This window comes from Rhopalosiphum padi, chromosome 1 (genome assembly GCF_020882245.1).
Source record: "Rhopalosiphum padi isolate XX-2018 chromosome 1, ASM2088224v1, whole genome shotgun sequence".
Taxonomy (NCBI): Eukaryota; Metazoa; Arthropoda; class Insecta; order Hemiptera; family Aphididae; genus Rhopalosiphum; species Rhopalosiphum padi.
In genome coordinates, this window is record NC_083597.1 from 47,356,813 (window position 1) to 47,421,723 (window position 64,911).

The 64,911-nt window shown below is 27.4% G+C and overlaps 3 protein-coding genes and 1 long non-coding RNA gene across 6 annotated transcripts; 2 read left to right on the forward strand and 2 right to left on the reverse strand.

The window, feature by feature from the left end:
* The first annotated feature begins 1,212 nt into the window (after window positions 1–1,212).
* LOC132921177 (uncharacterized) lies at window positions 1,213–39,655 on the forward strand. 2 transcript variants are annotated; one of them, XM_060984055.1, is made up of 24 exons: window positions 1,213–1,339; window positions 19,324–19,575; window positions 25,681–25,811; window positions 25,891–25,946; window positions 26,044–26,108; window positions 26,181–26,573; window positions 28,533–28,632; window positions 29,046–29,116; window positions 29,186–29,239; window positions 29,909–30,242; window positions 30,305–30,458; window positions 30,521–30,727; window positions 30,788–30,961; window positions 31,808–31,984; window positions 32,048–32,208; window positions 35,084–35,142; window positions 35,206–35,316; window positions 35,386–35,598; window positions 35,674–35,771; window positions 35,976–36,073; window positions 36,193–36,275; window positions 36,332–36,554; window positions 36,612–37,195; window positions 38,411–39,655. In XM_060984055.1, exons 2-24 carry the CDS (start codon window positions 19,367–19,369, stop codon window positions 38,703–38,705), a joined length of 4,050 nt encoding a protein of 1,349 aa, XP_060840038.1. In that variant the 5' UTR covers window positions 1,213–1,339; window positions 19,324–19,366; the 3' UTR covers window positions 38,706–39,655. The 2 variants fall into 2 exon arrangements, with proteins under 2 accessions (XP_060840038.1, XP_060840031.1); XM_060984048.1 differs by lacking the exon at window positions 1,213–1,339 and adding an exon at window positions 18,742–19,204.
* On the reverse strand, window positions 3,931–8,368 carry LOC132932359 (uncharacterized). 2 transcript variants are annotated; one of them, XR_009662860.1, is made up of 3 exons: window positions 8,081–8,368; window positions 4,856–4,952; window positions 3,931–4,653 (listed from the first exon to the last, which is right to left on the reverse strand). It is a non-coding gene; the product is annotated as an uncharacterized LOC132932359 (long non-coding RNA). The 2 variants fall into 2 exon arrangements; XR_009662861.1 differs by having other exon boundaries at window positions 3,931–4,779.
* A 3,054-nt stretch (window positions 39,656–42,709) lies between the features above and the next one.
* Window positions 42,710–46,216, reverse strand: LOC132926002 (ATP-dependent RNA helicase bel-like). The gene is made up of 5 exons (XM_060990357.1): window positions 46,126–46,216; window positions 45,641–45,966; window positions 44,937–45,080; window positions 44,593–44,772; window positions 42,710–42,862 (listed from the first exon to the last, which is right to left on the reverse strand). Exons 1-5 carry the CDS (start codon window positions 46,214–46,216, stop codon window positions 42,710–42,712), a joined length of 894 nt encoding a protein of 297 aa, XP_060846340.1.
* Window positions 46,217–54,614: 8,398 nt separating this feature from the next.
* On the forward strand, window positions 54,615–56,149 carry LOC132931674 (uncharacterized). Its single transcript, XM_060997587.1, has 3 exons — window positions 54,615–54,753; window positions 54,956–55,134; window positions 55,952–56,149. Exons 1-3 carry the CDS (start codon window positions 54,615–54,617, stop codon window positions 56,147–56,149), a joined length of 516 nt encoding a protein of 171 aa, XP_060853570.1.
* The last annotated feature ends 8,762 nt before the right edge of the window (window positions 56,150–64,911 follow it).

A 64,911-nucleotide genomic window follows, 5' to 3' on the forward strand; every position in this document is an offset into this window, starting at 1 on the left:
GTTTGGAACCGCTGGTATAATATATTTAATTTAAAAACGATTTTTTGGGTCCGTCCCACCAGGAGCTAGCAGGTAGATATTATGCGCCGCCGCAGCACCGGGTCAGTCATCTTATGTTAGGTCGGCACAACTGCGTTGCGGTAGAATTATTCAATAATTTATAAACGTATAATATAGACATATATTATAAGGCTAATATATAGTTTGATATTATTATATTTTTAGATAATTTACAGTAAATTAAAATAAATATATACCTATTCGAGACTAGGACGAAATCAATGGTTCTAGACGTGAACGTATCGGCTATACGTTTTTTTTGATACCGGCCCAGTGTGCAGACTGTAACCTTCCTCAACACCTATGTCAGCTACGTAAACTCACAGCGCGTGTGCGTGTTTGTGCGTTCGTCCGTGCGCGTCTCTACGGTGGTCGGTTCGTCCTATCGACGAATCTGTATCGTACAAACCGTCGTCCTGGTCAGCCGTCTTCTGTTTTGTCTGCAACAGTTCTCTCACCTGTTACTTGTTGACATAACATTTAACCATCTTCGCCGCGTTTTTACATCAGTTAAATATCATAAACATAAGTTTTAATTTTTCGGTTCCGATAAAGCTAGTGACTTACAAGTTACAATCACCGCGATAACAAGACCGTTTCTCGTGTCAGTGTGTGTGTGTGTGTGTGTGTGTGTGTGTGTGCTGAAGTTCACGCGCTTGCGCCCTTCCGATTACTAACATTTGTTTAGGTCAAGTGTCCACTACTATGCTATTACACAATAAAACAAACTTCCACTGAACCGTTTTGTGTTATTTAAATTTTTGTCTATAGTGTGTCGTGTGTGTATCTGTTTCCTCCGTTATCATTTTTTTCAGTTGTCGCATTGAATGAATTCAACAGGTATAGTTTTCGCCTGATTATTGGCGTAGAGACGCTTGTCGATCGTTATTGATCTTCGTGGTGTCAGCAACTTCTGTCAAACATCATTCATCTGCGATCATCAGCTGTCTAATTTATCTCAATCTATATTAATTGTTCTCGTGCCTGTCGCTTCTGATTTTTATTTGTTAATTCTACTTCTTTCCGTTTTCGTTCATCTACCTACATTTTCTTCTTTCTGATTTAATTTTTGTTTTACCGCACGTTTTAAAATTTAGATTTTTGTGACAATATTTTCTACGTTTTACTGCTGAAATCGCTGAACTCTGCTACAGCAACACGTGTCCAATTGGACAATCCATTGGATACCCAACCGCGGAAGAGCTATAGTATGTAAAATCCAAGGTATAAACGCATGCTGTAAGCCTATACTGCCGCTATTTATTCACATTCTTTATTGGTAACTATTATATTTTAATATTACTTTTTTTTTTATTAGTTTTGATTTTCGATGCCTCTAAAGGCTTTTATGTTTTGATTAACATAATGGATTTCAGATAAAAACAATAACAGCAACAAAAAGTTTTATTTTCCGTATATTTTTTTATCATGTTAAAAATGATTATCGTCTTATCAGTATTACTACCGTATATCCGTATTACGAGTAATACGAACTAATATATTATTATATTATAAAACCTGCCACTATAAAATATTATTATTATTTATAATTATATATATACATATATACTTCAGAGAACTGTATAGATTTATTCCTACCGAATCAGGTTTTCGCATTGGTAGTTAGCGCTAGACGCCGCGCGCCGTATCAAGATGCTGCAAAGAAAACTTAAATAATAAATATTATGAATTTACGACGTATTAGCTACATTGAGGAACAATGACGAAATTGTTACCTGTTGAATTTACATGATATCAAACGAGGTAAAAGAAGCCGAATATATAGTACAGGTACATAGGACTAATGATAATATCCTCAGAAATTAAGTTCTGACAACTATTGTTCATTATTTTAGATTATTTAGAATTAGGATAGGTACTACATTAGTCCTTTTTCTAAACTAAAAATTGAAATGAAAGAATACAATTTTGAAAAAGGAAAAATAATTCTAACACGTGACAACATCACTTACATATAAATAATTAAAGTGAAGACTAAATCTGTTTAAAAAATTGAAGATGATTGTTTTGTTATGTAAGATCTATAACTATCTCAAGTATTAAAGATCAAATTGTTATGAATTCATAAAATTTGAATAATGGATATACTATAGTGTATTATAAACTATAGTTATCAATTCATCAACTAATGATTGATGGAATAATACTATAAGACTAATAACATATACCTAAGAGGAATAAGTTTTACGATTAAAAGTTTATAAATATGTTGACAAAATGTCATTAATATGTGTTAACTGACAGTAGACATTAAAAATACACATTATTATTGAGCATTAAAATATGAACTAATTTATAGATATATCATCAAGGCATCCTATAAAGACTATATGTTGAGTGCTATTATAGCTAAATTGATCTTTGTACTTATAATATTGAATATTTTATTATTATAAATCTGAGAATAAATCAAAACATAAAAAAAAAATGAGTGATGTATGGTTTATTATTATAAAAAAATATAAATAAAATAGGAATCTTTACACAACAGACTTCTTTTTTCATTGATTACTTCTGTCTTCTATACTTTTAATTAACTTCCAATTACACACAATTAGAAATTAAACTACTAATCTATAAGCTTTTCAACAAGCCAATGTTTTATGTAATATAGTAAGACGATTGGTATTCAATTATGGGGCTCTGCAAAAATTACAAACATCATTTATATTAATATTTTTTTTTTTTATAAAACATTTGTTGAGATATAACCAAAGCACCTTTTTATACATTGAATCTTCCCATACACAATGATCTTGTCATTTCTAACCAAGTTCATGTGCAAAACATTCAAAAGCATATTATTACAAACGGTTCAAATTAAATACAAAAAAATCACATAAATACTCTGAATAAAAGACTTCTTGTATCAAAAAATATCCTTGGTAATTCTAAAATAAAGGTTAACAAGGTGATGGTATTGTGACTAGCTTACTAAATAGTCCCAATATATATATATATATATATATATATATATATATATTAAATATTAGTATAATCAAGTATAAAATAGTTACCTAAATAATTTATCAATTTTATCATATATTACTAATTTTTAATTAATACAATTGTTACACTGATTACTGTTGAAATTCCTTCAATGGGCGGATTTTTCGTTCAATAAACCATTTTTTTTTACATTATTTTTTAAATTGTTGGCAAGGCATCATCAATGTATTGATACATATATTTTAATTTTTATTACTTAAATAATAATATTCAGTGAATCAATTTATAATTTATTAATAAATTATTATTATTATATCTTTAATATAAGTATAATATTATGTACAAAAATAGTGTATGTAACAAAGCTTAAACCATGTTAATAGGTTGGTAACTACTATGAACGTACAATATTAGTTAGTTCATGGTAACAACATAATGAAGAAAAAATGAAATCAATTTTATTTTGTTTTTTAGTGTATATTTTATTTGTCCGTGTTTGTTATTTATACTGTGATGTGTAAGAATTAAGGATATTAAAGTATTTAAATAAATAATATATGACATAATTTATGTTATGCAACAATACAACATAAAATTGATAAAATTATAATAATTAATGTAACAATTGTTAGTGTTGATATACATAACTTTATGATAGTTAAATTTTGTATTACAAAAATAGTTGGAAATAAATAAACAATGAACCCTTAAATTTGTAATACAAAATTTTAATTACTGTTATTAAATGTATTTTAGTATATATATCTAGTTAACTACTATATTCAACATTGATTTAAAATAAATTTAACTTAAAAATGTATCTTATTATTTAAAACTTAAACAAATTAAATGTGTTTCCCTATAAGAGTATTATAGTTAAACTAATTTATAATATGTGTTAGCAGCAAGTAGTACTATATCTAAACTACTACTTAACTATAATAAATATAAAGTGTAACTAAAAGAACCAACATATGTAAATAATCAATTGTTTAATAACAATTTTTAAATTTTTTTTCTTAACTTAAATACTTGGTATATGATAATTATTAATTATATATTTAAAAAAAATGTAAATCAATAAGAAGATAAGTAATACAATAGTTAATTATCTTCTTCACTGAATGGTAAATAACCACCATACAAGTTATCTCAGTGAGGTTGAGGTTCAGTAATCTGCTCTGGATATTAATTATAAATAATAATAATGAAAAAAAAATAAGCTTGAATACTTTCTTATAATGTTTTTAATTCACAGAAGTACATAATAATATACCAATACCATTATTCTGATGTATTGGTTTACAATATCAATATTTTAGAGATGTTAGTAAATTCTCTATAAGACGTAAAGTTGTAACGGAAGATTTCCAAAAATAAAAGTAGGTAACAATATTTGTAGTAATTTTTAATAAAACTAATCTTGGTTATTTTATTGTTATTTGGAAAAATAATATTACCAGAAATTTAAAAATATTAATAAATAAGTAAACTCTATTTTTCTGTTGTATCATCGATATCTGAATATTCAGACTCATCTGTTGGTTGTTTTCTAATTTTTGTTTCTTTTTTTGATTTTTTTTTCATAGCGTGCAATCTTCATCTGATGTATCTCTTTCTAGTCTTAAAATGTACAATAAAACTTTTAATATTGGTTTGTTGCTATGTTAATTATTTGACGAAAATATGTTTTGTACATTTTTTTGTACAATAGTAAGATTATATATAATTTATCATCTGCTTGTAATTCTAAGTAAAAATATTACTTTAAATATTTCATCGGCATAAATATTGTAGGAAAGAATTTTGAATGAACCATTCTTACCTCAGAAATATAAGGTCCTATGTCCAATTTTCAAACTTTTCGTAAAATCCAAAAATCTAAAACCTGTAAAGAATTTTTTGTTTGTGATTTTTTCTACCTAAAATTTTAAAAATTAAGTACATAAACATTTTTAATAATTTAAATTGTCATTGTCACTTTTATGTATATACATAACATAATAAATAACAAAAAATATAATATTTTTTTAAGTATTTGTGAAAACGAAATTTCTTGGGCAATACCAGTTTTTGACAAAACTGATTTTGTTTTTTGTTTAAACTTAATAAAAATATAAAAATGAATACCTATAAAGACTTAAAATATTAACCAATCATAAAATAATTTTCAAAATATTTTGGCTCTGTGATATTATTTTTAGATATTTTTAAGTTTTTTCATTCGATTTATATGTGACACAATGTTTGGTAAAAAAAAACTTGAAAATGTGATAGGGTACTTCATATCTTTATCAAAAAATATCAAGAATACAGTCACATTATATTTTACAATCGTTTTAAGTTCAATTTTTATCAAATTCATCAAAATTACAAAAGCTTACAAATTATTTTTTCAGTCAAAATTGAAAATGTATTACATTTTTAATATTTTTTTCAGGCGAAAGCTAATTTGAATTATCATTTTAATATACACTTATAATAAAATACAGTGAAACCTCTAAATACAATATACTATAGATAAATAAATAATTGAAATTTTAATTAAAAAATTGATTTTTTAAAGTTATTTATACATAGGTATATATAGATATATAATAAATTAAATTTATTTTTATTTTAATTATTTTTATATATTTTTAAAAATGCGAAGGTGAAAAGATAAAAAAAAATATAACTTACATAATAAGAATATTAAAAGAATCAGTTACTTTAGTCTTTAGATGATTTCGTATCTTGGTGCGAAGTCATTTCGTGTGTTAATGCATTTTCTAATTCCACAAATTTACGATAGAAATGATTAAAATCAAAAGTTAAAATATCATAAGTTTCTGTTATTTAGAGGTTTTCCTATAGAAAAGTAGCGAAAATGTCCCCGTTCCCCCAAAAATGTCCGTTATTAGAGGTGTCCGTTAAGGGAGGTTTCACTGTAAAGTTAAAGTAATATAAAATTGATACTCCGGTGGATCGCCTCGGCTCAAAATCGATTTTTGTGTGCATTTATATATTATTGAAATCAAATTTAATATGTTCATTCATTATGATAAAACAAATGACTTCTACAAAACGACAAGATACACTTCACAGTTCACACTTACTGTATTTATAGCAGAGCAGTTAGCTACTTCACTTATTTTTTTAAATTTTTACATGAAAACATATTTTATTACATTATTTTGATTTTAGTCCATATTTTTATATTTAATCACTTGGCCAATTCATTATAGTTATAGGTATAATATTAATAAATAACTATTCGATGTTCGTTAAGTCAATTTGGCTCCCTAACTTGTAAGTTGTAATAAACAGTATACACCTATTACGCCATTAAAAATAATGGTTAGTCGATATTATTATAAAACTGTCTTAGTTAATTTAATTTTTATAATTTTAGTTTATATAAATAGTATAAGTAGTATAACTAATATAGATATGATTTATCTTTTCTTTTCATTTTATTTAAAATTTGTTATTACCATAGTCAATACGTTATAAAAATTATTGAGTTGTATAGTCGTTTCAACTTGTATTTTACTGAATGTCATTGAAATATTTTATTATTTCATTTTTTGATAACTAAAAATTTTAGATAAAATTAGGGTAACAAATTCGTATAGAAACTATAACTGATGTTATCAAAATCTATTAACTAATCATATTTGAAAATGACTAATTCACTAAATAATCAATACATCTTATCTGTAAGTTCTAAAATCAATGAAAGGTAACAGACAATAATATTAAACACAAAATATATATTTTTAGGAATCGATGGGTGCAAGGTGCAATTTCATACAACATACGAATATCAACTGGTGCAATTGATGTATACATACACTTTTTTTTGTCCTATAATTTTTGTTTCTTTACCTGTGATTTTCAACGGAATTGATAAATGCCCTAATTATTTACACATTTGCATTATTCCATTACCAATCAACAAAGGTGGGCGAGTTAAGTTAATTCAATTAAATTTCCTTCAGTTAAAGTTAAAAGTTAACATAAATATCTTTTATTTTTGTAAAATTTAGAAATATTTTATACATTTTTAATTAAATAAAATTATTTTATAACGTACATAATAAGTTCCATAAATGCAATTTTAGGTAGAGCCCACATGAGTAACTCCTTAAATCGGTCGTAGCTCTCCAAATATTCAGGAAATTAAATTTAAAAAAAATTAAAGGAATATGTTTATGTATATAATTTGCTAATGAAATAATAACTATTGTAAATATTTTTTTAAACATTTTCGGATGTATATCTATTATTACAGCTATATAGCAGATAGCTTATTCTTTATCACAAATTTTGAATTAGATATACGAATGAATTAAATTTTGAATCTTTTATTTTGCAAATATTGACATTTTTTGGAATTTTTGATTTATTCGGTAATTTTTGTCTGTTTTGACGTTTTATTACTAAAAAAAAAAGAAATTAATAAATCAAAAAAATGTCAATTTATATTGATTTTTAAATAAATAAATAGACCAACCGATACGATTTTAGGATGGGCAAAAAGTACATATTATTAGCGAAATTTTCTCAGGCGCGGTGTTGTTTTTATACGTCAACATTTTTTTTCAAGTTTGGTATACGTAATGAGTCATGATAATTTTCTGCATACACCATCACACATAGTTTCTACATTAAATTTTTTCATATTTTCTATATTAAACTCTTAATAAAGAAATCGAGCTACACCTTTTTTGAATATTTTATTATCTATTGTTCGAAGTAATAATATATTATGTACTTATTACTATTTTTTAATCTTCTCAAATATTAATATTTTCCCCAGGTAACCCTGCTACCTCTCACTCACCTCTAAACTAAGTGTATAGGTAAATAAGAAATTATTAATTGTTTTTATTTAGTAAAAGAAAAATGAATAAATACTATGTCTAAGCCTTACAAATATCTATTTAATTACATAGTAATTCAACGTTATAAAAAATGTAATTATTTGTATTTATAGTAGAACTTAATGCTATAATAAATAAATACATTATAACCAATAACCATGTTATTATTCTGTCTTGCCTACCTTTTTAGTCGTTTGTAATTTGATGCACCTAATCCCACGAGGTATACATTTGATTGTTGAGTTGATGAATGTTGATGTATTCATACAATATAATACCGATGTATTTAATTTAGTTGACTCCCGTTACTGTTAAACGCTCGACAATAAAATAGGATCTTCTGTGATAGGTACGTGATATGTGAAATCCAAAGTATAATTAAACTATGGTAACTAATCTAACCGAACATTGGGCTTATAATATTTTTATAACAAAAACGTAATGGCGAAATGACCTGTCTACGTGTAGTTGACGCAATGTTCGCATCATTGTTGTAGGTTACCATTCGCTAGTTGGCAAAACAACATATTTAATGAGTTGCGATAGTCCTGCATTCTAACGGCCATTCAGTCTAAAGCCAGTGGTTCGCCTTCTATGATGCTCATTGAATTCTACATTTGTAATTAATATATTACAAAAACCAACTATGTAAATATTATGTATATCCATAACGGCCTCAGCTGTATATGTTCCAATTTTCAGAACAAAAATAAAAAAAAAACATTAAAGTACCTATTTAAATTTATCAATATACCTGTGCATATTTTATCCGTAGTCGGGATCCACGGGTAGTAGGACTCTTAGCATGAGCCGCTCTAGTAGACCACAATTGTTTTAACCGCATTCCACTCCGATAATGATGATCGTATATTATACTATTGTGTTTGGGAATCAATTAAATGCGAAAAGCAGGATCACTGCAGTTCGTTTATAAGCTCTTTGTTTTTATATTGAACCTTGAAATTGTCTACAAAGATACATATTTTGCTATTCTAATTCACTATCATTGATATTAGGACAATAAGTCCGAAAACAAATTATTTTAATATACATTAATTATTAAATTAAAATAAAATAAATAAATTATTAAAGAAATATGTTTTATTATTAAATAGTCATTTTATAAAATACTATGTTTTAATCGCTCTTACTATAGAGACAGGTTTATATACAATGATATTTCAATTAGTGGTATTTCCACATAAAACTAACAAATAACATTTAGACTTAGTAACATTAGTACTTGATTAGTAGATGTAGCAGCATACTAATACTGTAGTCAGCCGCGTGTCATAACTCATAAAGTCATAAGCAATGGTAGTGTTAAAAGTAATACTTATATATATAATATATACTTATACATATAGTAGATAGTTTAAATTAATAAAAAAAATGGTAAAATAATATCCTACGATATGGAAGTTAATTGATAAAATGCTACAGGAAATAAGTATCGATATCGCAAAAAATAGAATTAAATGATGTTGGGCTAACAACTAAAATGAAAAAAACTACTTTGGAAGACCGTCTTCGAATACTATATCAAAGATTTGCCGATAACGATTCAGTCAAACTGATATTTCGAAAAGAAGTAGGGAGTAGTATTTGTGTTTTAATGTAATGTATTAATTTTAAAATAATTGTTGATTGACTACTTTGACTTATGCATAATTAATACTTATGTATAGGTAGGTTAGGTATACCTAATAATACCTAATACCTAATAAATGCCTAATAAATAATATTTTTTCGAACTTTTTTACCGTTTACCATTATGATTTCGTGCGGCGTTACATTGGTAGAACCAATCTGGTACCTACAACCTATACTACCTGTACGGGCAGTCTTCATGTCCCACTATTTCACAATTCATTATAATGTATAAACTCAAAATCGTATTCGTTACAACAGGTGTGGCTCCGAGGAGGGGGTAAGTGTCCGTTGTTTTTATCCCCCCCTCCCCGTAAATATATTCTGGATCCACGCCTAGCTGTGTCACAGTTGATGATTAACTTACTGAGAATACTTTGCGAAGCAACCTGTCTGTGGCGAGGCATTAGCTTAATAAGTCTGGGAAAAAAATTTGAAAACATTATAAATCCAAGAACGCCCGCAAAAATATAAACTGAGGGGGAGTAAAGTCAAAAGTATAAATACTTAGGCCATGCAAGTAGGTAATAAAACAATTAATATTTAATAAGAATACTATAAATAGCGCGGGGGGATTGATCTGACACGCGGGGTACTAATAGCTTGTCTATTTGGAGCTTGACCTTTAAAGTTTTAACTATATTCTATTTCTGAAATAAGTTACTAAAAAGTAATTTATATATATTATTACATTCAAATTTGAAGAAAAAATATTTTTTTTTTAATATAATAAAATCAAATTATTTGTCTGTATTTTAAGTGAGTGATTCACTAATAAGTCTTATTGAGGTGTATCTTATTGTCTTCTTTGGCGTTTTATCACTTAGACACTACAACCGCAGGCTGTTGTCGTAAATCATTCAGATTTGATGATAAAAAACCTTGTCGAACAAAAGCGAAAAATACATACTAACCATAATAGAAAATACTATACTACTATATAGATGAGAAAAAGCAAAAAGCCTCGATGTTCCGTAATTAAATAAAATATTTGAGAAAGTTTTGGGATTCTGTAATGTTTTTTGGTCGTTATTATATATATATTTGTGCTCAATGTTTTATTAACATTGTAGGTAATTTAAAAAAAACTATCCATACTAAAAAAGTTAAAAATGACAAATATTTATTATTTATAAATAGCTATGTTTCGTATTTGACATTATTTAAAAACATATTTACTGCAGTACTGCACAATGTTAATATGTTCCATTATTATTTATTACTTAAACTGTCATTTGCTATATACAGACATTTTCAAAATGTTTAGGCTATTTTAAGCTATTTTCTTTAATATTTTTTAATTTAATGAGTTTTTTCTATAAATGTTGATAACAATTTTTATACTTGGACAAAAAAATTTAAAACAAGATTTTTTAATTTCTCATACATGTATTGTTAATATAAATATTAGGCATATATTGTAAAAAATTACAGATTATTGACTCGTTGTTTACGTCGTACTCAATGAATTTGTTTAGGTTCTCGGAACACAGGAACGTTGAGTACGAACATATTTAACGTATATTTGCATAGCCAATACTTGGATTTGGATTTTGAAGTCTATACGTTAACGTCGTTAACAACAGGCAATTAAACATACCATTTTAAACCGATTTTGATACAATATTGAATATATATATGTAGGTATAATGATCTATAAATCGCTATACATTTTTTCCATCATAATATATTAATTATTAATACATTTAATTGTTCAATTCATACTCTGCTACTCTTGATATCTTCAATAGCATACTCAAGAAGTTAGGTAGGTACTCGGTGAATGATTTTCTGTAGGTATTATTTAAATTATTAAATATATTTTATTTCAGTCTTCAAACATTGAATAAATCTATGTATACGTTGTTATATTATATTATATCGTTTTCGTTTAAATTTGAATCACATATGTATATTATTATATATATATATTATATAAACAAGATATTTTTTAAATTCTATAATGAAAATAATATAATAATATATTTTAATTTTAGTTTTTATCACGTCCATAATAGGAGTAACAACGCCTATTTCACGTATAGAGCGCGGTCGTGTATTCATCTGGCATGTGTGTACATCACTTAAACATTCATTTCAATATTTCATCATTTGGTAATATATGCAATACGTTAATCGTTAACTGTCCTTTATGTAATACATATACGTGGCTTAAACGAAAGTCATATGTTTCTAGGATCTGTAAATTTTTAATTTTTAACTTATAAAACTTTATTCAAGTCAATCCAACCGGGCTGGTCCGTGCCGTGAAAATAGTCAACCAACTATTCTTTAATTGGATATGATTTGGTATATACAATCACTTTTTGAAAGAACTACAGAGGCATGTTGCAATTGGCTATATAATATACTATATATCAATATATAATCAAATGTGTTACTTATAGAAATTTAAGAATATTTAAAATATATTAGAACCATTTATTTCATGGCATTTAATGTTAGAATTTCGACAAAATTTGAAAATTATTTTTTATTAATATTTTCAATTTTAATAACTATGGTAGCCGGTAAGCTTGAAAATTTAATAAAATGTTCTTCGTAAAATTATCTTATCGTAATAAAAAGATATTAAAAATATATAACCATAATTTTTTTTGTAGACATTTCAAGTTCAATATTTTACAAAATTGTATGTGTTTAAATTAAAAATTTTCGATACTACAGATATTATTATTATCTACATTACACCATTAAATTAATTTTAAATTATACCATGAACCTATCTACTCTATGTTCTAGTTGTTTTATTGTACACCTACATCGGTGTTATAGAATTATACCTAAGTTAATAATTATAATTCATAATATATATTTTAGTCGTTTATTTTTGGTATAAATTAATTCAACGTACGGCCACGGCGTACCGTTTATTAATAAAAAAATAAATTACTAATTCATTGAATTCAAATTTAACACATCCATAATGAAAATCTACTGGGCAAAGTAGGCATACTCGAAACCTTTTATCTACAGTAATGATTTCCACAGTTTATTTGAGAACCTTTCAATACTTTTCAGTTGAAAATTAAAAATTATAAATAAATAGTTTTTATTTGTATTATTTAGATACACCAAAAAAGAAATAAATTGTTGTATGATATTATGCTAATAGATGTAATAATAGATTGTAGGTGTTTGAAAATTAATCAATTTGTAGTTCATGTTCCTAATTTGTAATTAAAAATTATTATTATTATTATAGGATCGATAATTTATTTTCTAATGTTAAATTATATTATAACATTTTAGTTAAGAAATATAATTAAGAAGAAGTCATACACGCATGTGTTGTCTCCGTCTTACGAACGTAAAACAGCAAATTTGCGTTCAGCAGAATCAATTTTGTGCTGTTAGCATTAATATTGGTCAATTTATCTATTATTGAAAAAATGATATGATTAACTAAAATAGTGTAAACAGCTGCATTGTGTCATCTAATACAATTAACAATTAATAATCAAATATTCAAATAAATCATAATAATTATTTTTTGATAATTTTAAATATTAATCATCTTATAATTTTACTATACTTAATAATTAGTAATTAGTATTATACCTCTTAATAGGACGTTATACCCGCATGTGATGTCTATGTCTTACTAACGTACATCATAGAAAATCTGTATTCAACAGATCATAATATTATATGTTGTTAGCTTTAATATTAGAGTAAATTTACTTATTATCAAACTTAAAGGTAATAATATAATCCAGGGCATTTCATAGGCTTTTATTGATATTTAAATTTTTTATGTGAGTTATAATTATGTAAAATATTAAAACTTACAATGGTCGTAACTCACTTAAAAATTTAATTATCAATTAAAGCCTATGAGATGCCCTAGATAATCTTATTAACTTTAAGTTTAAATAATTTAATAATAGGTAAATTGACTCTAATATTAAAGCTAATAGCATAAAATTGATTCCACTGAATGCAAATTTGCTATGTTTTATGTTCATAAGACGGAGACAATACCTGTGGGTATGACGTCGTCTTAATGCACAAGGTATTTATGTTTTATTGTTACAGATTTAAAAAAAATATTCTGAGTAAAGTTAGGATAAACTGGTACTTGATAGTATTTATTTTTATTTGTTGATATCGGGTAATAATTTTTGAATTTTAAAACTATTATCCTCACAAAAACTAATTCTTGTCTAAAGTAAATATATAGTTGTCACTTGTCAGTGGGCTAGGCCATCGGGACACCGGTATTTTCCCAGTAGGCCGCCATGTAAATGAACCTATGGGGGCTGCAGTAGGCTATTTGGCCTAAACAATGAGTAAATGAGTAATTGGTTCATTTTGATTTTATATTTTTGTGTCTATGGAACAATGTAATAATATAGCTTGCAATAAAGAACATGATGAATATTTTGTTCTTAAAGATACTTTTTTAATTAAATAACAGATTTAACATCATTGCATCAAATTAGAAAAAAAATAAAAGTAAATTTGATCTAGTACAGTGGTTCCCATTTAGTATGATGTCATGGACCCCTACCTAAAACTTAAATTGGTCCGGGGACCCCTTATTTCTAAATCTTATAATAGTACTTATTTTTCAATTTTGTTTAATTATGAAATTTATAAACATTTATAATAAATTTATTGTCCACCTTTTTCGCGATAATCGAGTTCAATAGAGATAGTTCAAAACTTTTCAAAATACCTAGAATTTCAAACCACAACGAATTTAATAATTCTACTAAAATAAAATAATAATATCACTTCAGTACAACACACGATTAAAGATTTATCTACACAATTACAGACCCTCTAACATCAATACGAGGACCCCTGGGGGTCCGCGGACCACCAATTGGGAACCACTGATCTAGTATACACTAGCTATAATCAAAAATAAACTACAATTTAATGATTATTAAAAATTACTTTTTTATTATATTATATTTATATTGTATAGTAATTATTTAGGGAGGGAAAAATTTGCTGATCAAACATTTTTTGGCAGATAGTTATCATGTATGTCAGGGGGTTTCCATGTTTGTATATTTGATATTGTATAAAAGTAATTATAATTAAAAAACAGATACAATGACGAATAATTCATTAAAGTATGCTTAGTCTCTAAAAATTGGATTAACAATTGTAATTGCTATAATAGCTTTTATCATCATTATTCTAGTTTAAGTTTAATAAGTCAATAGTCTAGATTGTATTTTTAAGTATGTTAAATTCTTTAAACAGTTTTCAATCCAAAAGGACTTCATGGACTCTCATTTTGTTGCAAATTAGCATTATATTTTTCTGTTGATTATTTAATTAAAAATAAATCTTTTAATGATATATGTAGGTACAATTATTTTTAATACTTTTTAAATTGGAAAATGCACAATATTAAATTTATAAATACCTAGTAGTGATTAAAATTGTAAATTTTATAGTAAAAGTTTATTTTTCTATACAATAGTTGGTTTTATTTAAATTATTATTACACAGCATTTATTTGAAAATATAAATTGTTTAAATATTTTGATACACAAAAATATAGCAAAATACTGGTGGTTAATAGTAAAAAAAAAGTGAGTAGTTTTAAAATTTAAATAGAAATTTCATATAAACAAATATACATTATGTAATTTTATCAAATTTCAACAAACCTGTGTTTAATATTAGCTATATTATAATGTTTCAAAATTAGATTTATATAATATAAGTACATTTAAAAATGTTCTTCATACATTGTATTATTATAACTGACCAAAGACTGACTTTAAATGGTGTCTAATTTGGGGCAGGCATGACATTTTAATATAAAATTTAATTTTTAATTTTAGCTCACATAGGACAAAAATTAAGGGTTTAAAGAAATTTCATATTATATAATATATATTGTATAAAACATTTTATTTGAAATTGAGAATCTCTTGATAGTTATAAATGCTCTTATTTTAATGAGAAATGTGTGGAATTCGGAGAAAATATTAAAAGTTTAGATAATATAAATAATAAACGTGATAATATTCAGTTAAAGATGTTTATAATTGTGGAGAAAACTAATCTTTTTCCCTCTTGTAATATTTCAACATCAAGTTTACTGTGAAGTTGAATTTATAATAATAATAAAATAAATGTATAAAAACTGTTTTATTTTTATTGCTATTTTATACTTCTATTTGGAATAGTTTTTCTATGTTGTATTGAGAAGGTTTAGCTTTATTTTTTGATATGTATGTGGTTTCAAACTCAAACCCCTACATAATAAAATATGTAAAAATGATTAATGATTTAAAGGTTATGTAATAATAAAATTAATTATACATGCATTGACAAATTTGTAACTGCCATTTCCCATCACAGCTGTATAATATAATAGGTATTTAATAAAATATTATGTCTATAGAATGTATTTGAAGAAGTACTAACAAAAATTTAATTTTATATATTTTATTATACTTTTATTCAATTGTTTTAATCTACATATTGTGTATTTGATTTAATTTCCTATTATTTATTAATTTAATGATTAAACTAATCAGGAAACCATGATACCACCAGGTATGTCATCACTTCATCAGTTGTGTTGCTTTGTTGTTAGTCATTGGATTATTAATCTACATTTTTAAATTAGAAAATTAAAACTAATGGTCTAATAAAATATGACATACCTTATAGAAAAATATACAAGTGTGGTTTATAGTATGTCTTTATTTTGTGTTTATTTCGGTAATTTGGATATTTTGTGGTACAATAATAATATTTTAATTGTATTTGTATAAAATAGAATATCAACTTAGTGTCATTGATATTATTAAATAATTATTAATTTTCATCATTAAGTAGCTGTAAATAATTAAAATAAAATCAGTTTTGTTGGGTTTTACATTATTTAGTATTGACAATAGATTTTCCAAGCATTATTTTAGCTAAAAAGTCTCATAGATAAATGATCCATAATTTAGTGTATTTAAAACATGGTTTAAGCTTTTATATTGGAAAATAACAATGTGTATGTATTCTGTATTCTATACTTTTATCACTGTGTAAAATTGATAATCAATTTTTTTTTGTTTTTGAATTGAAATCAATATTATCTACTATATGCAATTGTAAACATTTTTAAAATAAAAATCATCAATTACAACAACTAGTAATTTAGTGGGAAATTCTTTTTTAATCTTGGAAAAAGTTATAGGTATCTAATAAATTTATCAGATCTTCTATCTTTACATACAATCTACAATTAGTACAATTTAAATTTAATATACAATATTTATGTTTTCTATCTAAATTTTGATAATTTAATGTGTTGTAGATTGTAATGGCTACTTTAGAGGACGCTACACCTACATGTGTTGTCTCCATCTTACAAATGTAAAACATAGAAAAAACGGTTTTTTGTATGGAAGAATCGAGAAGGCTATAGTTTTAACCAAGAAACGAAATTTTCACCACAGAAATAGGAGAACTTAGTCTCTGAAATATCGTTTTTTTTCGATATCGGTACTATGAAAAAAAGTTATTCTAAGTTCAAAAATAACAGACTTTATAACAATAAAAACTTTTTTGTATAAGTGATATCAAAAAAATGAAAACAATATTTTATAGATAATATTCTCAATTATATTGTATATTAATTTGGTGTCTTAAGTCTTAACTATCACTATAGCCTGAAACCGAGATAACATATGCAAGTTTAACGTCCTCTTAAATGCTTAATTTATTAAATTAATTACAATAATATCAATAATGTATCACTAATAAGTTATTAATTATTGAAGTAGCATATTAGTATCAAACTGCTGTTGAAGGTTTTATTAAACTAAACAATTTTACATTATCAACTTTGCTATTTACTAATTAGTAATTTATCGATTACAATAATATTAAATATTGTTAAATTCTCTTATACAATAATCATTAAAATGTATTATTATTATTTATAATAATACAGTACATAAATTAGTATTGTTACACAAAGATTAGATAGGTTATTGGTAGATCTTTTTATAAATAACTGATCTACAATCACGAAAATTACATACCAAACAATCATAGTATGGTAAATCCCAAAAAGCTTTTTATTCTAACAGAGTCTCCTCTGCTGTCAGTTAAACAAAAAAAACCTCAAATAGCTTTGAACTTTGAACCGAAACTAATAAATTATATTTTATAGTTTATGATTGTCACTTGTTAGGTATATTAATGCATTTTATCTTTTAATTGTATGAATTAATTTAATTTACATTGATGAGCTACTGAGCTATATGTATTTTTTATTTGGGAATCTTTTTTAGATTTCAAACCTTGTCAAAATTATAATACTATATAAAATAATCAGTTGGTTTATTCATCCTTGTATATTTAAAATTTTTACTTCCTTGTGAGATTTCTATTTTTTTATCATTTAAAAATAGAAATGATTAAAACAGTGAAATAGAAAAATGTTTTAGATGGCTTTATCTAGGTATATAAACAAAAATTGGTAACAGTTAACTTAGGGTGAATTTGTGTTAAAAAAATCAAATTATTTAATATACTAAATTTCTAGTTAATATTACTAAAATTAAACACGAACATGTGTGATTTATAATTAATATAAATTATTCACGGATTTTTGATTATTGTGATATTCTGACAGTATGAATGTGGATAGGGCATAGGTACGTAAAACATAAAAACTAGTAATTTTTGATTGCAGCAGCCAGCAATCACTAATATTTTTAGTGATTTTTTTTGTCGTAACACACTCGCAGTGTAATAAATATTTTTCGCTGTTCAACATGGCTAGATCGCTCAGAACAGTTGATAAATTGAAAAAAAAATAGCCCTGTGGGTTACAAACTATTTTTTCAGTATAATAATTAATCATTCCTATTATAAGTAATAATATATCATTATTATAATCGATAATTGAAACAGAATAATAATGTAGTAATAGTAAAATGTAGTAAAATGTTAACTTGGCTACTTGGTAGTTGGCGGCACTAAGACGGATTAACCAAACCGTGTTTCTCGACGCGCGTTTGCTTCGCCTCCACTGTACGCGCGGCATCCTCGCATGGTGTGATAACAGATAACACTCTAACAGGCGCGCTTGTTTTACCTCCATACAGTACTCATGGACCGCCCCCCCTCCTAACCGCTCCACTAACCAAAAAGCAGATTCGGCGCCGTTCGTGTTCGCCGTAAGTCGACACTGGCGCAGAAACACACTGTTGTCGGCTTGTCGCTCAGTCTGTTGTCGGTTTTTTGGTTTACAGTCGTCCACCATTGTACGCCCCTGCGCCACCGCTGCTATAATAATAATAATAATAATTATTATAAATATTATTATTTCGTCGCATTGTTGACTATTGTATTTTATGAGTGTTCCGCCGGTAGATGCATTTCCTTCCTTTGCCGCGTGCACCCGCACATTAGCATTTTCGAACCAATCCGTGGCGCCCTGATCGTTGATTGTTGTTGTTGTTGAAGATTCGCACGTTTCAGCAGTAGCCAACGCTGATGATTGCGTCCTTGTCCGCTAAGTAGTCTCCTCTCTCGACTCACATTCGCGTGTGATCCCATCGCGTAGGATGCGCCCTTAAATATGTGAATCGTCCGTTGTGTCGGACATGCGTCAAACCATAATATGAGCAACACCAGACTTGATCTTAAAGGTAAACAAAGCCGTTTCAAACCTCTATGTGACTTTGTATACGTTGTTGTTATTGTTTTTACTGTTGTTCTCGTTGTTCTTGTGTGACGACTAATGCGTTTTAATTTTACTCGTTTTCAGTTGACAAAAGTGCTATCATCAGTTTTGGTAACATCTATTTACCATGTTCACGGTGGGCGTGAATGACAGTAGTTGTCCATCGATAGCTGTAAAAAATTATGAAAATGTAATTGGAGTTTTCCCCACTGGAGTTCAATTTAGTAAACCAAGTGCTGACAGATTAAGGCAACCATTTAACAAAAATTCACCACCTGGTGACGGTATTATAGGCTACAGACTAGCTTACTTACTTAAGTCTTTGGATCCTGAAAAGTGAGTACCTTATAGTGTTAAGTACTTATTTTAATTTACCTATGGTTTTTATTATACCTATACTTTTTTCCTGAATAAAGGTAATAATGATATGATTTAAACTGCTAAGTATGTTATCTATCTTTTATGATTGATAGAGAAGTATAAAATACTTAATCTGCTGTACGGGGTTGATTTTAATATCCATGTGGTAATATATATAGTCATTATTGATTATTGGGAATGGATTTTAAAGAATGTAAATACAGGGTAGGGCAAATCAAACAGTGCAGTTTTGAAAGGTTGTGCCTGTTTCGCCCCACCTTGTATTTAAAGTACCAATTATGAAATTTAAATAATCTACATGAAAAAATATTACTTTTATTATTTGTGTACTATTCATTTAATGTAAAATAGGTATTCATTATTTCAGAAAACACTTAAAATATACGTTTTAAATAATTTTAAGTATTATGACAAGGTATATTTTAAATTTTATAATCTGAAGCAGTTTATTATTCAGAGTAATTTGATCTATCAAAATTATATTTTTATTTTTATATATTGAAGTCGAGATTGAAATATTTCAAAATATTCCGCTTTGGAAAAATAAGGAATTCAAAATGCATCTAATCTTTAAGAAAATTTAATATATTAGCAATGATAAAAAAAATATTTAATAATGTTAATAATTTTTTAAATAATGAATCTTATGTTAAATAAACTATCCAGTATAAGTAGGAGGGGAGGCAAAATTTTTTTGATAAAGTTTTACTGAGAATATATTTTTTTTTTGAGGAGCTATAAAAATCCATGTAGCTATTATTACAATAGCCACTGAAATTTATTGGGGGGGGGTCCTTTACTAACCGTATAATACATTTTAACAAAGAGGTATCTGCTTTAAATTGTCTACGATTGATTGTTTTGCTGTAGTATATAGTATATTCTGTTTATATAAAATAAACATATTTTTAGGTTTTTTTGTCATTTTATTACAAAAATTTGAATATACTTCATTATAGTGCTAAATAATTCTTACTTAATGTAGTAGATAGTGCGTTTAAGGAGATTAAGGGTACGCTTTGATTGGATGTTTACGCACTTACAGTGCTCATGTTATATAATTGTTATGTCTATGCTCCAAGTGGAACGTGGTCTGTCAAGGCGTAGCCATGATTTTTTTATGGTGGGTCAAAATACTTTTGACTTGAATTATTGAAAATCAAAAACAAAAAAGAATGCTAATTGATAACATATTAATGTTGATTTGCTATTAACATATTTACTACTATTATTTTTAAATAATTAAAATTTGTAAGACAATTTTCATATTTAAATTTAAATATTTCAAAACAATATAAAAAATACGGCCAATGGGGCGGATATAGCCCCTTTAACCCCTCACCTCCCCCATTGGCTACGCTACTGTGGCTTGTGATAAACTGATAAAATATTATGAACACTTCCGCTGCACTACCTATTTCATTTGAGCGTTTGTGAGCATGGAACAATGACATAGAATTCAGATCTGGTAATGTCACAGTAGTAGTGTGAGTGCTTAAATGTGCCAAGTGAATCATATCATGAGCACTTGTTAGAGCTGAAGCGTGTACAAAGCATCAAACTGGTACCTATGCACCTTAAGTTATTAAAATACAAAAACATTAGGTTATTTAGTTATATTAAAGTGTTTTAATTGCCACCCAATTAAATTAATTTAGAAAAATTTATATATTTACTGAATTTCTAGTCTTAAATATACCATTTAGTATCTGTCATACAACCTTATATTTCAATATTATATTTTGAAATAGCTAAAGAACTATCAAAATATAATTTTTGGGTAAATTTCCAAATTTTAACATTTGGTGTGTTGTATACTTTAATTGTACTGTTTCCTTTTTTTCAAATTACAACCAATTTTTTGACACTAATATACTGGATTTGAATAAATCTAAGTCTTAAAACAATTTTTTTATTGTAAAACATTTTATATGTTTATTATTGTGTGTACAAATTCTATAATTAAGGATTTAAATTGTGTGGTTATATTATTTTTCCTATTTTGTATGAAAGCTTCCTAACAGCAAATATTTGGTATTCATGTGCGTACACAGTGCTACTAATTATTTGTGCTGGATAATAATGATCAATATTTTATCAACATTTGAGATACCCGTTCCTAACAGATCCTATAACTATTTTAAACTAAAGTTGTTTTATTATTTCATATAAATCCTCGTATAAATCTAGTGTCGAAAAAAGGATTGTTATCGAAAACAAAAATATATGTTGTACTAAGCTGCGTGCGCTCAATAAAAAGTTAAAATTTGGAATTCTTACGTGGTATATTCAAGATCTGATATTGAATATATATATATATATTTCTTAAACAATTATGCCCTGTAATATGATTTACATGAGGGTTTGTTTTTTGTTGAGTTTACATATAATTTTAGACAGGAGTGTGAGTGAAATACCAATGTACAAACTCGAGTGAAGCTTATACATTAACCAATTTTAGTTGATAGATTGTAAAAGCGACCATAATTTAAACTTGATACCTATTATTATATTATTTTATTTTAAGTTTTGGTATATTTTAAAATGATTAAACATAATTTTAATTCTACAATGGACTCTAGTAAAACTTATTTAGGTATTTATAAATTAGCCTACTAAGAAACTGTCTATTCTCGTGTTTATTTATTTAATATTTTGCACCACCACAGCATAAGTTTTGTGTCATTAAAAAATCATGTCGACCAATTAAATGAAAACAAAGTAAATCTATTTCTTTGTATTTTGTTTTCATAAAACTTTGTTTATTGAAATTAAGTATAATATTTTAAATGTCTACTTAAAGTAATCAAATATACATAATTTATAGTCTATACAGATACTTTCATAATATAGATATGTATATACTTATATATTATATATTTTAATCATTATAACGGTTATGATGCTAAAAGAATTATAATTGTTACTGCTTACGTTTGAGCGAAATAGTAAGACCTCTTCTTTGTTAAAAGTATTTCAGTTAAATATATTTTTCCTTTGAAATAAAAAGTTATTAGAAATTAAAATTAAATTTCTGCATCCCTTAATTGCTTTTTTCTTTAATTCAAACATTAATATTAGACTAAATTACTAGACCAAAATAAAAAAAGGATTTTTTTTTCTAAACAGGGTTTTGTAATTTTAACAGATTTTAGGAAAAGGGTTATTTTGGATATGACATACAAAAAAAAAAAATTATTTTCTTGTAATTTAAACTTACAAATTGATTTTTATCTGTAATTGAAATAAAAACAATGTATGAATGAATACAATTACAGATACAATTATTATTTTTATTCTTAATATTATATTAAATTATATACATTTCATATAAAATGTTTTTAATTAAGTTTATTATGTTTTAATTATTATTATTGTGTAGAAATATAAATAAATAAATAAAATAAATATAGAAAAATATGTCTAAATATAATATTAGTATAGATTGTAAATATTCTTTAAAATAATAAAAAATAAATAAAAATATAGCGATTCAATAATTATCAAGCCTGTTTGTGCAAAAATGTATTATACCGTACTTTAATACTCAACATTGTTTAAAATATGTCATGGGTCACCAAATACGGCCTATGAACACATTTTACCTGGCCCGAGCAGACAAAGAATAAATAATACATATTACGACAAAATTATATGTGTTATGATTGTAAATTATTATTTTAAATAATGTAAATATGTACTTAAAATTTTGCTAGCTAGCAAAAAATTTTCAGATTCCTAATGTAGCCCTTCAAAATTATTAATTGGTGACCCCTGAAATATGCCATACTTATAAATTCAAGGTATAAAACGGTACAATACAAAAAAATAAATAAAATCTCATATTTTTACACTAATAAGTATACACATAGAACAGATTAGAACAGATTAGTTAATATTATTATATGCTATTCTATATTAAATGAGATCATTGTTGTTTCCATTAGGATTTTGAAAAGCGTCGAGTATATATTTTTAAAATTACTTGCAGGTCCTTTACAGTGAATGAATTTGAATTTGTAAAGATAATTTTGCTTGATAAGATAAATAAAAGATATTACATACAATAAAAACACAAAATAAGTATTTTATTTTATTTATTCTTTAAAAGCTACTATAAAAGTGTAGAATATTAAATTTTAAATTTTATAACTTATAATTGAGTTTTAGTGTGTACTGCATTAGATTTCTGTAATTTATTGGACTATATTTATTTATTATTTTAATAAAATGCTTAATGTTATTTTGCAATTCATTATTATTTTGATAGGAAACTATAATAAATTACTTACATCTAATTATCCAATATCCACGCTAATTACTCACTATAAATTATATGTATCTTTATCTTTTTTTTCATATATTATTAACATGTGATGTGATTTCTTTGGACAGCTATAACTGAAGTTATACTGGACCGAATTTTATGATTTTCTTTTCAAACGCAGTGAGAAAACGAGCCATCTAATGAGAAAAGTCTAAAAATGTATTCAATGTGTTCAATTAAATAGTTTTCAGAAATATTTAGTTTCCATGTAGCAATAGTAATGCACGTTGATTGTCGTGCACACACACACACACACACACACACACACACACATACACACATCTTTACAACACCTGCTACTCCCATATTCTACTGCAGAACTGCTACGTCACTTTTTTTATGATCATAAACAAAATACAGGGTCGCACATTGGATAAAATATGGTTGTATTTACCCCAACTTGTATTCGGTCATGGTCAACTTTAAGTTACCATGTCCAGAGTTAGATCTTTTTAAAAATTAAAAATACAAATAATACCAAACAACAAAAAGATATAGTGAGAATATAATTTATATAATAATTCTATAATAATAATACTGAAACTTCATTGAAATTTTCATTTGTTTGTCTTGGGTGAAATATTTGTAGTTTTCCCAAATGAAAATGTCTTGCGTATATGTATAAATGTTATTAAAACTTAAGAAATAAAATTGATTTCCATTTTATTTTCTCCTAAACATTAATGATACGTTATTATATTGATTTATACATTTTTTATTTACAGTGTATCCCAAAAGTCCCGTATAACTCTTAATATCTCCGTAGAAAATCAATATATTTAAATGCATTGTTTTTCAGTAACAAGTATAGAAATTCTGATTGAATAGCATAAAATTCAATTTTATTTTTTCAAAAATTTAAAAAAAATTTTTATGCTTTTAAAGTTTTGATTTGAATAGAAATAACAATAGCTATATCTTTTGTTAGGTTAGTTGAAGCTACTGGTTACTTATTTTTAAATATTAAAATTATCATGAAATATACCTAAAATTAAGAAATGGGAATAAAAAATTAAATTAGGTATGTATAAGTATTGTCAGGCCGAAATAAATATTTTATTATTGAAATGTGTAAACAATTAATTATTCTTAAATTATATGAATTGACATACAAAAAACTGGTTATCAAAAATTGAAAATTTTAATCTTAATTAAAAGCTTTACTAATAATTAAATATTTACAAATTGTCATGAACAAAATCAGCGTTCCAATTGAAATTGATGAAATCGAGCAATTCGTGTTTTGCTAGGTAACAAAATTATTGTTCTTAGTAATTCAAAAGTATTATCTCTAACTTGGTCAATTTTTATTCAATTTTAATATTTTTTTTTTTTTATTTGAACTGTTAAAAAATTTGATCAACAAAATAACTATTTTAGAAATTTAAGAAACTTTAGTTGCATAAAAAAATGTTTTGATAATTTTTGAATTTTTTGTCATTTGATCAGAATTTCCATATTTATTACTGAAAAAACACTGCATTTAAATATATTGATTTTCTATGGAGATATTAAGGGTGATACGGGACTTTAGAGATACACTGTATATACAACCTTATTATTATATTTTTTTTTACTGTAACCTGACAACAACAGCTAGTTATTATTTAAAGTTTTCTATTTATTATTTAAAAGTATTTTCAATTAAATTTATTAGTTCAATTTTTCATTTATTTGATGTTGTCTTTATTACTATTACTGATCTTTGTTTTAATATATTTTTTTTAAACCAGGCCATTGAGAACATCCTTAATAACAATGCCTATGCGTCATAATATTTTCAATAATCCAAATATATCAATTACTCCTAGTTCACCATTACCAAAACAACCTCCAATAGCTTCTGCCAGCCGACCACCATGGAGTATGATAATATTTTACTATAATTAATTAAATATTTCAAAATATATAAATTTAAAATTGTTTAATGTTTTATAATCTAGCTATGCCAGTATCACCACCAGTTTCAATTGTACCTGTGACTTGTGAGCCAGACATAGTAAGTTTTTCTATTACTTTACAAAATTATAATGAAACATAAAATCATTATTTTTTTAATGTTTGACCGAGTGTTTATTATATTTCATTTATTTTAGGTTACAAATAGTAAGGAAATTCAAAAAAATTCCAAAAGAACTGCTCCATATCAAATTTCTAATCGGTAATTTTTAAGATAAAACTACAATAGATCAATGATTGAAATTAGTATTTATGTTAATTTGTTTTATTTTAGGACAATTAAACAACCTAGACTTTCTATTACTAAACCGATCAATGCTCGAAAAGATTATAAACCGTCTACAAAAAGTGTTTTACCAAACCCAGTTGTAAATTATCAAACAAAAAAAAATGATACAATGGTTTCTAGTATTAATGTAGCTACATCTATTCCTTCAACATCGAATGCTGTAATCCAACCTACACAAAAAGCCAATTGTGTACAATCTACAAACGAAGAACCACAACCATCAAGCTCAGAATTGAATTGTAAGGACAATTCTTCACATGTGAATAATGATAAAAAAAAAGAGAATGGATTGCGCAAGAAGTTTAGCTTTCACAAAGATGAGCTCAAGTTGAAAGTTCTAGAAAGCAAGACAGTTGATGATACTTTTGTCCCAGAACAGTAATTTTTTTAAATTTATATTGCATGCAGTAAAAGTTAAGAAATCTATTTATAGTTCACACTTTAATGTGTGTTGCTTGATTGCATAGACAAATTGATTATTTTAATAGTTAACTAAAATTTAATAATGAGCTACTAAATCATGTTTAATGAACACTAGGATTTATTAAACATTTGGTATAGTTTTGTTTTATGTTTATGCAATCCAGCATAAGTATGTTTTAGTAAAAAGGATGTATCCGTTTGTTGTATCTATCTTACTAATGCATATCATTTCAAATTTTATATTCAATATAATATGTTTTATTCTTATTATTTTTAGTATAATAGTGAATTTATCCATGATAAAGCCTCAGTAAGTTTTTTATTTATATTTTAAAATTTAAATACTAAAAAAATACTATATTGGCTCTTAATAATATTATTACTTTTAAATTTAATATCCGGCCAAATAACCTTAAAAAACAAAGTTAATAAATGGATTATTTTGAATGTAGAATTTGCTTTATTGGGCATTAGTTAGACAAAGAGACAACACATATTGATACTAAGTTTTTTTGGGGATTCATTCAATATCTTGATTTTAAACCAATATCTATTCTATTCTATTTTGTATGAAACAGGATGCAAAATATAAATTCCTAAGTATTAATAATTTTAACTATTTTTGAATCACTCAAGTGCATTATAACTATTATATGGAAACACAAATTTCCTATTTATCATCCAGTTCTGTATTTTTTTATAAACTGCGATTAAAGTTTTAAAGGTTTTAATTATTTGTAATACATTTTGAATTTATAAAAAATATTTTTTTTTGATTTTGCCAATATTTATGTTTTTATTAATCAGTCAAATTGTATACAAAATAGGTGGTTTTTTTTTATAGCCTTGCTTTAAAATACTATTTATGATAAAAATAGTGGAAAAAATAAAAATAAAACATGTTAGGGTATTTATTTGTATTAGAGTATTTTATTGTGCATTTATTAAGTATTACATGAAATGAAATTAATGTTGAAAGTTGGTATTCCTAATATATAAAGTAATTTAAATACTATATAATATCTATTTCATATTATTTTATGAATTCTATGCTTATGATATTAATTAATGTTCCTTGAGAAATCATAGTATCTGATTTAGTTTATCCTCAATAAAACTTATAAGTTACCCTTTCAAAATTTTCTCATATTACACAAACTTTAAAATTATTTCATCATTATTTTATATATCACTTACTAAGATTTGCATAACTCTTTTCTCCTCCTTCTGAAAATTATTTTTGAGTATGGCCTTTTTCTATAAATGCTAATTACTTGTATCAAATACTATCTATCATAAATAAATTATGATAATTAATCAAAACTAAAGTTTAAATAGTTATTACTTAGTGAGTTTTAAATTGAATAGTTAGTAAGTCAAAGTATAAATACAGTTATAAAATCCACTAAAGAGGGTGGTAACAGAGATACTATCTTATTTTAAAAATTAACAACACAAACAGTATAAGATTTATTAATTCAATAATTTTTCCATGTTATAAGAGATATTTAAACTTTTTATTTATATGTTCTAATAATCATATAATTTAATGTGGCTTCTATTCTGGTTAATGCATTGAGGCAGTTAAGTTTTGAATTTCAACTCCTCTGCCAGCATATCTACGGATGTGATGTTAATAGTAGCTTAAATATTGCTCTTCAGTTGAGCCAAAGTTCTTGGATGGTTGTTATAAACTATATATTTCAGATAGCTCCACAAAAAATCACACAGGGTTAAATTGGATGAGGATATTATATATATATTTGTATGTCCTTTTTCACTTACCATAAATATATTGGAAGTCTATTAAATAATTTAATAGATATTGAATGTTTCCCAATACTATTAATATAACAGTAAAATTAATTTTCATAATTTAATCATTTTTATTTTATCTTTCATTTGATTTTACAGAGAAGTAATGGAATTCAAAGGCATTGATGAAATATTTGAATTCAGAAAATCCATGTTATTGAATGATATTATTATTGCTATGGGTACAGCCATGAAAAAGGTTAGTATTATTATTATCACATATGTATGACTACATACATACATTATTTATTTATGTTATAGGAATTGCGAATAGGTTATAAAATAAGTTTTTAGTAATATCTATATATTTGTAGGTACTATTTATTTTGAAAATAAATTATTAATGTTTTTATCATTCTTGATTTTTTTTTTTTTTTTTATTGTGATACTAAATTTTAATTCATCTTATATTTTATAGTACTGACACACTCCATTAGTTAGTAAATTGTATTATCAATTATCATAAGTCATATTTTAATTGGTGTAGCATATAGGGCCAGTGTGATTGAGTAGGTAATGTGTTTTGGCATTCAGTGATTTTTATCAATAGATGATAATATTATGAGTGATACTTGAAGTTGTATTAATTTATTTTTTATTTTATTTTTAAAGAATATGGATGTTGATGAATTTGACCATTTACAAAAAACTTCAAAAACTTTAAATTCCTGCAAATATAATTGGTAATGTACATTTTTTTTGTACTTTTTAAATATAACCAGTTATTTTTAATTATTTTTTTTATTGTTTAGGTCAACTGCACCTTCAACTAGTTCTAAGAAAAGCCCATCTAGTCAAAATAATATGTAAGTTACTATATTTATAGTTATAAGTCGGTACTTTTCAGTTATCCCAACTACCATGAGTCTCAATTTCATTATTTCGACTACCTCCTCAAAGTCCCACCAACATGAATTTGTCGTTTCTATAATTAATAAATATAATGTATATTATAGTATAACTTATCTAACATAAATTATTTAATTAAATATTATCACAGAAGTGGAGTCTTTAAACATATATAACACATAAAATCCACAAACATTATAATTAAAATTATCATAGGTTATATAATGTATAAAAATAAAAATCATTCTACCAAAGTCTAAAATTCTATTTTTGGTGGCCAATTTTGCAAAATCATTTTTATAATGACGGTGACTTGGAAGTAAACCTTTCTCTTGGAAGAATTAACGGCATCTTTTTCACTATTCGGTAAATTTCAAAGATTTATAATTATAAATACTAAATTATAACTAAAATAATAAATTTGAACGTCAGTTAGATACGACTAATATTAAAAGTGCTGATTGAATGAAGACGACGGTCGTCAACATGTATATGTAGTCTAGATAACGGAATTAGACCCGTGGTAGTCGCAGAATTAGCCGTAGTTGGGATAACTGAAAAGTACTTAAAAATCTAATTTTGTTGATTTAAAGTTAAATTGTTCAATAAAATTATTTATTTATTAGTAATTCAATAAATCAACCTAATCAAGTCGGCATAATTAAATCACTGAAACAAACAATCATACAACCGCCATCTAAACAAACTAATAAATTATCAAATAGCACTAAACAACAGTCTACTTCAACAAATATATCTTCAAAAATACAACATCCTACAATTATTCAAACTGAATCAAAACATCATTTATCTAATAACCTGCACAATAATATTTCTTTAAAACATACTAAGGCTGTAGCAACACCTATCCAAACATCAAATAAACAGATAATTAACAGTAGCCAGCTTCCTGCATCTTCAAAATTTGTATCAACCACTAAAAAAGTGGTTAATTTATATGTAAGTCTATTTTAAAAAAAATTGTTTTGTTAAATATTTAATAATAATTAATTGTATAATAGCAAAATGTGAAACCAGCAATCGCACATCAGTCATCAGTTAAAGATGTAAAAAAATGTATTAAGTGTAAAGCTTTTTCAGAGGATGAGACATGTGCAGCATGTCATATGTCTTCTCATTTAAAAAATGTTACAGTTACAAGGATTGAAACTCCTAGTAAGATTATTTGGTGTTAATGATTTAAAACTATTTAATACCTACTTAATTGTTATTATTAGGTACTTCTGCTGCTGTAGCTCCCGAGAGCCCTATTATAACGCACATTAGACCCATTGATGTTCCATCAAGTTCTATAAATTCTGTTTCATCTCACGATCAATGTGTTGTGGTATCATCTGGAGAAGAAGAGGAAGAACCTTTGGAACCCATTATTACTAAAGTCGAGACAAAAGAAGCATTAAAGAAACATACTGACAAATTATGTTGTATGGCGTATATATATTTAGATATGATACACAAAATAAATCCATTATTTTTTTTTTTAGTGAATCCTAAACTTTTGGAAGATAGGTTATGGCAGAAAGACTTGAGTGTTAAAGATTATTATAAAATTGAGGATTGTCACTCTGTACACATTGGTAGTTTCAAAACTGTACCAACACCTTCTGGTGATATGTTAGTTTGTTTGCATGGAATACGTATGACTGTAAAAGGTCTTGGTGAGTTTATACTAATAAGTAATAACTATTAATTGCTTTTATTTTTAAGGTGTTAGTGAGTTATTGTACCTCAGCAAAAAAAAATGGAAATACCTCATTTAATTATTGGTTTGGTATCTATTAATAACACTATAACAATCTTGTTAAAATCACTAGGGAATATGTAGAAAGTAACTAATTGTTTTAGTCTTACTGGCAAGGTTATACTAATTAAATTATCTGTCTTCCCAAAGTGGTATACGCTTTCCCAACCTTTCCACAATTGGTTTTGGAGCTGAGCTCACATCCATTTTGAAATGTTGGATGACTATAGTAGGCAGACATATGGAATGACTAATTTTATTTTCATATTTAACAGTAGATCAAGGGATGCTTGTATATACCTACCAGCATTTATATAGTAGTACCTAAAATGCTTAAGAATAATAGTGTACTAAAAAAATGTTTTTTTTCTGGGGCATGATTACTTAAAATTTAAATGCCTTTTTTAAAATAAAAAAAAAACATTGTCGTAAAATCAAAACATTCACTACTTGCTGAAAATCTAATACATGTCTAGGTTTTTAGAAAAAAATATAATTCAAATTTGATTATTCTATAAAATACTTTGATTATAGTTTGGATTTCAGTAAAAGTTAATAGTAATTTCCAAATCAATTTGCCTATAATTAATAGGAAATCTATTAATCATTAGTATTCCATAAAAATAAATATATATTTCCTACTTAATTATGAAATTATGAATGTAATAATCTGGTTAAAAGTAACCTCATTACTTGATTTAAAATGTTTAAAAATTTAGAATAAAAGTCTTTGGTATAAATAAATATTTGTGTGTTTTATTAGAACCAGAACCAGTGACTATTGATTTACAAATGGACAATGTTGTGAAAATTTTGGGTTATCATGGAGAAAATCCTTTAATTATAATTTACACTAACCATCTAGCTGCAGTTGGCATTCAGCATTTATTAAATATGAATGAAGATGACAAAAACCATTTCTACGATCCATTAAGTAAAGGTTAGAAATCATTTTTATTTTTTTTTTTATCTATTTTTAATATTATATTAATTGTTGTTTTAGATGTTACACTAAATAAAATTGTTTGGTTTTTTAATTTGAAAAGACCCGAGATACAGCACTTGGAAAAATTACTATTAAAATTATCTAAAAGAAAGTATGCTCCCTTGACATTAAATCAAGTAAACAAAATTCTTTGCTTAAAGAAAAATGATGAGGAGGAGGTATGTTATTAAATTTTGCATTATAACTAAAATATAAAAAAAAAATCACTTGTGTTAAAACTTTTTTAAATGTCAAATATTTTAAAAAGAGTTTCAGTTAAAATTTTGTTGTTAGTTTTCTTTTTTTGCTTATACCAATTTTATATTATATATGTATTTTATATATACATTAAATGTATTTTAATTTGAACTTTTTGAAATAGAAAATTGTTTTAAAATATAAGTGATTTATTATATGCATGTAAACAACTCAGTTATTTAGAAAAATTATCTATTTCGATTTATTTATATTTATGATTTTCTTTTTAGATAATATTCAATAATAGTTGTTTGGTATAATTAAACTATTTTTGAATGATAACTATTATTGATTTTAATATATAATTGTATTCAAAATAAAAAACTATTATCTTGTGAACTATGAAAACATGACTAATAATTATATTTGTATGATGAAAATTAAAATTTAATTGATATTTTTAGATATTATAATTTAGATCAGTATAGTTGTTTTATAACAACAATTATCATCATTATATTTTATAACATAAGGTATATTAGTGTAGAGTTGCCATTTATCCAGAAGATTTTTCTGGAATATTATTGGTTAGTCTTCACATGGTCATTAAGAAGACGTCACTCCCGCATGTGTTATTTTCTATTTAGAAACTTACAACATAGTAAATTTTTGTTCAGTATGATTTGTGTGATTAGCTTAAATATTAGAGTGAAATGACTTATAAAACTAAAAAGTGAGAACACTATCCTGTATTCTCTTATTGAATTTTTACAATACTTTAATTTTTCTATTAAATTATGAGCATTTTTAAATATAAATATTTTACATAGTCAAAACACTTAAAAATTAAAATACCATAAAAAGCTTATGAAAAACCACAGATAGTGTTCTCACCTTTAAATTTTTATAATGGGTCATTTCAATATTTAAGCTAATCACATAAAAGTGATATTACTGAATAAAAATTTGTTATGTTATATGTCTGTACGACGAAGCCAACACATGTGGGTATGACGTCCTCTTAAACCTTTCTAAACATAAAAATAACGGATTACTCAAAGTAGACCCATGTTTAAATGTAAATGCATGCCAGGCTAAAATTATATGATTATCTTAAATTTAATATTTTATTAACAAAATCATTTGGATTTATAGTATCTATAATGTATATCACAAGCTATAATATTAGACTATTAACAACTATCTTGTTATTAATTTTATTATCCTAGTTTTGTGTCTAGTGTTAACTATATATTAATATTCATCTAATAAAATTGATAAAATACAATATTAATTGATTTGATTAATTTATTATTCATCTATATATTTATATTATTTATATGAAAATCATTGACAATTAAAGGTACTAATAATATCACTTATCTTTTATGCAGTTATAGTACTTTTTGTTTTTTTTTCTACTATGGCTTCAAAAATATATCATTTTACTATTAGTCTACAAAATAAATTTCCTATTATTAAAACAATTAATTAAAAAACAATAATTTTGATGCTCAATAAATTGTATGCTTGAATACATTTTTAGTTTGTTTAATGGCTTAACTGTTTTAACAAATCATATAATTAACTAATAAACATAATATTTTACCACCTATTAAAATTAAAAATAATCAAATAAATCATATTAATTGCTTTATAATAATTTTAAAGTATTAATCATTTTCTAATTTTATTATACTTAATAATTAGTATTACCCCTTAATAGAACTTTATAGTTTCATGTACTATCTCTGTCTTACTAACGTACATCATAGCAAATTTGTATTCAACAGGTCATATTTTATGTTGTTAGCTTTAATATTATAATCAATTTACCTATTATCAAACTTAAAAGTAACAATATTATTTAAGGGCATCTCATAGAATTTTATTGATATTTAAATTTTTAGGTGAGTTATAGTTATAAAAAATATTAAAACATACAATGGTCGTAACTCTTTAAAAATTTAAATATCAATAAGCCTATGAGATGCCTTAGATAATCTTATTACCTTTAAATTTAATAATAGGTAAATTGATTCTAATATTAAAGCTAACAGCATAAAATTGATTCCGCTGAGCGTAAATTTGTCATGTTTTACATAGTAAGATGGTGACAACATGAAAATACGAAGTCCTCTTAATCTGATCCTGTTGAATGATAATACTATTCTATGCAATTATTAATTCTCAAGAGTAAACATAATAAAAGTGCAAAGAGTGTGCAAGAGCACTTGGTAACAACAATAATATTAATATGAATTGTGTTTAAAACTAAATAATGTATTTTAGCTATTTAATATTGGTTTTTGAGTAAGAATAAATATTTAATTTTGATTCTAAGGTCTGATAACTCTACTCTCTGTTCCACTGAAGGAATGTAATTGTGTATAAATCAAAATTTGTTGTACCTTGCTGTAAAACTACCCAAAATGGACTGACCTTCCCATTCTCCGCTTGTTATATATGAAAAGTAATCACATTATCTCGGTAAATGGAGTAAATTTTATCTTTTCAAATTAAATTTCATAATTTATTATCAACTAGGAAAAATAAATTAAAATAATATGTTAAAACATTCATATACTAAATCAGTTATTAAAGTAATATATGATATCTGATCAGTGATCACTGTACCAGAATCATCAATTCTGCTGAATGTTGTATTTTTAAGACTGAAAAAAATGTTTATTTTAAATTAGTCTTTTTAAAAAAAAGTTTATATAAATTATTTATTTTATTAGGAATATTTTAATAAAATTATGTTCAAAGTATATTTATACCATTTAACTAATTGAAATATTTTTTTATTATTTATAAGTTATTAATGAGAAATATTTAAAATTACATTTTCAGATTAAAAAACTTGAAAAAGAACAACAGGATGAACATGATAGAAGAGTAAATAATACTACGTAAGTTTTAAATCTATTAAACATTTCAAATTTTATTTCTAAATGAATTATATTCTCTTTTAGAATACTTGAAGATAAATTAGGCGAGAGATTTTCAGTTATCAAAATAATAGACTATAAAATGTTGAATTCAAATGAATTTGTAAATGATATTCTTATTGAATTTTATTTAGAGTAAGTGATTTTAGTTCTAATTATATAAAATAGTATTGAATTACATTATGAAAAATATTTGGATTATAGTTATTGGTATAATCACAAATTAAGTGATGAAGATAGAAACCGAACGTATGTATTTAGTACATTTTTTTATACAAATCTGGCAAAATCATTTAATACCTCAGACTATCCATCACACTACACGGCATCACAGATAAGACATGCAAAAGTAAGAAAATGGACTAAAAATGTAGACATATTCAAGAAAGATTTCATTTTTGTACCAATAAATGAAAAGTAAGAATTAATATAACTTTAATTATCTATTTAAAATAAAACTTAATTTATTATCAACTTAATTATTTATTTTAGTTACCATTGGTTTATGGCAGTTATATGTTATCCTTACCTAACAGGTAAAGTTAATATGAAAGATGGAACACCAGTAAACGCACCTGATGATAATACTGGTAAATATTTAAAATTTAATATTTGATTTTTGTAATAAGTGATTTTACAATTGATTCTGAATACATACAAAAAAAATCTTAATATTACAGTATACGTTTTGCTTAAAATATTTATACTTTAATATCTTAAGCACATACTTAAATTACAATATTTTGATGTAGTGTGGTTGAAAATAATTATAATTTATACTAAATAAATTATAGGTCGATATCAACTGCCACCAACTGATTCCACTGCCGTTGATCGTATTGAAGCTGATCCTAACGTTGAAGATCTTTGGTTGTTTGATTCGACATCAACTGTAAGACATTTTTTCTATAAATCATACAATAAATAAATTAATATTTTAAAATAATAATTTTAAGATTCAATATAAATTATTTATGTTTTTATTTAATTTGGTATATAAATATTTTTTAGCAAAACTATGCAGATAAACATGGTGTTGATTATGATACTGATGTTGCGGTTTTAAAGAAAAACAAAAATATACTAGTTAAACGGTAACATATCTATCATTAATCTAAGTTAATGTTATTAACGTTTATTTATTTTTTAGGCCTTGTATTTTATTGTTTGATTCGTTGTCTGGTGGGGTTGGCCGTGCTAGAATCACAGCCACACTTCGTGATTGGTTAGACCAAGAATATTTTGCTAAATACGGCAAAAAAAGAGATTTTCACCCTAGCATTATAAAAGGATCTTTAGTTAAAGTACCTCAGCAACCTAATTATACAGATTGTGGCCTTTTTGCAATTCATTATTTTAAAAGGTTTTTTGATGTAAGTTTACTAATTATTTTATTACAATGCATTGGCTAAATCTTACCATATTTTTAGAGGCCAATTGTAGACTACACTTTACCGATTCGTCATTTAGAAAATTGGTTTTCTACTGATGAAGTGGCTAAGAATTGCCAAAAGAGAAGAGAACTACAAAGTATTATACTGCTTAGGATGAAAGAGCGAGGATCTGTTTTGCCAGAAGATATAGAATTGCCAATTCTTAATTTTACTGACCCTCCTGTAAAAACACCACAAAACCCTAATCAAAAAAATATGCATCCATCTGATGTACCAAACTCGACAAATCGTATTAATTCGTCAAATTCCAAACCTTCAACTTCTCATTATCAACAAATTCCTTCACATAAGTATCAAAATCATGTTACTCATAATAACAGCAGATATCAAAATCATCAGTATTATGATGATCATCATTATGGGTCAGAAGATGAAAGCGAAATTGATGAAGAAGACATAGAAAGACAATATAATGAAAATGATCATTATGATGAAGGATTTCCTGAAGAATTTCCTGAATCATTTCCTGAATCATTTAATGTAGGAAGTCAAAGAGAATATTATACCGAAATGGTAGGAAATACACAGCAAATAGATTACGTAAACCCTTCTCCTCCATTGTGAGTATATAATAGATATTTGCTTATATACTTTGTTCCAAATAAGATGACTTGTGCTCAAATAGCCGAATTACATTTGGAGTAGATAGTCTGCCACTGTGCGTATTGTGAGAGCGATCATTGCGTTAGCTGATACGGTGTGTGGCTTGTTAGCCATTCCCACTGTATGTGAACGCAAGTTATTTAAATTGGAACAAAGTATAGTATATTTTATATATTATAATATAAATAGGGTTAGGATGTTTATGATTTGTATATTTTTTTTTGGGTTGTCCAATAGCAGCTTCCATTCTTATATAGTAATGTAATATATCTATAATTTTATTTTGCATATAATTGCATATTTTACCATTTTTTATTTATAAGTGCATAATTTTTGTTTTTTCTGTTTTGAAGTGCATATTTAATAGTTTTTGATACAAAATGCTTAAAAATATTGTAATTTTATTAATTGAATCTGAATAAGTTTGTTTATCTGTTTTTTACAAAGTATTTTACAAATGATTACTTATTTATTATTGAGAATTCAATATAGTTATACGCAGTAAAGGTACTTACTTAAATATAATTTTTGATAATCCTTCCTAGTTTCTGTCTACGACCTATGTAGAGTACCTATATTGCGAGTTTCAAGTTAGAGGTTTTTCTTCTAATAAATTAAAAAATGTATTATTACTAAATAGACAAAGATTTATAACGAAACGTTTAAAAAAAATGAAAATTATAGATAGTACCGACCCAATTCGTTTATATTCTATTAATAATTAAATTTGTATTTATTGCATTTTTTTTATCCAAAATTCTTTATTTTTCATGAATATTTTCCAAATTTTTCATACATATTTAACTGTTTTTTAGTGCATAAACATCCTAACCCTACTCATAAGCTACTCATCTAAATTTTAATTCTAATTTTTTTGAAATATTACAAAAAATATTCTGTTTTAAAAATATGAAATTAAAAATGTGTATGTTGTTATTCAAAACATTAAAAAATTAAAAATTATAACAATAAAAATGTTTAAAAAACCTTTTGAAATTGTTAATTAATTTTGAAATAATAAGTGTTGTTTGATAATAGAAGAATCTCCTTGTATTGTAAATTTATAACATTGAGACAGCAAATATGAGTGTATAATATAGTAAATATTGATAAAATATTTGAATTATTTTATATAACAATTTTACAATAATATTTTTTAATTTTATTTTTAGACCTGATATTGGCAATGTATATCGTATACCTCCTAATAATAGGAATATAGTTGTCAATGTTAATGCTAGAGTGGGCAATCGCAGAAGTTTCGAATACAATAATGTTGTAGATGAGTATCCAGAGTATGAAATTGATGATGATGATGATGATGATGATGATGATGATGAAGAAATAGATGAAGATGAAGAAGAAATTGAAGATGAAGATGAAGATGAAGATTTTAATGAGCCCAATTCAACAACAAATCATAATAGACGTGATAATCGTTTTAATCATAGTAGACTATCAAATTAAATTCAATGAAAATAAATTGATTAAAATAATGTTATAAATAATCTCATTAAAATGTTAAGACCAGTTTGACGTTATTTAAAATTGTAAATATTATGATATATTTTTAAGTAACAAAATTACTTATATTAATATAAGAAAAGGAAAAAATACTGAGATTTATTATTTAAAAATAGATATTTGATTTATTAATGTTCATTCCAATTTTTCTGCTTTAAAAGCAGTTTTTAAGATATATTTTATTTGGGTAATTTAAATTTGATATTCTTTTGGTTAGAATTTGTTTTGACATTTATGTTATGTATGTAAAAATCCATGTGTATTAAAAGTTTAAAGTTTATATTTCAATATGCTGTTATCATTGTTGTAATGTATAATACACATGGATTTTATGGTTTATAACAATGTAATTAATTTTGATAATATAAATTATACATGTACAAATATTTTTTTTAAATTTGTTGTCATATAATTTTATATTTTTAAAAGAATGAATATGTGTTTATATTCAAGGTTAATTCTGAGAGCATAGTTTACAAGAAATGTGTATAAGCTCTTGTCAAAAATTTATGAGCAACATTTGTAAATGTTTTATGATATAATATTTATCACTCTGTAAATGCAAATTAAGTATATTAATATACTTTAAATCAGTAGAGTATGCATGATTTTAGTTTGGTTAGGGTTTTCATTATGGATTGATCAAAGACCCGTGTGGAGTCTTTACCTAACCACTTTATAGATAACTAGTAAATATCACCAACATTTTATTACACGAAATAATTTTTTCAGATTTCTATTTTTGTATTAATTGTCATCTCTTATTCTCTTAAAATATAAAATACTTTATAAAAACATATTATATAATATATTATGTATAATATTTAAACAAAATGATAAAATAATTAAATAATATTCATTTGTTTTGAAAATAAACTTAATATTGAGACATATTTTCTTTTATCACTTATATTATTTGTAAATAGTAGCTGAATGCCAAACTATAGCCATAACTTGGTAGTTACAACTTTATAGTCATAAGTTGTAGTTAGTAAGTGTTAAGTCAAAATTCAAGTACCTTGATAAAAATGAGTTCATTCAAAGTTACTATAATTTATTATCAATAAAAATTTAATATCTAACCAAATATTTGAATAATGATTTGTCATTGTCTTATGATATGAATATGGTGCGTTGTTGCTGTGATAGCAGTCTAAAAAAAAAAAAAATTGGTAATAGGTCTATCTTCTATGATGTAAGCCCCAGTGGCTAGTTGTAGCCTTTAGGCATAGACTACCATTAGTTCAGCTATGCTCATTATTTTAATAAGTTCAAAGTTCAGCTAGTTTTTTGTTTAAAAGACCATAGTCCATAGACAATAGACATTTTATTTAACATAACAAATAAATGTTGGGAAGGGTTAAAAACCTAGAACCCTATCTCGTATGTACGTCACTGCTTTATTTTAAATTAAAGTGATTTAAAATATTATTTTTATGCCACGATAATGTAATGTAATAATTAAAATTAGTATGCTTGCTCTGATACTTTATAGGAAGCGTCACCAACTGCTGAACCTTAAACAATTTTTACAACCCTTATCCGTGGAGTAGATTTTAAAGTTTTTATAATATAAATAAATTAAAAGTATAAGTGTCAAGTGTGTCATATAAAATTTATATTACGACAAAAAATTATTTAAGTAATGAAGAATAGCTTGTATTGAATAAATGCATAAATAAATAAATACAAATATTAATTTAAAAGAATAGTATTTATTAACGTGTGTAAAAATCATTAAAACTGTTAGGTACTGCGGCCAGTATGGTAAGTTTTCAAATCGGACACCATAGTAATTAGTTGGTGACCCCTGCTCTATAGAATATATAATATACTGGCGGCATATCATATTATTCCAATATATATAAAAAAGAGCAAATCCGATGAAGGTATCCAAATCCAATATGTATATTATATAATATATACGTCAGGAATATATTTTAAGTATTTATTAATATGATATGTCATATTCGACTCGTATTCATAAAGGGCGATCGTCACAGCATAAATCATACAACAAAATGCGTTAAAGGAATACTTTAAACACAACAAATGCTGTTGCATATACATGTATAATGCAGACAAAAGGATTTAGTCGTGGGACATACATTATCGGAATAGGTACGGCAACATGTGTTATCAGGGATTCTTACCAAGTGGTAGTTACACCTATAGTACATAGGTACTTCAAATTTAGTGCACGTACTTTCTTGATACCAGTCAAAATCAGAAACTGTAATTGGACTTGGAATATTTATCATTAATCATTATCAATAAATCATATTTACCAAGACTTAGAAAATATTAGGTTGGTTGGATATCCTAGGATCTTAGAATTATTTCAATTGATTTAAAATAAAAAAAACTTAGAAATATTTCCAGTCACTTATTTTTATTTGCTACGACACTAAAAAGTATCTCATATAATAGGTACATCAGTTGCCACTACATGGGCAACTACATAATTAATACAATATATTGTACATATATAGGTGACTAGGTAGATTATGATAAGTAGGTATTTTTAGTCATTTAAGTATGACAAGAAATAAAAGTTATGTTATTTGAATAACTGCTCATAATCACCTATGAATCTCATAAATTGTCTTATTCTTTACTGCTTCAGGGCGTGAAAAATGAAAATTACCATAGAATCTAAATTAACCTTTCATTAACCCTTTTATTATACCTGATTAATTATTGAAGTACCTATAAATAGTATTATACAGTATTAAGATGTTCGTGCTATTAAAATTGAACAGCAAAACAAGAAAATGTATGGATATAGAAACTAAACATTAAGTTTCAAATACTGTAAAAATATCTATTGAAAAATATATAGATTTACCATTATTATTATTTTACCTTTTCAAGTAATTTAAAGCACGATATAAATAGTAATATAACCATATAGGTACCTACATATAATATAAGATACAAAAAAATTGTGTTATGCTTATGAATAAATTTTATACCACAATCAGATTCAGTGGCGTGTCCAGAATTTTTTTTTTGTGGATGGGCCACAAAAGTTAAGTTCAGTATGGTTTTACTCCCTCCTCATATTATAATTTGATTTAAGTTTTAGTATTTTTATTCTAAATGACTAATTTTTATATTTTTATAATAAATGGTAGGGCATAATTCTAATTTGACTCCCAAGCGATTTTTTGGAATTTTTTTTCTCAAAATGTGTGTTTTTGTATGCTTTATTTAGTAGTACTTTAAAAAAATTCGCTCAAACTTCTTTTGCTTAACTAGAATTGTTCTCAATTATGAAATATATACACAATTAAAATAGGTACCTGTAAACTAAATATAAATATTTGTTTAGGCACACTATTTTTTTTTTTAATACCTAATTAAATTCAACATATGCTATGTTTTATCAATTTGGATTTTTTGCTTTTCTTAACGTTCAAAGATGATTGTTGACAATTATTATGACATAATAATTATGATTTAACTACATAATACATTGGAAATCCAGTATACAACTGAGCTACAGCCCCCCCCCAAACTCTTACCACTATTTGCGCCTATGCAGTAACCATAACACGATGAGCCAAACTATATAAGTTGGTATCGTGGATTAAGTATTACATTTAATTGTTCTTAATCATCTAAATGAGTTAGGTTGTACTGTGTTAATGAGTTATTTTTTTACATTTATATGAATTAATTATAGGTACATCAATTTATGAATATTGAATTATGTACTTAAACAGCATGTTGTTTATGTTAAATGCTGTGCACACAATAAATCAAAAGTGGGGAAGTTTGGAATTAAAGAAAAAAATTAACTTGCGAGTCATAGTTGTCTAATTAAGATAATTCAACATTAAGAAAATAAAGTTATAATTATAACTTATAAGTTAGGTATAACAATATATATTGAACTTTAGAAGTTAATTGAACAAATACAATAATGTAAGTATATCTTTTTTTCAATAATTTGTCTCTTGCGTGGTATATGCTTCTTCGAGTTCTACCATCTTTTCAACATCTATTGATACATAATTTGATTTCAAATAAGTCATTGCAATTTGTTGAACATCCTTGTACATAGTGGTAGAAAACAAAACTGTTGTTCTTTTGTCCTAAAAATAAATTTATATTTTTACTAAAATGTATAGCCAGTTGGTGATTTAGGAACAAATTTAATTTGATTGCTACGCTTCAAAATACCGTGGAAATAATAAATTTTTATCATTTTTTATAATCGAATTTCAGCTTTCAAAAACTTACGATTTTCCGGTTTTTTGTGTATATGCGCTACTACTATAGCATTTTAAATGAATTTTTATTTTTACTATTATTATGTATGTTTATTCAATTATTTTGTACTCCAATAAAGATTTTTGCATACTGAACTATATTGAAAATCGTGAACTCGAAAAGGCTCTGAAGTACGAACTTTGTCAACAAGGTAATTGTAAACATGTATAAAAAAATATTGTGATAAAAAATGTTTGATAATTTTTATTGGTATAAATAAACAACTAGTGAAGGAACCTTGATACATATTAAGAATTTTTTCTCGTTTATACATTTCTTATAGACATTTATAGAAACTAAATAAATAAACTAAAATTGTTAGTTTTTGTTTAAACATCTATTTTTGTCTATTTTTGAATTTACAATAATCGCAAAATAAAATTTTTGATATATTTTCTTAGATATTTTGTTTCCAGTATTAACTTACTTAAAAGAAGTATAATTTTATATCAATTTTAACTCTCAAATATAAAAATTATATATTGATTTTTATTGGCGATTAAGAAAAAAATTAAAAATTCCAATTTTTATAAATATCCTAAAAGAGTCTGTACATTTTGAAAATTATACTATCTAGGTATAGAAAATGATAACATTAATACTTGGTGAAAATTTCGAGTTTCTACGGTTATTCATTTTTGAATTATATCAAAATAAAGAAATACATTTTATCAAATAATTCTCTTATTTTCTGAATTTTTTTGTTGTTTTTCTTAATTTTTAAGAGAAGTACTGAAAAAATTATATTTTTGGACTCCTTAAAGCACTAACTAGATCCAATATCCCACCAGAAACCACCCCCCAAAAATTGAAAATCGAAACATTGTTATTGCTTCAAATGTGATGAAAGACAGAAAAATCATCGATCATTGTAAAATCAATAAATTCATTATCGCTCGGATCAGAATCTAAAATTAAGTTATCATTGATAAGTTGAATTTTTTGATTTAACTATGCCACAATGATATTTTTGTAAATTCGAAATGCAAAATATGTTATACACTTATACATTACCGAATTTAATAGTTAGCAAGCCTAAACAGTGATTTTAGTACCTACCTATTTAATAAAATGTTAGTATTAAATAATTAAGTTAAACCGTATCCCGTATAGCCCCGTATGGTCGTATGATTCGTGTTCAAAACTTTTTTGTTATTTACTAAATTAAATAATATTGTTTAGTTACATAAAACAGTTTTATTATTTATTAACAATAACCTTGCCCATAAGGTAGCATTTGAATATCTTTAACTATTATTGATATATTGCAGTAAGTTGTAACGGGTTAACCATAATACGTTCTACAAGGATTAAGCCCCAGGCCCGTAGCCCTAAAACCAGTCGTTGCCCCTCCTAAAAATATTTTTTTTTTATATTGTTTTTATATATAATACAAAAAAAAAAATTTGCTTTGCCCCACCTGAAAATTTGGTCTGGCTACGAGCCTGATTAAGCCATTAAGGAGACAATGTAGTAACGGTACTTTTAACCTATAGGCTATAAGTTTATTTAAAAACTACTAAAAAAAAGAGAGTATTATATGTATAGTTACCGTCGTCGACACCATACTTTTATTGTTTAAAATAAATTCAATTTCAGGTTTATAACCGAATTTTAACAGCGAATCTGCATCGTCGAGTACAATTATTCGTAATTCAGCAAAAGTTATCCAACCTCGGGTTACGATACCAGCTAAACATTCTGGATCGGAAATAAGAATATGAGCACCGTCCTGCAAGAGAGACGAAATCAAATTATAATTATATCATAAATGTTTCAAAAAATTAATAAGATTATTATTATTTTTACCTGAATTTTACTTTTTTGGTTGGATACTGAATTTATTTTAATCAATGGTTTGCATTTTATTGCAGAGTTTGCAGTTAAACGACTTACAACATTATAAACATTTTTGACACGTTGTATCGTGGGTACAACGATTATTGCAAGTGGGCCGGAACACTCGGAACGATGACCGATGTCATTTATTTCAGATAAATATCTGAGTATACAGTTGAGTATTGGTATAACAAAAGCTATCTGATAAATAACATAAATACATATTTTACCAATTAATATAATAAATACAAGTATATCATTTAACAAAAAATAATACGACCAATACGGATACTTCTTTAATAGTACAAAAACAATTTGGAAACATGGTTTGTAACTTTGTAAGTTTATAAATATCATTAATAAAAATTTGAATAAATTCATTATTATGTAATTGAAAAAATGGTTGGGACATCCTCGGTGAATCACCCAGCAGATACGTAATTTAGAGGGGCGTTAGGAGCAATCTATCCCCCTCCCCAATAATTGTATTGTAGTAACAAATAACTAATAAAAAATATAAAAATTTGAATTCTGATTACGATCAATATTGGTCACCGTTTAGTAAGTAACCGATTCCATTACTACGGTGAAAACAGTTTTTGTACTTTTTTAAGCCTCAACTATTCTACTAAAGGTTAATCGCCCCCTCCCCATCCTTAAAAATAAACACCTATTTACGTGCCCATCAGCTGGTATAACAAAAATAGATTTAATGAGCCATTTCAAATTCGTTTATACTACCTATAAATATTTGTACTTACAGTTTTCCCTGAACTGGTTGGTGTTCTGGCTATTATATCCCTTCCACTTATAAGAATTGGTATTGCATAATTCTGTATTACAGTTGCCTTTTGGTACTGAAGGTGTGACAGATTGACAGACAGATTTGCATGGATACCATTATACTTCATTGATGTTTGCAGTTCTTTAAATTCCACGCTATTCATTCCATTTACTTTCACCTTCTGTATCTTATTGCTATTTGAAATTTTATGGATTTTTTCAAAATTTGAAGAAATGGTAGCCGATTTATTTATAATTTGCTCAAGACTACTATCAGTTCCACTACTGCCAGGAGTACAATAATCTATAATAATAATTGATTAAATTATAATTATTTTTTTTTTTTGTTCCCAAGAAATCTATAAAATCGTAAAGCTTCGTTGGTCATTAGCGTAATTACTAATTTATAACCATTTTCCATGCAGTTATTTATAATAAGTAGCTTAGTATATTTTATAATTACCGATGTTTGAATTTCGTTCAAGATCAGATTCAACATTACTTTTCACATCTATAGTATTTTCGTATATTTTAGTAATGGTATTGTTTTCCATATTGATTTTTCTTAAACATATAATATTATTTATAATTATTAGTTCTGTCAATTTAAGAGATCACTACTCATTATTTATACATTTTTCTACAAATGTATTATACATTTTATATATATATATATATATATATATATATATATATATATAAAGGAATTCATTTATAGACAAAAATATTTTAAATTATTTGTTGAATAAGATTAAAAAATGTTGTCGAAATTGAAAAAATTCCATAATTATGGAATAAATAAATAATTAAATACATAATCAATAATTTTTATTTTATTACTCAGGAGGTTTTATTGACCAGTTGGCAAATTTATTTATAATAGAACAAGTAAAAGATAAGTCATTCAATCATAATATTAATCTCAAACAACTATATGTATATTATGCAGGGTATAACTCGTCTACTTGACAAATTCAATAATAGTGCAAATGCAATAATGTCAAATAGACGAGTTAATCTATTTATTAAATATTAATAACCACCATAATGGTACCTACCTAACCTTTTGAATTGAATAGTTTACTTAATAAAAAATATTGACCATATGTAAAAGGTATTTACTGAATGATTTCCAAACTTATCTTTAATGTTGAAATAATAATAACAAATTATAAAATTCACGTTTAACCATGTAATATAAAACTATATGTAATAAAGCATTTACCTATGTACAAAGTACTTACCCAAATATAATTAGGGCCATTAGGGGTACGAATACAAAGGATAGCTACAATCGAAAATCAAATTTCGACGCTCAGGCCTACGTTTGAAATATTTAGAAAAGCACTTGACATAAGACGATGTGAATAACATATTTTACATATACAGAACTGTAGGTACAGCATATTTAACATGTTTTTCTATAATATTATGCACTTACAGTTCATTATCAAGTATAAACCTACAAAGAGTAGGCAAAACTGCAAAATCATATATTATTGAGAATTAATTTTTGTTTTTTAGTGTTAAAAATAGTAAAAAATGTTAAAAAAAGTATGTATATATAAGAATATAAAAAAAACTATTCATTGGGCAAATATTATTGGCGCCAATAATTATACCTACTCAATTAGAATTCTTGACCAAATGTGAAAGGTTTTTATTGATGATTTCTAAGCTTATCTTCGATGTAAAAATAATACTAATAAATTCTAATATTTGGCTTAAAAATATTTACAAATATTTATTGGTTAAAAATTTAAATATAATAAACAAGTCTAAGTCATGCGTATTTATACTTGAATACTTCAAACACAGCAGGTACCACAGCGGTACCATTTGGGAAGTCTGTTAAGGGTTTTATTGGCATGCCGTACAATTTACAAATAATTTTACTGTTATTATAAACTGTTGATGTTGATAATTATTAGTACTTTTAGTAGGCGCTAGTAGATGAGTTAAAATTGTCCTACAGCTGATAAGGTTTGATCAATGAAATTATGGGTGTATAATAGTATAGATAAATTACGCTGCCGAATAAAATATTAGCACCTTACTATTTATTACGATGAAGAAAAATTGTCTTGACGATAGAATTAAATTATAGTCAGATTAAATATTAGTACTGCTATAGTGCTTCTATTTAAATGGCACTATTATACAGTACTGCATACATTTACGTTATTCGTATATTTTTATACAATCCGAATCTTAATAACTTAATTTTTTTTGTCTTTTGAAATTTGAAGAAGTACCTTACTGATATTTTATCATATTTTATATGAATTTAAATTTGAAAATTTTAAAATACATTAGTTGAATTTACTTATACCCCCTCTCGAAATGCGAATTATCATTTATCAAGACTTTTCTGTGTCTGTGAATGTAGCTACAAGTTACTTAAATATAAATTTTTAAAGAATTTAAAAGTCTATTTGAAATGTCTTTACTTTCCAAACGTCTAGCCTAGTGGTTTTCAACCAGTGTGCCGTGTGCGCTTTTGAAGTGTGCCACGAAAAATCTGTTAATAGTTTTGTTAGTATATATTTATATGTATATAAAATATGTTTCACTTTCACATATTATATGGATTAGTGTGCCGCGAAAATGTTGTAGAAGATGAAGTGTACCGCATGGTTAAAAAGGTTGAAAACTACTAACCTGGCTAGACTCTAGCCTGTCCAGGTATTTATTACTAACAAAACATTTATTTATATTCACTAAATAAAATTATAAAATATGATTTGATTAAAATTTGAAAAGATTAATAAAAACGAGGATAAACAAAAAATAATCTATTACTAAATCTCTCTTCTTCTATTTATGACTATAGCTTATGCAAACCGAATATAATATACAATATATTATGTATATATATATTATAAAGAAGCAAGTACTACAGGTAATTATATAGTTAAACAGAGATAGTAATTAGCAGGTATTTTTGTTTGTATTTATTTATTTATTTATACTGATTGATCATAATTTCAGTTACAAAATAACATATATACCTGCTGTGTGCTGCAGGTGCTTTAGCGGCTTATTTAGCTACTCGAAAAGTTATAGCTCACTGAAGGTAATTTTTATGAATATTGTACGCGATACGTATAATTTATCAATTAAAGAATGTGTATAATAATATATAATAGTTATAATACCTAGTGATATACAAGTATACAAAACGAAAAAGTTGAAAAATCCATATACGAAAAATTTGCATTTTCGTGCGATGTGTTCGACAGCAGTGACCTTCTGGGACTATTGTACAGGACAAAGAGCACAGGTACGCAGTGAAGCGCGTCACAAACTGTAGGAACCTCTGATTTTCGTGTGTAAGAGGTATGTATAAGCGTTATCCCGGTATGTGAGTGTACGTAGGGTGAATGAGTTGGATTTAAAAATGAAAACTTATACGGTGACCGGACCGCAGATTGGGACGGCGATACGGTGTCAAGACGACGAAGAGGAAAAACGACGGAAGCGGGTGGTTGTACGGAAGAGCCAACAAATAAACCACGGACGAATGAACGAAATGAAACGCGGCATAGGACAGCGGCTCTCTATACCGGGTACGGTGTGACTGCTATTGGCAGGGATGGTATATCACTGTAGGAGCGCTATGAATCGCGTGTCGAGAGGGGATGTTGACCACGCGGTGTGAGAGTGGTGAAAAATTCTAAAATTCTAAGCGTGTATTGATGCCATTGCGGGGACCGGTTTTCGTGTTGTATTCTTCGCGTGCTGCGCGTACCTTACACCCCGTCGTCGTATCGATAAGAGTAGTAATAGTAATAATATAGTGAAATAAAATATGCGTCTTCGGTGACGCGTTTAGTGAGAATTCATCACCCCCCCCCCAAACAATCTAAAACTAGTTTGTGCGTTTGGGTCGTATACACTTACGTGGCCAGCGCAAACCAGTTTTATAATATTATTATCTAGCGATTGACGCGGGTTGCAAGCGATTATGTAGTACGCCCTCTACCGTCTTTAAAATATATGGTATATATTGGTGGTATTATAGGTATATTAAAGCAAGCAACGCTATATATTCGTCACGTGACTTCATAAAAGCCGTTTAGATCTAGGGAACCTATCTATCACCCATACCGTTACAGAGATTCAACGACTTTGGACAAATATTTATTTATCATTTGGGAAATAATAATATAATACCTACCTATGTAAACTAAACATTAAAACAGTAGTACTATAATATTATTATAGGTATATATCTAAATCGGCTATATTATTATAATATAAAACAAAACGTAGGTACTATATTCATATAATTTTGAGATTGAAGTTTTTGTATTTTTTATACAACAACAGGTATCAAGTTGGAATAAAAGTGTAAAAGATAATTCGGGCAAGACAACTTGGCGAGGTACTCATCTATATCTGGCGCGTGTGCGAGGTTGTGCTTTTTTTAGCGTACGTGTGTACAATTACAACCAACTATTTGTTGCGATATAGTTGATTATTTTTGTTCCTTTTTTTGTGAATATAATTAGTTTTGAAAAACATTTAACATTTTAAATGGCTCGGACATTAAAAGGTTGAGAACCACTGATATAACTAAATATCGAATAGCCCCCATACTCAACACGTATCTGTTATACTCAATATTTTTTCTGATCTGCTAACAATAACTATATCGTGTATATCAACTATCTACCCAAAAGATTATTGCTTGTAAAAAACGACAAAACTAACTATGAGATATACATTTATATTTTTGTCTTTAAGATTTTTATCTTTTTCTGTGAAACCGGCGGGTAACCCCCATCGTGCCGCACAGGCGTCAACCCCCCACGGTGACGTGTAGGTGCCTTCTTCAAATTTTTGCACAAGGGGTAAGTTGATAATACATTATATGTATAGGTACCGCCTCCGTGCACCGTACATATTGTATACAAAAAATATATGTGGTCGTTTTTATATTTGTAATTCTGTGTATAGAGTACAGATTGTAAATTCTTTCAATCACACAGTGGTCCTGGACGCAATTCGTTTAAAAAGGTCCGTCTACCAATTTTGATACGCAATTCATGTATACCCCTTAAGAGGACGTCGCTCCCGTAATATTATAGTGTGCTTTTAGTTTCAATATTAGAGTGAATTGACCTTATTATCAAACTTTTAGGTAAGAACATTATCTGCAGTGTTCTCTCGTTGGATTTTTACGTTTTATTAATTTTTAGGTGAGTTATGAGTATGAAATATATTAAATAATTGAAAATGCTCAGAATTCATTTAAAAATTAAAATATATATTTTATAAAATATTCACATACACGTATTAATTACAATATACATTTTAGTTTTGAATATTATACAATTATTATCATTTAAAATCTTACAACATCCCATATGGGGTTATTTTTTTCGTGGTTATATTTTTGCGTAGTTATTTTTTAGGGTTTTTGTCGGGGACTAAATTTCCTGGGTTATTTTTGCTGGGGTTGTTTATTAGGCAAATCCGTTAAGGTACACCTAACCTAACCTCTGAGTTTTCCGGAGGCAATTTGAGTGAAAAAAGGTTAGGTACCTATCTAAATTTGGGAGGCAATTTTGAGTGTCAGCGTATAATAGTGTTCCGAATTTGGGTATGTACTGTAGGTCTCCTTCACCCCATTCACGCATTAAACAGTTTAATATAAAATTATATATAATATAGAATCTACCTAAGTACCCATCTACGTATAATTAGTTGTACGAATACAAAGGACAATCAAAAATCAAATTTCGACGCTCTAGCCTACGTTCGAAATATTTAGAAAATAACATGACATAATACGATGTGAATTACTTATTTTAGGTACAGTGTATTCAACGTGTTTAACCATCATATGCACGTCCGATTTATTATCAATTATATATTTATATACATACAACATTTTTATAATTTGCAGCGGGGAGTTATACCATTCAGTCACAGGTTTGGAATTATACGTATTTACGGCTGAAATCCATCCAATAATAAGCCTTATAATTGAATCCAATTTTTTTAGCGATTGATATTTTAACTAAAATTTGATTATGTATTTTGTAAAATGGGAAGAAAAATATTCTTTTAAAATGTTTTGTTCAATTTAATTAGTGACAAATAATGACAACAACATTATATTCAAATTACATAAGCATATTGGACATAAGTTATTCTGCTCCCGTTTTATAAAAAAGTCAATTTCCAAACGGCTGTTGACAAAAACATTTTATGAAAAGGTAAATTCCCAAACGGTAGAAACGAATATGGTTTTTTACACCACTAATTCCTTCCCTCTACATACAGATATTTTGATTGTCTCAAAAGAGATATAAATTATATATAAAAAAAATCATATATTATTGTGAATTAAATTGATTAGGAAATAAAAAAATTATAAAAAATGTATAAACAAGTATGTTATGTATATGTAAAAATAAAAAAAAAACATACATCGGGTAAATGTTATTCGCACACTTTTTTTTATATAAACTATACGTGTTTTATTTTATTTGATAAAAACTTGTCAATGTTTCCAATGAGCTCCCGTATTTTTTTTTTATGTATAATATATAATTAATTTCGTTATAGAAATTATGTCCAATATTTTCCAGTATTCCGTTTTATAAATTTAAAATTTAAAAATATATGGTATACCAGTCTATCGATCAAATCGGTTTAAGTACTTGCAGTTTACCTGTTCGTAAAACCTTTTTCGATCTGAGTCGTTCTCCCGTTTGAAAATCAGCAAACAATTGACAAAAGCCGTTTTGGGATGCGTCGGGGCTATTATGTAAAACTACTGTTCACCTAACCTAACGGATTAGATCCGGTTTCCGTGTCAAGAAAATTAGTTTTTGATCAATAAATATTTTTTGGTGTACTAGGTATTGCAATGTAAAAAGTTTAGTTTGAATAAATGGAATAATATAATAGCCATTAACATAATATGTAGTCATTCACTATAGATATGTTAAAAATAGTAACGTTTTATAATTAATTTCCAATTTTACACACAGTTAGTCGGGTTGTGCACAGTCTTATCCTGTTACTTTTATATTACTGCTCTCAAGCCGTTCGACAAGTATATAGGAATATAGAATTGTCCAGAATTGAAGACGTCGGGCTTATACCATAATTGCGCTTGTTTGGGGATTCCGGTTGTTTCATAGATTCTATTCGGAACAAATTTGACTGTGAATGACTCCACGAAGTTTTCGGGGATGATTAATGTACTATGCACATCGTTCACGAATATTGTTCGTTGAAAACCGGTCGAATAATTGGATAATGTAAAGGGCCGAGTTTTTGGCTTGTACGATCAACCGAACCGAATCCGGGACCGGATACCACCGAATGTCTTCAACATTTGAAATTTAAACGGTGGCCACCGAACAGAAAGCTAAACGGCACTATACTATATAATCTTATTTGAATTGTATAACTGAATAAATTATGAATATAAAATTTTAAATTGTTTTAAATTCAAAAACCAAAGAACACCAAAACAGATTATTATTGTAATAAAATTGTGTTTTTCATAAGTTTAAATTACTTTTTATGTATACTAGTAGTATTTTCATAGGTACCGTATATTAACGTGGATCATCGACTACCTGCAGACGAAGAATTTGTCATGAAGCTGATGGAAAATGTATTGGCTATGTTTCAACTCGAGGATCGTCGTTTGGCAGCAGAAAAAAGAAGCTTTTCTGAATATAAAAATTTATAAGGATTGTGTTTGATATACATAGTTCGGCCACAGACCTATTGTTATGAATGAATTTGTGGCCCGACCGCTCGGGACCTGGGGATTTTTTGCACCCCTAGCACCCCTGGTAGTTGCGGCACTGGTATCGTGGTAATAGTTCCTAAATTTAATTCCCTAGGTTAAACCTAACGGTTGTAGGTATAAAATCACCCTCTTTGTTAATATAATAATAATGATCAATTAACAACTTTTTAATGTAATGATTAATCTTTTCATAATGAGTAGAAAAAATTGATAATCAAATAGATAATGATGTGCATATACACACTCACACAGAAATATACAGATTAAAAAATATAAATAGTATTTTGTATAATTGATCGGGTTGCAAAAAGTAAACGAAAAATAAATTTCATAATATAAATAATACAAATACAAAAAATGTAATTGTACATACTTATTTATTATTTCATTATTTCTATTATATTTAAGAATTTTATGATCAGGGACCTATACCTATGTATAAACAATGTCATAGAATAGTATAATTAATTTGAGAGTGTCATCTAAACTTACTTACTCATATTTAATTGAAAAAAGAACATGAATCAAAATTTTGGCGCGCATTTTCGGATAATTTTAATATTCACAATAATCAGGATAATATTATACTTATTATGTATTTTTTACATACAAAATCAAACAATTTATAATGAATTTTAAATAAAAGTATATTTAGGAAGTATAAATGAGTGCTCTATAGTAGTTAGCTTTTCACTTTCCGGTGGTATAGATTTGCGACTAGAATATATTACGTACACCGCCCACCGGCTCAGAGATTACCTATATATATAACTATAATATTATATAATGTATGTATTGTGTAATACTCAATATAGAAAACAAAAAGTAAGCGCAAAGTTGCAAATAGCCTAAATTCGAGACTTAAGCTCCCGTCCCAAGTAGTGTCATAACAATAATATGTCGTCAGAGAAAAAAAGAAAATAATCAAATTTACAATTTGGTGTTCGAATAAGGTTTTTTTAATATTTCAATCTATATTCTATACATTCTATTACATATTATTTATTAAATACCACTTGCTGGCTGATACTTAAAGCAATCCGAGAGAAAATAAATAAACACCCGTAAAAATAGTTGCATTTGGCAGTCACATGATATTTATATAATTTTTATGCCGTGGTTGTGTCAGTTTTATTACTGATAAAACAAAACAAATTGTTTGAAAAAAAATGCACAGTCAACGATGGATGTTCACGTCACCAGGTGGAGAAAACGAATACAAGAAGCCTTCAGTCACCCGATTACATTATGACGCGGTGATCGAAGCGAAGAGGGCGCAAGAGGAAAACCATATCGAGACTGAAAACGGTGAGTCTCAAATTTTCTTAATGGAGACCGACGATTGTAGTACGAACTTATAAAACTTAAAAATTCAATTGTCGGGAGAGAGTTGATCAAGAGTGGTAATTTGGTCTCTAAGTATAATGGCCTAGCAAGTTGAAGATTTTTGTTGTTTAAATCCATATTTTTACGCGATAATGACGTTTAAAAATATAAATTTATATCATAGAACGTAAGAGACGCGTGTTGGAAGATTTTATGTGGCAACAGATGACCAAGATGACTATGGACCAGATTGAAAAGCAACGGCGCCATGCTAACGAGACCAAAGCATGTAGTACGTACGCAGAGTCCTTTGTCTTACCAGGATTTAAAGTTAAAGAACTGGGCTTTGAAATCGATGAAGAAGTATGTCTTTCGAAAAATCTGTCATCAACAATACAAACTACCTGGCTAGATTAGGTTGAATATTTAAACCTTAATTTCGGAAGAGGAGTAGTTTAAATTTAAAAATTAGGTACCTTAGCTGGCCAAAAAAGTATTTCAGAACAAAATTATTGCCTTGTCCGAAAAAAAAATAAATTTGGAGAGGAGAGGGTTTAATCACTACCATTAGTAAACCATTGAATCTATATATTTGATACCTTAAACTATATAATTGATATGTCCACTTTTTGTAATTGTCGGTAAACGCATTAATAAGTTTTTCTGTCTGCTAAAAATAATACTACCAAAAAAGTAATGTTTAAAATGTAATCTTTATTTTTTATTTTATTGGTATATTTTATGAATAATATATAATACAATAAGTGAAGTAAATAACTGTGAATTTGTATTTAATGGGAATTAAAATAAAATATAAGTCAGGACTTGGCATGCTTGTGCACAAATATTTGAACCAATTATGGACATAGCAGTTTTAACAAAAATAAAATAATACAAATTGTATACCATATTACAATATAACCTAACCTATTTATACAAATAACTTATTGATCTACTTGAAAATCCGGCATATTGATACATAACGACTTACTTTTTGTTCGTTCAGAGTGTTTAAACTATTTCGATCTTAAGTGTTTGAGTTTATATGAATAATAACTATATATTTATTTTTATTAAAATATTAATCAGAAATGCATAACAATAAAGTACACATTTATTGTATATTAACTATAAATTAATCATAATATTATTAACATTATTAAAAGAAATTTTTTTTTAGCTTCAAAAAAAATATCCACTGTACACCGACATGGCAAAGTCGTCAAACATAAGAGATATAAATATGATTAAAGCGAAAAATCCTATACATAAACCTCATCAAAAATTGTTCAGAAGAGACAGTCGTTTTACCAGTCGTCTTAGTAATCCAATGGATAGTCATGCTCTAGTCGGACCTGGCCATTTCGCATATATCTAAAAAAATTACTTTATAATAAACTTTTATGCTTATTAATTAACAGGTTGAGTCTTATGAAAATATTGTACAATGTATAATTTTTGAGCATAAGCGCAATTTTTTTGGGGGGAAGGATTTTTTTTGATGGGCTATTCTTCAAGGGTTTAAATTCAAAAAACGAATCTAGCCTCCCAAGAAAATTGATATTCTTTTTTATTTGATATCTTATAAGTAAAGATTTATTGTTAATTTTTTTGTTGTATTTTTTAAAGAAGTATATTATATTATTAATCAATCGAGAATTAACTATTATCAAAATTAAAAATTAGAGCATTACCTATTAGTTATTAGTATCAACAATATTGTAACGTTAATTTTTTTTCGATATTTAAATTTGCAAGTCAGATGTAACTATGTAATTATTTTCAATTTGTAATATTTTATATATTCATGTCTATTGATTAAAAATTAAAATATCGAAAAAAAATCAACGCTAATATGCACTGATAATATTCTAAACTTTAATTTTGTTAATTTAATAGGTAAATACTCTTTAATATTAAAGCTAACAACATTTAATGTGATCTACTGAAATCAAATCTGCTATGTTGTATGTTTGTAAGATGGAGACAACACATGCGGGTGTGGCGTCCTCTTAATGTTTTATTCCGTCAACTTTGTAAAATTTATAAAACTAAAAAAAATCATGGATTATATTGCAGAATAATATGATCTAAATAAATATGAACAAGGTCGATGATGGTAAACTAAGCCTTGATAAATAGTTGACAAGGTGATGAATTTACAACGATCTTTGTCACACGATAAGTTTGAAATGATTAGTTTACGAGACACCACACTATATATGAGAAACAGCAGGAACGGAATATGGTTACAAGTCATTTCCGCACGTTTATTGACGATGGTCCGTGTACTAACAGGGACGGCGGCCAACAGCGATCTCAATCAAATGGTAATCGCTAATACAAAAAACATCACAACGGCTCTGGATGATAGTTTAATGAATACAATGACACATTGCATGTATACAAATGTGCAGAAGACGTCTAGACGAGTATAATATAATATATCTAAATTCGGTTTACATTTGCGGGAGGTGACGGAACAACAACATGTGCTACACCAGCGATCCGACACGTACGCACACAATATACGAATATACGTATAATCAGTTATCAGTATATGTGTTGACTACGATATAGCACCGGCCGGCATCATCGGAAGTGTAAATTATGGTATTTTTCGATAACGGCGTAAACGGCGTGGAATTATACAAAGACGCAATATGTCGCTGTCGACGATATACAGTAGTTGACGAACCAACGACGTACGTAAAATTGTGGTTCTCGGGAGAAGACGTCGCACAGGACGACTGTAACGATGCGAGATCGGGGGTAACGAAGAAGAGGAGGCACTACGGAGTTTGGCGATAAATCACCAACGCACGTTCTCCGACACCCCGTCTTGTGACGAGTGCACGACTGCCGCTCGCTCGATTATGATGGACGCGTTACACCCCCTCTGCATGGCGGCCAGCCGAACGACACCCGCCGTTTACAATCGCGCGGCCCGGCGGCGAGCGGGACCGGAGTGGACGACGATGTTGCCGCAACGACACCAATAGCAGTTATGGCTATTGTCACTGATTTACGGCGAAAGCTCGACAATTCATCGTCACGGAACAATGCGACCGACTGCTTATGATGGTCAATAAACAACGACATAGTAATAGCGAGACCGTATTGCGGTTAAATAGATAACGACAAACCGTAAAGAAGTTGGCGTGCGGAGATGGAACAACCGGCGAGTTTATCAAAATATTGTAGTGACATAAAATTACATCACTGACATCATGTCACGGACTAAACGGGGTACATTATACGAGTATTTGCATTGGCATCGGCATGCGCTTGGAATAATCTATGCTGTACATACATTATCAGGGGCGGACTGGGATTAAAAATGTCACCGGAATTTAGAAATAGAGTGGCCACATCTATATAATTATTGACTGCACATAAAAAAGTTCATTAAAATATTAAATAGAACTCATTTTTTACATTTTGCAGATTTTTAAAAATTATAACATTGAACACATAACTTATTTGACATATTATTCCTTATTACTTATTAGCTAATTTATTATAAAAGCGTCTTAAAATTAAAACAAAAGTTTTTTTTTTAAATGTTCACTAGTTATAGCTAAGTTATTAATAATTTCATCATTATTAAGTTTAGCTAATATATCTTTTTCACACGACATGAGTATGAATGCTTCTAAATTAGGTTGGTTTAAAGAATTTCTCAATCTATTTAATATATACTTTAGAGTAGAAAAACTTCTTTCATAGGTTACTTGTGAAGAAGATAAACTTATAAGCTAAGTAAAACTTAACATATGCTTTTGAGTAATTTCTCAGCATTTCCTTTATGTTTTCTTTTTATATTTTCCATTATAATTTATAATTAGACACTTTGAATGAGACTTTAAAAGTTTAAAAACGATAAATTAAACATATGGTTACTGTTACGAACTTACGTGAGCTACGTTAACTATTAACTAAATATCATAGGCACAATATAATATACACAGACACAATAATTAAATTATCTACATTTATGTTATTACGAGAATATTATACAGTATTCAGTAGATAATGATCGCTTACGCGTCTTTCTATTTCATAAAACTATACAAAAATAAGATACAATCGACAACTAATTTTATTTTATTATTTTGTATATTCCTATATTATGTATGTATACACAATTTACCAGAGCTGTATTTTGGCCACCAGTATTTTCAAAATAAATTTAATATCGATGTGCCCATCGAGAATAAAATTTGTTCAATATTATAATGAACGAAATTTTTAATTAATTATTTATTATATAATTTTGGCTACAACAACCACTGGCCACATTAGGCACTGACCCTGTACATTATATACATATCAACCATCAGGAACATGTCTCACAGTAGGAAATTTGATTGGGACTACCACCGTAATATAATAAATGGTACTATTGTCAAGCAGCGATATTAACCATGCATTTACATCTAACCACCATGCAACCAGGGTAATTGAATGGACGAATAACGTGCATAAAGTTAACTAACGCCCAGACTCAGCCCCAGTAATTTTTTTGCCGTTTTTCACCTAAAAAACTAAATATGCGTATTTTCATGATGGAAGCATACTCGCGATGGGTTTAAAAACGTTGTAACCTTCAAGGGGCACCGTCAGACTTTCATTCTAAATCAAAAAAATTATGAAAATCCAAAAATTTACCACCTAAGTACAGCAAAAACCACTTTTTTGAAAAAATCTCGTATGCAAGTTTTCGCGATGAAGGGTTTATTTTTCAACTCTGAAACTTTACACGAATCGTGAGACGTATAGTATAAAGAGTTTACGCGCAAAAAAACACGAAATATTCGAAATTTTTATTTTACATTACGGTGGGCCACGGCCCCTATTCATTTTTCGCCGTTTTCACCTAAAAAACTAAATATGCGTATTTTCATGATGGAAGCATACTCGCGATGGGTTTAAAAACGTTGTAACCTTCAAGGGGCACCGTCAGACTTTCATTCTAAATCAAAAAAATTATGAAAATCCAAAAATTTACCACCTAAGTACAGCAAAAACCACTTTTTTGAAAAAATCTCGTATGCAAGTTTTCGCGATGAAGGGTTTATTTTTCAACTCTGAAACTTTACACGAATCGTGAGACGTATAGTATAAAGAGTTTACGCGCAAAAAAACACGAAATATTCGAAATTTTTATTTTACATTACGGTGGGCCACGGCCCCTATTCATTTTTCGCCGTTTTCACCTAAAAAACTAAATATGCGTATTTTCATGATGGAAGCATACTCGCGATGGGTTTAAAAACGTTGTAACCTTCAAGGGGCACCGTCAGACTTTCATTCTAAATCAAAAAAATTATGAAAATCCAAAAATTTACCACCTAAGTACAGCAAAAACCACTTTTTTGAAAAAATCTCGTATGCAAGTTTTCGCGATGAAGGGTTTATTTTTCAACTCTGAAACTTTACACGAATCGTGAGACGTATAGTATAAAGAGTTTACGCGCAAAAAAACACGAAATATTCGAAATTTTTATTTTACATTACGGTGGGCCACGGCCCCTATTCATTTTTCGCCGTTTTCACCTAAAAAACTAAATATGCGTATTTTCACGATGGAAGCATACTCGCGATGGGTTTAAAAACGTTGTAACCTTCAAGGGGCACCGTCAGACTTTCATTCTAAATCAAAAAAATTATGAAAATCCAAAAATTTACCACCTAAGTACAGCAAAAACCACTTTTTTGAAAAAATCTCGTATGCAAGTTTTCGCGATGAAGGGTTTATTTTTCAACTCTGAAACTTTACACGAATCGTGAGACGTATAGTATAAAGAGTTTACGCGCAAAAAAACACGAAATATTCGAAATTTTTATTTTACATTACGGTGGGCCACGGCCCCTATTCATTTTTCGCCGTTTTCACCTAAAAAACTAAATATGCGTATTTTCATGATGGAAGCATACTCGCGATGGGTTTAAAAACGTTGTAACCTTCAAGGGGCACCGTCAGACTTTCATTCTAAATCAAAAAAATTATGAAAATCCAAAAATTTACCACCTAAGTACAGCAAAAACCACTTTTTTGAAAAAATCTCGTATGCAAGTTTTCGCGATGAAGGGTTTATTTTTCAACTCTGAAACTTTACACGAATCGTGAGACGTATAGTATAAAGAGTTTACGCGCAAAAAAACACGAAATATTCGAAATTTTTATTTTACATTACGGTGGGCCACGGCCCCTATTCATTTTTCGCCGTTTTCACCTAAAAAACTAAATATGCGTATTTTCACGATGGAAGCATACTCGCGATGGGTTTAAAAACGTTGTAACCTTCAAGGGGCACCGTCAGACTTTCATTCTAAATCAAAAAAATTATGAAAATCCAAAAATTTACCACCTAAGTACAGCAAAAACCACTTTTTTGAAAAAATCTCGTATGCAAGTTTTCGCGATGAAGGGTTTATTTTTCAACTCTGAAACTTTACACGAATCGTGAGACGTATAGTATAAAGAGTTTACGCGCAAAAAAACACGAAATATTCGAAATTTTTATTTTACATTACGGTGGGCCACGGCCCCTATTCATTTTTCGCCGTTTTCACCTAAAAAACTAAATATGCGTATTTTCACGATGGAAGCATACTCGCGATGGGTTTAAAAACGTTGTAACCTTCAAGGGGCACCGTCAGACTTTCATTCTAAATCAAAAAAATTATGAAAATCCAAAAATTTACCACCTAAGTACAGCAAAAACCACTTTTTTGAAAAAATCTCGTATGCAAGTTTTCGCGATGAAGGGTTTATTTTTCAACTCTGAAACTTTACACGAATCGTGAGACGTATAGTATAAAGAGTTTACGCGCAAAAAAACACGAAATATTCGAAATTTTTATTTTACATTACGGTGGGCCACGGCCCCTATTCATTTTTCGCCGTTTTCACCTAAAAAACTAAATATGCGTATTTTCACGATGGAAGCATACTCGCGATGGGTTTAAAAACGTTGTAACCTTCAAGGGGCACCGTCAGACTTTCATTCTAAATCAAAAAAATTATGAAAATCCAAAAATTTACCACCTAAGTACAGCAAAAACCACTTTTTTGAAAAAATCTCGTATGCAAGTTTTCGCGATGAAGGGTTTATTTTTCAACTCTGAAACTTTACACGAATCGTGAGACGTATAGTATAAAGAGTTTACGCGCAAAAAAACACGAAATATTCGAAATTTTTATTTTACATTACGGTGGGCCACGGCCCCTATTCATTTTTCGCCGTTTTCACCTAAAAAACTAAATATGCGTATTTTCACGATGGAAGCATACTCGCGATGGGTTTAAAAACGTTGTAACCTTCAAGGGGCACCGTCAGACTTTCATTCTAAATCAAAAAAATTATGAAAATCCAAAAATTTACCACCTAAGTACAGCAAAAACCACTTTTTTGAAAAAATCTCGTATGCAAGTTTTCGCGATGAAGGGTTTATTTTTCAACTCTGAAACTTTACACGAATCGTGAGACGTATAGTATAAAGAGTTTACGCGCAAAAAAACACGAAATATTCGAAATTTTTATTTTACATTACGGTGGGCCACGGCCCCTATTCATTTTTCGCCGTTTTCACCTAAAAAACTAAATATGCGTATTTTCACGATGGAAGCATACTCGCGATGGGTTTAAAAACGTTGTAACCTTCAAGGGGCACCGTCAGACTTTCATTCTAAATCAAAAAAATTATGAAAATCCAAAAATTTACCACCTAAGTACAGCAAAAACCACTTTTTTGAAAAAATCTCGTATGCAAGTTTTCGCGATGAAGGGTTTATTTTTCAACTCTGAAACTTTACACGAATCGTGAGACGTATAGTATAAAGAGTTTACGCGCAAAAAAACACGAAATATTCGAAATTTTTATTTTACATTACGGTGGGCCACGGCCCCTATTCATTTTTCGCCGTTTTCACCTAAAAAACTAAATATGCGTATTTTCACGATGGAAGCATACTCGCGATGGGTTTAAAAACGTTGTAACCTTCAAGGGGCACCGTCAGACTTTCATTCTAAATCAAAAAAATTATGAAAATCCAAAAATTTACCACCTAAGTACAGCAAAAACCACTTTTTTGAAAAAATCTCGTATGCAAGTTTTCGCGATGAAGGGTTTATTTTTCAACTCTGAAACTTTACACGAATCGTGAGACGTATAGTATAAAGAGTTTACGCGCAAAAAAACACGAAATATTCGAAATTTTTATTTTACATTACGGTGGGCCACCGCCCCTATTCATTTTTCGCCGTTTTCACCTAAAAAACTAAATATGCGTATTTTCACGATGGAAGCATACTCGCGATGGGTTTAAAAACGTTGTAACCTTCAAGGGGCACCGTCAGACTTTCATTCTAAATCAAAAAAATTATGAAAATCCAAAAATTTACCACCTAAGTACAGCAAAAACCACTTTTTTGAAAAAATCTCGTATGCAAGTTTTCGCGATGAAGGGTTTATTTTTCAACTCTGAAACTTTACACGAATCGTGAGACGTATAGTATAAAGAGTTTACGCGCAAAAAAACACGAAATATTCGAAATTTTTATTTTACATTACGGTGGGCCACGGCCCCTATTCATTTTTCGCCGTTTTCACCTAAAAAACTAAATATGCGTATTTTCATGATGGAAGCATACTCGCGATGGGTTTAAAAACGTTGTAACCTTCAAGGGGCACCGTCAGACTTTCATTCTAAATCAAAAAAATTATGAAAATCCAAAAATTTACCACCTAAGTACAGCAAAAACCACTTTTTTGAAAAAATCTCGTATGCAAGTTTTCGCGATGAAGGGTTTATTTTTCAACTCTGAAACTTTACACGAATCGTGAGACGTATAGTATAAAGAGTTTACGCGCAAAAAAACACGAAATATTCGAAATTTTTATTTTACATTACGGTGGGCCACGGCCCCTATTCATTTTTCGCCGTTTTCACCTAAAAAACTAAATATGCGTATTTTCACGATGGAAGCATACTCGCGATGGGTTTAAAAACGTTGTAACCTTCAAGGGGCACCGTCAGACTTTCATTCTAAATCAAAAAAATTATGAAAATCCAAAAATTTACCACCTAAGTACAGCAAAAACCACTTTTTTGAAAAAATCTCGTATGCAAGTTTTCGCGATGAAGGGTTTATTTTTCAACTCTGAAACTTTACACGAATCGTGAGACGTATAGTATAAAGAGTTTACGCGCAAAAAAACACGAAATATTCGAAATTTTTATTTTACATTACGGTGGGCCACGGCCCCTATTCATTTTTCGCCGTTTTCACCTAAAAAACTAAATATGCGTATTTTCACGATGGAAGCATACTCGCGATGGGTTTAAAAACGTTGTAACCTTCAAGGGGCACCGTCAGACTTTCATTCTAAATCAAAAAAATTATGAAAATCCAAAAATTTACCACCTAAGTACAGCAAAAACCACTTTTTTGAAAAAATCTCGTATGCAAGTTTTCGCGATGAAGGGTTTATTTTTCAACTCTGAAACTTTACACGAATCGTGAGACGTATAGTATAAAGAGTTTACGCGCAAAAAAACACGAAATATTCGAAATTTTTATTTTACATTACGGTGGGCCACGGCCCCTATTCATTTTTCGCCGTTTTCACCTAAAAAACTAAATATGCGTATTTTCACGATGGAAGCATACTCGCGATGGGTTTAAAAACGTTGTAACCTTCAAGGGGCACCGTCAGACTTTCATTCTAAATCAAAAAAATTATGAAAATCCAAAAATTTACCACCTAAGTACAGCAAAAACCACTTTTTTGAAAAAATCTCGTATGCAAGTTTTCGCGATGAAGGGTTTATTTTTCAACTCTGAAACTTTACACGAATCGTGAGACGTATAGTATAAAGAGTTTACGCGCAAAAAAACACGAAATATTCGAAATTTTTATTTTACATTACGGTGGGCCACGGCCCCTATTCATTTTTCGCCGTTTTCACCTAAAAAACTAAATATGCGTATTTTCACGATGGAAGCATACTCGCGATGGGTTTAAAAACGTTGTAACCTTCAAGGGGCACCGTCAGACTTTCATTCTAAATCAAAAAAATTATGAAAATCCAAAAATTTACCACCTAAGTACAGCAAAAACCACTTTTTT

What these genes read in the sequence shown, in the direction of transcription:
- LOC132921177 (XM_060984055.1), top strand. Translation starts at nt 19,367, where the DNA reads ATGTTCACGGTGGGCGTGAATGACAGTAGTTGTCCATCGATAGCTGTA. An exon ending in GATACTTTTGTCCCAGAACA is followed by an intron (nt 26,574 to 28,532) that starts GTAATTTTTTTA and finishes TTGATTTTACAG; the next exon opens with AGAAGTAATGGAATTCAAAG. An exon ending in CTTATTGAATTTTATTTAGA is followed by an intron (nt 35,317 to 35,385) that starts GTAAGTGATTTT and finishes TTTGGATTATAG; the next exon opens with TTATTGGTATAATCACAAAT.
- LOC132926002 (XM_060990357.1), bottom strand. Translation starts at nt 46,216, where the DNA reads ATGGAAAACAATACCATTACTAAAATATACGAAAATACTATAGATGTG. An exon ending in TGAACGAAATTCAAACATCG is followed by an intron (nt 45,967 to 46,125) that starts GTAATTATAAAA and finishes TTATTATTATAG; the next exon opens with ATTATTGTACTCCTGGCAGT. An exon ending in TCAAAAATGTTTATAATGTT is followed by an intron (nt 44,773 to 44,936) that starts GTAAGTCGTTTA and finishes TCTCTCTTGCAG; the next exon opens with GACGGTGCTCATATTCTTAT.
- LOC132931674 (XM_060997587.1), top strand. Translation starts at nt 54,615, where the DNA reads ATGCACAGTCAACGATGGATGTTCACGTCACCAGGTGGAGAAAACGAA. An exon ending in CCATATCGAGACTGAAAACG is followed by an intron (nt 54,754 to 54,955) that starts GTGAGTCTCAAA and finishes TTTATATCATAG; the next exon opens with AACGTAAGAGACGCGTGTTG. An exon ending in GCTTTGAAATCGATGAAGAA is followed by an intron (nt 55,135 to 55,951) that starts GTATGTCTTTCG and finishes ATTTTTTTTTAG; the next exon opens with CTTCAAAAAAAATATCCACT.